At 32.7% G+C, this 72,089-nt stretch overlaps 4 protein-coding genes across 4 annotated transcripts in view; 3 read left to right on the forward strand and 1 right to left on the reverse strand.

Annotated features, from left to right (window-relative positions):
- The first annotated feature begins 19,803 nt into the window (after positions 1–19,803).
- LOC139095649 (eclosion hormone-like) lies at positions 19,804–20,522 on the forward strand. Its single transcript, XM_070647039.1, has 2 exons — positions 19,804–20,097; positions 20,340–20,522. Exons 1-2 carry the CDS (start codon positions 19,854–19,856, stop codon positions 20,375–20,377), a joined length of 282 nt encoding a protein of 93 aa, XP_070503140.1. The 5' UTR covers positions 19,804–19,853; the 3' UTR covers positions 20,378–20,522.
- A 9,045-nt stretch (positions 20,523–29,567) lies between these two features.
- On the reverse strand, positions 29,568–31,806 carry LOC139095652 (procathepsin L-like). The gene is made up of 4 exons (XM_070647041.1): positions 31,442–31,806; positions 29,922–30,244; positions 29,727–29,808; positions 29,568–29,665 (listed from the first exon to the last, which is right to left on the reverse strand). The coding sequence occupies exons 1-4, from the start codon at positions 31,804–31,806 to the stop codon at positions 29,581–29,583; spliced, it is 855 nt and encodes a 284-aa protein (XP_070503142.1). The 3' UTR covers positions 29,568–29,580.
- A 3,083-nt stretch (positions 31,807–34,889) lies between these two features.
- On the forward strand, positions 34,890–39,532 carry m-cup (ankyrin repeat protein mann-cup). Its single transcript, XM_070647034.1, has 4 exons — positions 34,890–35,103; positions 35,169–35,624; positions 37,432–38,605; positions 39,165–39,532. The coding sequence occupies exons 1-4, from the start codon at positions 34,967–34,969 to the stop codon at positions 39,387–39,389; spliced, it is 1,992 nt and encodes a 663-aa protein (XP_070503135.1). The 5' UTR covers positions 34,890–34,966; the 3' UTR covers positions 39,390–39,532.
- A 30,782-nt stretch (positions 39,533–70,314) lies between these two features.
- The window catches only part of LOC139095635 (MOXD1 homolog 2-like), a 10,720-nt gene continuing 8,945 nt past the window's right edge, over positions 70,315–72,089 (forward strand). Inside the window, exon 1 of the mRNA XM_070647023.1 lies at positions 70,315–71,116. Coding sequence (XP_070503124.1) covers positions 70,835–71,116 — 282 coding nt within the window. The 5' untranslated portion in view covers positions 70,315–70,834. The remainder of the gene's footprint in view (positions 71,117–72,089) is intronic.

Below are 72,089 nucleotides of genomic sequence, written 5' to 3' on the forward strand. Positions count from 1 at the left end.
CTGTTTCCGAAATTTGCCGACTGCTGCCGACTGTTTCCGAAATTTGCCGACTGCTTCCGACTTTTCCAACTGCTGCCGACTGCTTCCGACTTTTGCCGAATGCTGCCGACTGTTTCCGAAATTTGCCGACTGCTTCCGACTTTTTCCGACTGCTTCCGAATCTTCCCCGTAAGGAAACTGAGATTTGTGACTCAGGTGGGGGAGAAGGAGGAGGGAAGAAGGGGACTAGTGCGCTACTTAACAACTGAACGACCCTAAAACCCACAAACATGCTTACATTATCAACATCCTTAAAGTTGTCATCATAAGCCACAACACGACCATGTGGAATTTTTTGTCTTGTTTCTGAGATCATTAATAAGCAACTAAATCCAGACATTCCAATGATGAATATCCAAATGGACCTAGAACAACAGGAACTGTATTATTAAGGAGCTTTAAGCACTTGAAGACCAATTACAGACCTTTGGACAAAGCTTCCATCAACAATGAACAATAAGCCATGAATTGATGACTCTTTGAAGAATTTTATCAAATAATTATTGAATTTTGTTGATTTTTTGTGCACATCATTGACTATTGGAACTACTCTAGTTGATGATCGGACCAGAAAGTCATCGATAAGTCGTGCTGTAAACCAGTAAACTCCTTCAACAATCGACATTACAGAAATGCCAGCAAAAAGTCCCAAAAGTCCACCAAAATATGAGAAAAAGTCAAGCATGTCAAACTGCTGCTTACGGATCATTGGATTGTACCTGATTTGACTGTACTTGACATCCACAATTATATTCTCAGATACGTCAACATTACTAAAATTTAATTAAATTATTTGAATCAAAAAATATAAAAAAACCGTTAAAAAATTCACATTTTTTTGAAATGAACTCCTTTTTCAGCATGCTGATACTCATACTTGACATAATTGCATGGCTGTAAACATCCACAAAACGACTGTTGAGCTTCAAAATCATTTTTGATATTTTCAGTGCAATTTTTCTCATTTGCCGAACAAATTCGCGTTGTTGAATTTCTAATCATGAAGAATTCGACGCAATTGCATCGACTGATCATAAAATCAGTCAGACATTCTTGAATGCAGTTGACTTTTGTGTATTTTTTGAAGAATTTCAACTTCCGCTCCGTGTCAAGGTAGCAATTGCGACTGGAATATGAGGAAAATTGAAGGAATTATAGGGGATAAGTTCAGTGTTTTTAGGGATAAGTTCAGTTTAGAAGGATAAGTTCAGTTTTGAAGGATAAGTTCAGTTTTGAAGGATAAGTTCAGTTCTAAAGGATAAGTTCAGTTTTAGGATAAGTTCAGTTTTGAGAATAAGTTCAGTTTTGGAGGATAAGTTCTGTTTTGAAGGATAAGTTCAGTTTTGAGGATACGTTCAGTTTCACATAACTTACTCAACAGGATCATAATCAGCAATTGAGTCATCAATCATCATAATCTGTGGTAAAATGACAATTTCAGATTCTCGATGAGTATTTAAGAAAATGTGCTTGGAACTACTCGACGGCAACTCAAATGGATCATGAAAGTATACATGATGTCCACTAAGATTCCTCACTATATCGTCATCTGCCAACATTACGAATGTATTGATGTTCAGTCCATAATTCCATGCTGTCTCATTTCTTGGAATTTCAGGTATTTGAATGACTTTTTCCAGACCAGCTTTAGGGCATGTCTCAAATATTTGATAATTAAAGTAATTTGATGATAAATTGACGTTCAGCATGTCTTGTGGTAATGCAATGTTAAAAGACAAGCAAAGTCCATGACTTGTTATAACTTCCGATATATATTCATGCATTTCGTACCGAAACTCACAACACATTGCTGATTTTTGACGAAATAATTCTTTGTCAAATTCATTGATGATGTCCAGAAAGTCATCATCCGGGAAAGTTAGGTTATGTTTTGCAAATACACCAAGATTCAGGAATGTGTCGACAACTTGAAGTCTCTTTATGCTGAAATTAAGTTTGAATTTTATTCTAGTGTTGGACAATTTTTGATTTGTTGTGGCACAACTTGGTGGTAAGCCTCGACCAAAGTAGAGTAGAACATGCAAATCATGTGTCAATCAATGTGTCGCGACACTCAGGTTGTCCACCACTGTTCTAGTCCAAAAATCAAGAATCTACACAGGGTTGTTTGAACTGTGTGTAAATGACATGAGCAAAATACCCTGTTGCACGTGACATGTCACATGTTGCTTCTAGCATGCCGTATGTCGAATATACCATGTCACATGTTCCATATCACATGTTGCATGTACCATGTCAAATGTTTTATATCGAATGTTTCATGTCACAAGTCGCATGTTGCACGACTCGTATTGTACGCCACATGCCACACGTAGCATGTGACATGCTGCACACCACATGCCACACGCAGCATGTCACATATAGTAAGCCACATGCCACAAGTTGTATGCTATATATTGTATGTCCGATGTCCAATATTCTGTGTCATACGTTGTATGACACATGTTGCTGTCACATGTCGCATGTCAAAGCTTACAAACAAGGTGCATCATGGCACAAACAAGTTTGAACAACACTTTTTCAAACCTTAAAATCTGAAATTATGTCCAATGCTTACATTTTCGACCCTAAACCATTAAGATCAACCTGACCAGCATCAATTCCTTCTAAAATCTCTATGTATGTCATGTTCAGCCTCTGTTCATCAACTGTCTCTGCTGAAAACTCATCATCTTCATAATAATATTTTTCACCATTGTGCTTCTCAAACCGATAAAATTTTCTTGGTTGATTTTCATATGAATTTCTGATCGGTAGATAAGGTATAAATTCTGGACATAAAGTAAATGCTGGAAAGTGGATCTGAAATTAAGGTTATGAGAAATTGTCATTGTCACACAATTTTTTCCCTTTTTTCCGACTCTTGTCCCTTCTTTATGACTCTTCCGATTCCTTCCGATCCTTCCCGACTCCTCCCGACTCCTCCCGACTCTTTCCGACTCCTCCCGACTCCTTCCGATCCCTCCCGAATCTTTCCGATCCCTTCCGACTCCTTCCGACTCCTTCCGACTCCTCCCGACCCTTCCCGACTCCTTCCGACTCTTCAATTTACCTCAGAAACAGGCACTGACGTGTCAGACAAATAAGCAACAATTGGAAAACTTTTCATTTTAATCCACAATTGAATGATTAGAGTTAATGTGCAGATTATTGACGATGTTAAAGTTATTGACCAGAAAATTCTACAAAATTTTGAGATTATTTTGTGAATTGTTGGAACTAAAAGTTGGAAATTTACCTTTCAATGATGTGAAAATGCTTGGAAATGTAAACAAGTCCATGAATTGATGAAGTTTTTAAATATTTTTCAATTTCAAGCTTCATTTTTTGATCAATTTTGTGTCTAAATTGAGTTAAAATGCACAATAATTTCACATTTATTAGTCAAATTCGTGTCCAAAATCTTGATTATTTAACAACATTTAAATTGCATGACTTAATATTGAAGGTTATAAGGCGAACACAAGTGACGCACACTAGAGGCGCACATTAGATGCGCAAACTAATGGCGCACAATTGATGCGCACATTATTGGCGCACACTAATGGCGCATACTAATGGCGCACACCAAGTGCTCACATTAGAGGCGCACATTAAAGACGCACACTAGAGTCACCCTAGTCAACCTTATTGATGACCCCTCATTGTCGTCCACACATCAACAACAAGACGAATAATGAAAAAATAGAAAATTTCAACAATTGAGAGCATTGAAATGCCAGCAAAAAGTCCCAAAAGTCCACCGACATACGAAACAACATCCGAGAATGTAAATTGCTGATATCGTCGGAATAAAATTGCATCTTCAGTGTTGACACGTAAATTTATTGAAATTTCATCCAATTGTGTTGAAAATTTATGAAAATATTTAATGTGATAAGTAACTGAGTCACATGTTGGTAGACAGGAACATGATTCGGATGTGTAGATGCTTTGCATGTTCTCTTTTAAGCATGAACGGATGGAATTAAGGCATATATTTTGGATATCATATGGCTGATATATGTAATGACAATTGCAATACTTTTGGGTCAGATTAGTCAGGCATTCAGTCACACAATTAGCATGTGAATATTTTTTGAAGTACTTCAACTTCCTTTCGTCCTCAAAGTAACATTCACGGATGTCTGGATGTAAAAATTTCAAATTTTGATCAGTTTTGATGATTTCAGGCACAACTTCAATGTCCAGTTCCATTCCATAATTGATGAGTTTAAAGCTGTCCCGGTCCACAAATGTCGGCAGGATGTCGGGATGATGAACAAGTACAGCTGGTGATAAGCATGCAGGATCATCATTTGGTGACTTTTTGAGGTTAAGTTCCAAAAATCCACGATTTTGTTTCGATAATTTGACATTTTTGATGGACTTTTTGGCACTTCCAGTGCTTTGAGTTGTTAAATTTTTGAAATATTTCAATTCATTGCTGGACCTAATATCCAGCACATCATCAGCATCCATCAAGTTGAAACTGAATCCCATGCCGCGATCTGTTCGAATTTCAGCAAATATTGGCATCAACTGTCCATTCCAGCTTGACATTTGTTGCTGGAACCATTCTCGTCTGGATGCATTCATCAGGACATCATACACATATGGACGTAGATCAAAAGAATCATTTAAGAATGGCTGGTAGAGATAGGAAGACCAACAGAATCTCTCTTTTGTCACATTTCTGGTTTTTGAGGTTAGAATTTTGAATTTTTGAGGTTAGATTTTTGGATATTTTTGAGGTTAGACTTTTGAATTTTTTGAGGTTAAAATTTTAGATTTTTGAGGTTAAAATTTTGGAATTTTTGAGGTTAGAAATTTAATTTTTTTAGGTTAGAATTTTAAAATTTTTGAGGTTAGAATTTTAGATGTTTAAGGTTAGAATTTTAAAATTTTTGAGGTTAGAATTTTAGAATTTTGGAATTTTTGAGGTTAGAATTTAGGATTTTTTGAGGTTAGAATTTCGGATTTTTGAGGTTAGAATTTTAGATTTTTGAGGTTAGAATTGTGGATTTTTGAGGTTAAATCGTACCTTAATACTGCATCCTCATCCTTTGCCATAAACTTGGCTAATATGTCTCTCAAGTAATAGTCAAAATACAGCATAATATAATCCTTGTCATTCAACATTGGAAATTCAGGAACAAATGTGAATGCAGGTGCAAGAATCTTAAAAATGGAACTAAATTTGAATGTCCAAAATGAGACCAAAATCGGAACTTACATCATCAATAGCCTTAAAGTCATCATCAAAGCCAATAATACGACTTTCTGGCACCTTATCACGTGTCTCAGATATCATGTAAAGGCATCCAATCATGGCCAATGTAAAGGAAGACATCCAAAAAAGTCTATCAATTAATTTAGACTTGAGCATGTATCTTAATCCATGAATTGATGTCTGTTCTAAAAAATTTCGAATAATTTGACATTTTTTAACGGAATCAGCCTCAAATGGAACAACACGTGTCGATGACAGCACGCAGTTCCGTGACACAACACGAATGATGAAAAAATAGAAAATTTCAGCAAATGAAAGAACTGAAAATCCAGCAAAAAGTCCTAAAAGTCCACCGACATAAGACATAAAGTCAAGTTCATTGAATTGACGTTTACGGACGAGATTCCCAAATGTGCTGTCTTTAAATCCAATGCTGACTTTTGCTGCATCTCCTGACGATCTGATTGGAAATATCCTTAAAATTACTTAAATTCATCAATTTCATCCTACGAACCTTGCGAATCCTTTTTCCATAATTTCGTACTCATACTTGACATAATTGCATGGCTGCAAACATCCACATGACGACTGTTGAGCTTCAAAATCATTTTTGACATTTTCTGTGCAATTTTTCTCATTTGCCGAACAAATTCGCGTTGTTGAATTTCTAATCATGAAGAATTCGACGCAATTGCATCGACTGGACATAAAATCACTCAGACATTCTTGGATGCAGTTGGCCTTTGTGTATTTTTTGAAGAATTTCAACTTCCGCTCAGTGTCAAGGTAGCAATTGCGACTGGAAAATGAGGAAAATTGAAGGAATTATTGAGGATAAGTTCAGTTTTTTGAGAGATAAGTACAGTTTTTTTGACGATAAGGTTAGTTTTGAATGATAAGTTCAGTTTTGAGGATAAGTTCAGTTTGAAGGATAAGTTCAGTTTTTGAAGGATAAGTTCAGTTTTTGAGGATAAGTTTAGTATTGAAGGGATAAGTTCAGTTTTGAAGGATAAGTTTAGTATTGAAGGGATAAGTTCAGTTTTGAAGGACAAGTTCAGTTTTGAGGGATAAGTTCAGTTTGAAGGATAAGTTCAGTTTTGAAGGACAAGTTCAGTTTTGAGGATAAGTTCAGTTTTTTCAACTTACTGTTTCGATTTAAAATACATCATAGACTCATCAATCGAATTCAGCTGTGGATGTATCTTCAAGTCAATGATGAAATGATTATTTATTAAAATTTTCTTAGAATGCTGCGATGGAAGTTCATATGGATCATGTATCAGCACCATCACACCATCCAAATCTGATTCAATTCTTGATTTTTGATTAATTTTTTTTAGTCGCATAATAGCCACATCTAATCCATACATTTCAGTTGATATTCGTCGTGGTAAAATGTCCGGTAAGTAAGGTATGCCGCCCCTCATAAATGGGATGTAAAATTCATACTCAAAGTCTTTGGATGTGCTGTTAAGGTTGAGTAAGTCGTGTGGATATGGGAAATTAAATGTGTAGCATAAGCCATAAGGTGTCAAAATTTCTGTATAATATTGCTTTAGATCCTCCATCCATTCAAAGGCCATGGCAGCTTCATCCGAAAAATCCTTTTGAAATTCATTAATCACGTCCAGGAAGTCATCTGTTGGAACTGAATAGTTTAGTTTACTGAAAATTCCACGTTTAGATATTAAGTCGACCACTTGAAGACGTTTAAGGCTGGAATTAAATTAAGTATCAAAATTCTAACCTCAAAATCAGGGGCGGAGCCAGATCGGGCACGAGTCCCCCAACCTTCTAGGATTGAAAAATTTTGTAACGGTTTTTTTATTTTTGAAATTTTTAAAAAAAAAATTCAAAAAATAACGGTTTTTTAATTTTCAAATTTTTTCTTCAAAATTTAAAAAATAACGATTTTTTTGGCCATGTCTCTTCCTCAAAACATCCACAAATCAACTCACAGCTTCAATCCAAGGCCATGGACATCAATCACTCGATTTTCAATCCTGTCCAAAATCTCAACATAGCTTAACTTGAGTCTACGTTCATCCACAGTCTCCATCAAGTACTCTTTACGTTCATAATAATATTTTCGTATTTTATGCTTCTCATATCGATAATATGAATCCCTTCTGTAAAATCGTCTCTGATGTTTCGGTATATATGCTAAGAAATCAGGACATAATGTCACGGCTGGAAAGAGGATCTGAAAGAATAAACAATCATAATATCAAGTGAAGTGGAGTTGATAATCGAGTCCATTTTGGACTTTGGACTCTGATTGGAGTCCAATGGAATCTGGATTGAAGTCCTCTTAACTCTGGTACCAAGCATATCCCTAACATGACCATTTCCTGCATATTACTTACCTCAGATATTGATATAGGCGGTGATAAATAAATTACAACTGGAATCACAAGTTTAATAAAATATCAAAGTGAATTTAAATCATTGAAATTATCCAAAATAATCTGGACTCTTTAGGAATATAAGCTAATCCATGAATTGATGAATTTTTTAAATATTTTTGAATGTCCAGCTTCATTCTTTGTATGATTTACACAAAATGACACAAAAAATTCTCAAAAATGTGAAAATAAAATGACTTTTTCAACTGTACGCTTATGATGTAACGCGTAAAATAGACTTTTTGGCTGATTTTCCCTCTTGTCGTCCTTTCCTTATTATTTAAGGTACAACAAAATCTCAACCCATTTCCCCCATACCCTCCTGAGTGTGTTACGGAATATGTAAATGACCCCTTACTTCCTGATCATTTGAAAACATGAAAGTATGTCACGCAAAGGAACTAATCAGATTAGATTTCAGAATTTAGACAGTAAAATACACTTCTCAGGCCGTACAGATCAACTGTGATCGATTGCCTCCCTCCCATGACGCATAACGTTAGCTCTTTTGCTTGCTGCCTATTGGAAACTGTCTGTTTTATTTTTGGCTGCAGTTGTCTTTGTTAAATCAGCTATGAGATTAAGAACAGCGGCTTGCTAGGCCAATGAAGCTGATAGAACCTCGCTAATAAGCGTTTTGTAAGTGTCGAAATTGTTGCTAATTGCTGATTCTTACTATCCTTTCCCGGAATCCCGGACACGGAAGATTTTCGGAACACGGGACAGGAATTTCCTGGGATTTTCCAATTTTCTAATTACAAAGCATTCAGGCCATTCAAGTCTCACTCAGCATCTCATCCATTCATACTCTTTTGACCTAGACCAGAAAGTCACGAATATCATCATTTTTAATGAGTCTATCGCATTCCGTTCCGTATTTCATGTCTTATCAACATTTATTCACACAGTCAAATAGTCTAAGACCATCAAAATCAATAAAGCATGACTGAATTTTAATCTCATTTTTTTATTCTGTTCCAGAAATTGACGCAAAATTTGACATTTTTTAACGGAATCAGCCTCAAATGGAAAAACACGTGTCGATGACAGCACGCAGTTCCGCGACACGACACGAATGATGAAAAAATAGAAAATTTCAGCAAATGAAAGAACTGAAAATCCAGCAAAAAGTCCTAAAAGTCCACCGACATACGAAACAACATCCGAGAATGTAAATTGCTGATATCGTCGGAATAAAATTGCATCTTCAGTGTTGACACGTAAATTTATTGAAATTTCATCCAATTGTGTTGAAAATTTATGAAAATATTTAATGTGATAAGTAACAGAGTCACATGTTGGTAGGCAGGAACATGATTCGGATGTGTAAATGCTTTGCATGTTCTCTTTTAAGCATGAACGGATGGAATTTAAGCATATATTTTGGATATCATATGGCTGATATATGTAATGACAATTGCAATACTTTTGGGTCAGATTAGTCAGGCATTCAGTCACACAATTAGCATGTGAATATTTTTTGAAGTACTTCAACTTCCTTTCGTCCTCAAAATAACATTCGCGGATGTCTGGACGTAAAAATTTCAAATTTTGATCAGTTTTGATAATTTCAGGCACAACTTCAATGTCCAGTTCCATTCCATAATTGATGAGTTTGAAGCTGTCTCGGTCCACAAATGTCGGCAATATGTCGGGATGATGAACAAGTACAGCTGGTGATAGGCATGCAGGATCATCATTTGGTGGCTTTTTGAGGTTAAGTTCCAAAAATCCACGATTTTGTTTCGATAATTTGACATTTTTGATTGACTTTTTGGCACTTCCAGTTCCTTGAGTTGTTAAATTTTTGAAATATTTCAATTCGTTGCTAGACCTTATATCCAGCACATCATCAGCATCCGCTAAGTTGAAACTGAATCCCATACCACGATCTGTTCGAATTTCAGCAAATATTGGCATCAACTGGCCATTCCAGGTTGACATTTGTTGCTGGAACCATTCTCGTCTGGATGCATTCTGAAGGACATCATATATGTATGGACGTAGATCAAAGGAATCATTTAAGAATGGCTGGTAGAGGTAGGAAGACCAACAGAATCTCTCTTTTGTTACATTCCTGGTTTTGAAGGTTAGAATTTTGGAATTTTTAAGGTTAGATTTTTAAATTTTTGAGGTTAGAATTTTGTATTTTTTGAGGTTAGAATTTTGGAATTTTGAGGTTAGAATGTTTTTTATGCGGTTAAGTCTTACCTTAGAACTCCATCCTCATCCTTTGTCATAAACTTAGCCAATATGTCTCTCAAGTAATAGTCAAAATACAGCATAATATAATCCTTGTCATTCAACATTGGAAATTCAGGAACAAATGTGAATGCCGGTGCAGGAATCTTAAAATGGAATTAAATTTAAATGTCAAAAATGCACCAAAATCAGAACTTACATCATCAATAGCCTTAAAGTCATCATCAAAGCCAATAATTCTACTTTCGGGCACCTTATCACGTGTCTCAGATATCATATAAAGGCATCCAATCATGGCCAATGTAAAGGCAGACATCCAAAAAATTCTATCAATTAACTTAGACTTGAGCATGTATCTTAATCCATGAATTGATGTCTGTTCTAGAAAATTTCGTATAATTTGACATTTTTTAACGGAATCAGCCTCAAATGGAAAAACACGTGTCGATGACAGCACGCAGTTCCGCGACACGACACGAATGATGAAAAAATAGAAAATTTCAGCAAATGAAAGAACTGAAAATCCAGCAAAAAGTCCTAAAAGTCCACCGACATAAGACATAAAGTCAAGTTCATTGAATTGACGCTTCCGGACGAGATTCCCAAATGTGCTGTCCTTAAATCCAATGCTGACTTTTGCTGCATCTCCTGACGATCTGAATCGAAATTTTACTTAAAATCACATAAAATTGTCAATTTCATCCTACGAACCTTGCGAATCCTTTTTCCATAATTTCATACTCATACTTGACATAATTACATGGCTGCAGACATCCACAAGACGACTGTTGAGCTTCAAAATCATTTTTGACATTTTCTGTGCAATTTTTCTCATTTGCCGAACAAATTCGCGTTGTTGAATTTCTAATCATGAAGAATTCGACGCAATTGCATCGACTGATCATAAAATCAGTCAGACATTCTTGGATGCAGTTGGCTTTTGTGTATTTTTTGAAGAATTTCAACTTACGCTCCTTGTCAAGGTAGCAATTGCGACTGGAAATATGGGAAAAATGAAGGAATTATTGAGAATAAGTTCAGTATGTTGAGGATAAGTTCAGTTTTGAAGGATAAGTTCAGTTTTGGGGATTAAATTCAGTTTTGAAGGATAAGTTCAGTATTGAGGGATAAGTTCAGTATTGCAGGATAAGTTCAGTTTGAAGATTAAGTTCAGTATTTTGGAGGATAAGTTTAGTTTTGAAGGATAAGTTCAGTTTTGAGGATAAGTTCATGCATTTTGAGAGATAAGTTTAGTTTCAACTTACTGTCCCGATTTAAAATACATCATAGACTCATCAATTGAATTAAGCTGTAGATGTATCTTTAAATCAATGATGAAATGATTATTTATTAAAATTTTCTTCGAATGCTGCGATGGAAGCTCATATGGATCATGTATCAGCACCATCACACCATCCAAATCCGATTCTATTCGTGATTTTTGATTAATTTTTTTTATTCGCATTATAGCCACATCTAATCCATACATTTCAGTGGATATCCGTCGTGGTAATATGTCCGGTAAGTAAGGTATGCCACCCCTCATAAATGGGATGTAAAATTCATATTCAAAATCCTTAGATGTGCTGTTAAGATGAAGTAAGTCATCTGGATATGGGAAATTGAATGTATAGCATAATCCATAAGGTGTCAAAATTTCTGTATAATATTGCTTTAAATCCTCCATCCATTCAAAGGCCATGGCAGCTTCATCCGAAAAATCCTTTTGAAATTCATTAATCACGTCCAGGAAGTCATCTGTTGGAACTGAATAGTTTAGTTTACTGAAAATTCCACGTTTAGATATTAAGTCGACCACTTGAAGACGTTTAAGGCTGGAATTAAATTAAGTATCAAAATTCTAACCTCAAAATCAGGGGCGGAGCCTGCTAGGATTGAAAAACCATTTTTTGTAACGGTTTTTTTATTTTTGAAATTTTTTAAAAAAAATTCAAAAAATAACGGTTTTTTTATTTTCAAATTTTTTCTTCAAAAATCAAAAAATAACGGTTTTTTGGCCATGCCCACTCATAAAAATATCCACAAATCAACTTACAGCTTCAATCCAAGGTCATGGACATCAATCAGTCGATTTTCAATCCTGTCCAAAATCTCAACATAACTTAACTTAAGTCTACGTTCATCCACAGTCTCCATCAAGTACTCTTTGCGTTCATAATAATATTTTCGTATTTTATGCTTCTCATATCGATAATATGAATCCCTTCTGTAAAATCGTCTCTGATGTTTTGGTATATATGCTAAGAAATCAGGACATAATGTTACGGCTGGAAAGAGGATCTGGAGGAATGAACAATCATAAAATTAAGAAGAGTTGGTAATCGAATCCATTTTGGAGTTTTGCAGACTGATTGGAGTCCAATGGAATCTGGATTGAAGTCCTCTTAACTCTGGTACCAAGCATATCCCTAACATGACCATTTCCTGCATATTACTTACCTCAGATATTGATATAGGCGTGTCTGATAAATAAATTACAACTGGAAGTGCTTTAACTTTAATCACAAGCTTAATAATTAATATTAAAGTGCAAATTGCTGACAAAATCATTGAAATTATCCAAAATAATCTGGACTCTTTAGGAATATAAGCTAATCCATGAATTGATGAATTTTTTAAATATTTTTGTATGTCCAGCTTCATATTTTGGATGATTTATACAAAATGATTCTCATTAAATGTGGAAGTTACTTTTTACAATTTTTGGGGACTGTACACTTATGATGTAACCCGAAAAATTTATTTTTTGACCAATATCCCCTCTTGTTAATTCTTATTATTATTTGAGGTTCAACAAAACATGACCCCATTTCCCCCTACTCTTCTTAAGTGTGTTACGGAATATGTAAATGACCCCTTACTTCCTGATCATTTGAAAACATGAAAGTATGTCACGCAAAGGAACTAATCAGATTAGATTTCAGAATTTAGACAGTAAAATACACTTCTCAGGCCGTACAGATCAACTGTGATCGATTGCCTCCCTCCCATGACGCATAACGTTAGCTCTATCGCTTGCGGCCCTTTGCAAACTGTCCGTTTTCGTTTGGGCTGTGGTCGTCGTTGTTAAATCAGCTTTGAGATTAAGAACAGCGGCTTGCTAGGCCAATGAAGCTGATAGAACCTCGCTAATAAGCGTTTTGTAAGTGTCGAAATTGTTGCTAATTGCTGATTCTTACTATCCTTTCCCGGAATCCCGGACACGGAAGATTTTCGGAACATGAGACGGAAATTTCCTGGGATTTCTCAGTTCCTTAATTACAAATCATTCAGGTCATTCATTTCTCACTCAGCATTTCATGTATTCATACTCTTTAGACTCAGACCAGGACTAGGTCCAGCACGAGACCAGCACGAAAATTGTCATTTTTTAAATTCATCGCATTCCGTTCCGTATTTCATGTCTTATCAACATTTATTCACACAGTCAAATAGTCTAAGACCATCAAAATCAATAAAGCATGACTGAATTTTAATCTCATTTTTTTATTAACATGAATATTCTTATATACATCAATATTAAGAAATGACCTACCTCACTTATCATCTATAACTGTTTCTTATATGTCATGTATGCTGTTTTTGTCTTTTATACTTTATGGGTTATGTGACTATCAACAAGAAGCGCACATTAGATGCGCACAATAATGGCGCACAGTAGTAGAGGCGCACACTCAACCTTATTGATGACCCCTGAATGTCGTCCACACATCAACAACAAGACGAATAATGAAAAAATAGAAAATTTCAACAATTGAGAGCATTGAAATGCCAGCAAAAAGTCCCAAAAGTCCACCGACATACGAAACAACATCCGAGAATGTAAATTGCTGATATCGTCGGAATAAAATTGCATCTTCAGTGTTGACACGTAAATTTATTGAAATTTCATCCAATTGTGTTGAAAATTTATGAAAATATTTAATGTGATAAGTAACAGAGTCACATGTTGGTAGGCAGGAACAAGCAGCAGATGATGGAATGTCATTTAAAATATATTCATTAATAATTCCTTTTGGACAGTCAGCATCGTCAAAATGACAAAATTGTTGATGCTCATATGGCTGAATATAGTCAGTACAATTGCATTTATGGACAGTAAAGTTTGATAAGCATTCAATTAAGCAGTTCTTTTGTGAATAATTTTTAAAATATTTCAGTGATTTTTCACCATCAAAATAACATTCGCGGATGTTAGAGGCTATAGACCTTAACTTTTGGTCCGTATTAATAATATTTGGTACAATTTCAATATCAAGTTCCATTCCATACTTTATAGACATAAATTGATCTTTTTGAATAAAACTTGGTAGCTCGTCCTGATTGTGGACTAAAATTGCTGCTGGTATGCACAATGACTTGCTGTTTTTGTGACTGTTTTTGAGAATTAATTGGAAATTTTCGTTACTTCCGCTGTCAATTTTGATAATTTTTGAGATTTTTGTTGAATTTTTGACTGAATTTGTTGTTACATTTTTGGTGTATCTGTAAACTTTGTTGATGCTGGAAGAGAAGTTTGAGATGAATGTCAATATTTATGCATTATTGCAGTCTCTAGGGGACCGTTCACTTATTACGTAACGCATACAATCGACATTCCGTACCAAAAACTCTATGGATTGTGTAACTCTACTTTACTTCCTTAGCTAAGGCACAAAAGAGCCCATTGCCGCATCCAGAGTCAATTCCATTTTTTGGAACATCACAAAATCTCGACTAACCCCACCCATCCCCCTAACAGCATTCCATAATAAGCAAACGGCCCCCAAACTTACTTATTAATATTCAGCAACTGTTGATCGTCAAGTAGATTAAAAGTAAATCCCATTCCACGTTGTGTCATGACTTCAGCAAAAATTGGTTGATATTTGTTGCCAAAAACTGAAAATTGTTCCTTAAACCACTGAACTTCTGACGTCTCTTTCAGCATATCCGGAATGTATGGTCTTAAATCATAGTATTTACAGTTTAGCTTTGTTTCAGGAACTTGATAACATAGACCCATAACAGCTTCATATCTGTTAAAGGGTAAATAGAGATTTAGTGACACCCGAGCAACACAAATGAAGCTTTCTAACCTCAAAACATCCTCAGTTAAATTATTGACCTGCTTTGATCCATCAGAACATAGTCCATCGTATGAATTTTCTGTTCCAAAAAACTCGGGAATAAATGTAAAAGCTGGAAAATTTATCTAGAATTAAAGAAGAGATTGAATCCATTAGAATATGTAATTTGCATCCAAAGATAACATTTCGAATAGGATCTAACAGCACAAATTGGTTAAACAATCAAAAATTCAACTCAAGGCTATTGTGATTCTGACTTGGTTCTCGTGATTCGCTGACCTGGTATTCAGATTTTGGGACAATCAAACTACCTCGAGAAGTAGCTTTGGAGCTGTTTACTAATTAAATAATGCTCTTAAAGGGATGAAGGTTGAGCTTTTGTTACGGAAGAGTTTTGAGTTACGGAATAAGTGAATAGACCCTTCATGGATTACGTTCTGTTATCTGTTTCTAGATGCATATCCAGATGGGCACAATTGCAGGTTTCAGAATCTACTCAAGCATGCTCTTTAAGGGTTCCCAAGACTTCCCGGGTAGTCGCGGTCGCGATTATGCTTTCTCAAATCCAGTTACGGATTAATTTTTGGGATCGGGATCGGGATTGAAACTTCGGGATTACTCGAGATTTCCCGATAACAAGAAAGGATAGTTGCGATCTCCCTAACAGGCAAAAAGACTGATTTTAGGTGCCGTAGTGTTTTTTCTGTAATAAGAAAACATACTCTTAGCCTGTTAGGGGCTCGATCTCGTGATTTTGTCGAGACTGAGACTTCGGAAAATCTGCGCTTAAAATTTCGCCAAACCCCAATTTACTTGGATGTTTGGAGGTAAAAATCCCAAAACCCACCCAACTCCTCTAAAACAGATTTCTGTTTACGTCCCTGAATAAGATTTATCTTCCCCTCCTCCATAAGCACGCAAGGGATCGTTCACTCATTAAGTTACGCTCCTACATAAAAGCTTCTCTTAAGCCCAATAAGTGACCGACCCTTATGTCAACAACCCCAACTTACATTTTCAATAAATTTAAAATTATCATCAAAAGCAACGACTCGACTGTCGGGAACTTTTCGTCGAGTTTCTGATATCATAAATGCACAAGCAGCCATTGATGTTGTCACAATTAAAATCCATAAAATCCTAAAAATAATCAAAATATTAAAACTTGTTGGACATTAAATTGATTAAATACCGTTGAAGGATCCATGGACTTGAAATGTAATCCAAACCATGAATTGTGGATTCTTTTAAGTAACACAAAATGTAATTTTTGAATATTTTTGGATGTTGAGCATTAAGAGGAGTTACTTTTGTTGATTTATGTCTCATTGTCACTAAAACTATCCGAATTGTGAACCAATAAATCAGCTCAACAAGTGAAAGAACTGAAAATCCAGCAAAAAGTCCTAAAAGTCCACCGACAAAGGACAGAAAATCAAGTTTATTGAACTGCTGCTTGCGAATTAAGTTGCTGATCTTATCGCTATCGAATGCTATTTTTACATCGAATCTGGAATTCCTTTGCGATGATGGACCTTGACTGAAATTTAATTTAATTAAGTTTTTTGTCCTTTTTTGACATTTACTGAATTTTAAAACCTTTCCAAGCTCCTCTTAAAACCATATTTAACATAATTGCATGGCTGCAGACATCCACAAGACGATTGTTGAGCTTCAAAATCATTTTTGACATTTTCTGTGCAATTTTTCTCATTTGCCGAACAAATTCGCGTTGTTGAATTTCTAATCATGAAGAATTCGACGCAATTGCATCGACTGATCATAAAATCAGTCAGACATTCTTGGATGCAGTTGGCTTTTGTGTATTTTTTGAAGAATTTCAACTTGCGCTCCGTGTCAAGGTAGCAATTGCGACTGGAATTATGGGAAAATTGAATGAATTATTAAGGGATAAGTTCAGTTTTTGAAGGATAAGTTTAGTTTTTGAGGATAAGTTCAGTATTTGAGGATACGTTCAATTTTTTTAAGGACAAATTCAGTTTTTTGGATAAGCTCAGTTTCGAATTATAAGTTCAGTTTTGAAGGATAAGTTCAGTTTTTGAGGATAAGTTCAGTTTTGAAGGATAAGTTCAGTTTTGAGGATAAGTTCAGTATGTGAGGATAAGTTCAGTATTGAGAATAAGTTCAGTTTTAAGGATAAGTTCAATTTTTTGTGGAATAAATTCAGTTTTGAGGATAAGTTCAGTTCTTGAAAAATATGTTCAATGTTGAGGATAAGTTCAGTTTTTGAGGGATAAGTTCAGTTACCTTTCAGGACTATATTTAATCAAAGAATCATCAATTGAGTGGATCTCAGGTTGTATTTTAATTTCAGTTTCTTGCAACGACTTCACAATAAATCTGTTACTGGACATAGTTGGCAATTCAAATGGATCATGAAGAAACATCACAAGTCCATCAATATCAGATTCAATTAAATTATATTGTTTAGAAACAAAATAAATCAAAATGTACAGTCCATCAATTAATGTTGAAATTTTTCTAGGAAGTGATAAAATTTTATCTGCTTGATTAATGGATACTGGTTTAAAGTGCTGATAATGAAAGTCATTTGACGTGACATTTAAGTCAATAAAATCAGTTGCATTTGGTAAGTTAAATGTAAAGCATAGTCCAAGTGATGTTATAATTTCTGATACATAATCTAGTAAGTTGAGCCAATAAAAATAAACATATTCAAAATCAAATTCCTTTCGAAATTCATTAATGACATCCAGGAAGTCGTTGGCATCAATGGAATAATTTAATTTGTTGAATACTCCACGGTTTCTTACTAGATCGACAACTTGAAGTCGTTTTAATCTGGAAAGTTTAAAAATTATTAATTTTATTATATCTAATTAAGTCCGTGCTCGAGTATTCGTTCGTATTGGTTCGGGTTGGTTCGGGTTTGTTCGGGTTAGTTCGGGCTTGTTCGGGTTTGTTCGGGTTTGTTCGGGTTTGTTCGTGTTGGTTCGGGTTGTTTCGGGTTGGTTCGTGTCCATTCGTATCTGATCGTGTCCAACTTCCTTTTTGTGTCCATAAAATCAATTAATATTCATAATATCTTACATTCTAACACCCAATTTTTTCGGATCTATACGTCCGTCATCGATTCTTTGTAGAATTTCAGAATAGCTCAAGTTTAATCGACGTTCATCCGCAGATATCTTAAAATATTCCTCATCTGTATACGGATGCTTAGTTATTGTATGCTTAATGTAATGAAAATAATAATCAGACATGAAGCCACCCGATTTTGAAATGTACGGCATAAAGTCAGGACAGATTGTTATTGCAGGGAAATATATCTATTCAAATTAATAAAAATTATGTAAAAAAGTAAGGAAAAATATAGAAGAATTGAACCTCCGAGACAGGAACTGATTGATCCGATAAATAAACAACAATTGGAAAATTTATCATTTTTGTTGCTACTTTTGCAATCAGCCATAAGGTACAGATTGCTGATAATATCAAAGAAATTGTCCAGAAAATTCTAAATTAATAAAATTAATTAAATTTATTGTAAAAGTCATTTTTATGCTCTTTTAACTTACTTTTCCACAATGTAAGAACGCCTTGCTAAATATCCAAGTCCATGAATTGTAGATTGATTTAAGTAGTTTTTCACATATAGTCTCATTTTGACTGTAGCACGTAATGTACTAAATTTAAAACTAATGTAAAAAATCAGAATTTACTAAAATTACATAAAATTAACATGCAATAATTGAAATAGATAAGGTGTAGATAATTAGAACAGGGGCGTATTTCGAAGAGAAGTGGGTTTTAGGTGTCTACTCCGCTTATCACTGACACACGATACATCTGAGAATATTAAATATTTCATCAATCTTCCATAAACCCTAAAATGCAAATGACGCATCAATTTTCTTATTCTGGGACCGATTTCAATGGGCTCTATGGGCAGCTGTCGCCATGAACAACGGCCACTGGGGACAACAGCCACCGATGAGGGCCTGCCGCAGTAGTCAATGATCAACGTTTCGGCACTGGTCGGTACCGACATTCTAAATGTGCATTGGTGTACCACTATCGTACTACAAGTGCACCATTGATACACCACTGGTGTATTATTGGTATGGGGCAGGTGCACCATTACAGACAGGTGTAACGTACTAGTGATGTACTTATACTTTATTGTACCGTCCAGAAAATTTGATTGTTCACCAGATATTATTGACGGGAAAGCTTTGATTGATATTGTACGGATCAAACAAAAAATCTAAAAAATTTCAAAAAAGGTATGACTTATGACTTCAAATCTCCCTATCTCCTTCACCCCCAAATCTCCATCCAAATTGACTCCCCAACCTTTTATCATCCCTTTAAACAAGCACCTGCATAGTGTACATCACACTACAAATACTGCCTACATATGAACAACCTACAAATTCTATTTTAAGATATGATATATTCTCAATGTCATTGTTATGGACGTAATACTAGAAACTTAATATTTCTGGCTATTTATTTAACACGTGGTCAGTTTTAGCCTTTATTGTCTGAAAGTCATGTGTGCTGTTTATCATCAAATTTTATTGATTTTTTTACAATTTTAAATATGAAAATTTAAAGAAAAATTGCAATTTTATTCACATTTATTCATCAGTTCCATCATCACAGCAAGCACATCCTCAAACATCCAACAGTGTCCTCTAATGCGTTTCATTATCAAATTAACTCGAATCGCAGCCGGAAATGGATTTTCAATCAATATTTGCAATGCTTTTTATCCAAATTAAAAGCAACATTTTTTCTAGTATAAATATCCAAAAAATTCATTGACAAATCATCAGTTCCATTTCATACATCCTTCAATCAACTTTCATCAAGACATCCACAACATAAAAATCCAGTATGTCATCACCAAAGTTGCTTATTCTCATCACATTCATCATTGCTGCTGCATTTCTCATTGATAATTCATCAGCTGGACCATATCCAAGTTTAGATTTGTTTGGTGGATATGATATTGTTGGAATTTGCTTGAAGAATTGCGCACAATGTAAGAAAATGTTTGGTGGATTCTTTGAGGGTCAATTGTGTGCTGAGTCATGTGTTAAGTTTAAGGGAAAAGTTATTCCTGATTGTGAGGATTTAGGTGAGAATATTTGAATAAATTTAAGAATTTCTGTTTAAAATATATGCGCATTTGTGCGCACTTTTGCGCAATTATGTGATAATATGCACATATATTTACACATTTGCAGTAGCATAATCATGTGTGTGTATTAGTAATATTTGTAATATTGTGCATAACTGCGCACACCTGCGCATAATTGCGCATTGTTTTTTTTTTGTAAGCAAAATTAAATTTTGTTCCTTTTTTCCCTTCATTTTTAGCATCAATTGCACCATTCTTGAACACAAAGGAGGAATAAATTAGGAATTAAACTCAACATTTGGACTTTATTCATGCAAAACTTGTTTAAGTTGATAATTAATTTGACAAAATATTGTTAAAAAAATAATTGCAAGCTTCTATTGCTATAGCAATTGCTCATCAAAATAAATGAAAATTTAAAATAAATTTGACAATTCTTTCAATTAAATTAAAATTTTCAGGTGAAATTGTCAAAATTTTCTATTTTTTCATTATTCGTGTTGTTGTTGATGTGTAGACGACATTGAGGGGTCATCAATAATGTTGAGTAGTGCGCAACTAGTTTGCGCTTCTAGTGTGCGCCATTGGTGTGCGCCATATGTATGCGCCATTAGTGTGCGCTTCTAGTGTGCGCCTAGTCAGTCACATAACCTTCAATATTAAGTCATGCAATTTAAATGTTGTTAATTAATCAAGATTTTGGACACGAATTTGACTAATAAATGCGAAATTATTGTGCATTTTAACTCAATTTAGACACAAAATTCATCAAAAAATAAAGCTTTACATTTTCAAGTTCATAAACATCAACAAATCCACGTGATTGATGAGATGATGCTCAACAGGTTGTTGAGAGCACCAAAAATCATCATCATCGACCGCCCACCCGTCATTAACTCCTGAGAGCTTTTTCTCTCATTTTTAAATTTACTCTCAATTAATTCAGAAACTTTCACAGAACATCACGTGCAAAAAAAGGAGGAAAAAACAGAATCGATTTTTCCTTTCATGAATCGTCGCATGCAACTGTTCAATGCCAACTGTGGTGTAAAGAAAAAAATCGGAAAAAAAAACTTTAGGTAAATTGAGGCCTTTTTATGATTTAAAATTTATGATGTAAATCTTGAATGACTTTTTGCTGTCGAGGCTTGGATTTATTGATCATTTAAAGCAGAGTTGGAAGGACTGACAATTTGGAGGCGCCTCAACTGGTGTCCAGACTTTTTGGGAGTTTTGGAGTTCGGACTCCCAAAATCATGCTAACTCTGACCTCTAAAGCTAGTGGTGCACAACCTTTTATTTGTTGCGGAACAGCTTGGTTCCGCCAAGCCGGAACATCAAGCCATCCGCTTGTTCAAAACCGCACACTTCATACTGTTCATGTCATTTCCAATAAATTTTGGCAGCAAAATAGTTGGCCGCGGCACACAGGTTGTCCACCACTGATCTAAAGTGACTTTACTGTCTTAGATAACTTTGCTTAATTTACAATACTTCTATTTACCAGTTGAAGTTGATCACTGCCTGAATGGTTTAGTCTTTTTGTTTATAATTAATGCAAAATCCAACAATCATCAGGGCTTGAGACTCGGCATAAGATTTTTATATTTTAAACATGTTATTATCATATGATGCGGAAACACGGCCTTCTTTCCTACATTCAGTAATGTCATAAAAAGAACAGTTTTGATTCCAATATAAACTGTTGGTTTACTGAATATAGAAGTCTGCCTTAATCTCATTTGCTTAACAATTATTAGCCATGAATCGCCAGTTCTTAATGCAACTCTGAATCTCAATGATGTGAGTTTGGCCGTCTCAAACTCGAGTTTTTTGACATTAGACTGTCGAAAAATTCGAACAGTTCGAACTTGACTTATTTTAAAATAAAAATTTCCGTTACGAACAAAAATAAAAATATCGGTGAAAAAAAAATTGAATATTAACGACAGTTTTTTTGAAAAAAAAAAAATTAACGGTTGTCTTTGAGAAAGCCACACTCTGAGCTCAAATGGTCAGTACCTCTTAATTCCTTACCACACGCAGCAAACCATTAATACCATTTCCAACAATTTTTGACCAGACATTAGTGTGTCGTCACAAATAGGTTGCCCATCACTGCAATAGACAGCAAGAGCTTACACTAAAAACCGGTTTTCATATCTACCAAGTAGAAGCCCAGTTTAAATCCTATCTTACCCTACTCTTTGATACACAGGGGATTAGGTAAGCCTAAATCTGAACCCGAAGCTGCACATCCTCGTGGTAGAGACTTGAGGAGACCTGGAGATGCCTGGGGAGACTTACGAAGGCCTAGGGAGACTTGAGGAGGCCTGGCAATTGATAATTGGAAGTGAGGTCAGGCTTTTGACAGACGGAGGTCAATGATAGAGCCAGTTTTAGGCGTCATCTGAGAAAGGCAATGGATAGGTACGTCCAGCGTATTGAGTAAGGCTTGAAAAGTCCACATCAATAGCGACGAAACGTCAAAGAAGCAAGTAAGTGCCACGGCACGATTCCACTTTCACCTCAACCCCTACCCTTTCCCCCACCCTACCTACCAATCCAAACTGCAAAAAATCACAACACACGACAGTAAATAAACAAGTTCCAATGATTTGAGAGCAGCAACAGAGAGCCTTAAAACCAAAATCAGTCCAGCAAGAGAACAAAAAAAATTGAGTAAATGTAGAGCAACCTTGGCACATTTTCAAGCATGACTTTAAATATCCATAATAAACATAGGAAATTCCTTGAAGAAAAATCGTCACACAAATGCTGTGTGCTGTGTGTGTGTTGTGGTATCGACTGCAATCTGTGTGTATCACAATCCTCTCTCACATAGGCAGGCAGCAACTGAGCGAGACTCAGTTTCATTTCAACATTTTCACAGTTCGGATCGTTGCGTACGGACGGACCATAAAAAAAAAAAAAACGGAACCGAGAAAATTTTTAGGAAATTTTTTTAGTTTTATTTCTTAATTGTTGTTGTTGTTGCTGACTGTTCCTGACTGTTCCTGACTATATCTGTCTCTTGTCTCAACTCTGTAGCTGCCTGTTCCTGAACATCCTTAAAATTATGATTTTAATACAGAAATTTTTCTTCATTTTCTCATTGGAGACGGGCGGACGTATAACAAGCTGGTACTGTTCCGTACTTAATATTGCATACATTACCGTACTCATGATGGTACTGAATAGCTTTGATGTGCTGAATGAAAAAATGACAGGATTTGAAAAATTTCAAATACTTATGGTTGCAACTTGTGTTAATTTTTTTATATATTATATATTTGGATCGATGGTGCTGACTGTTGGTGTACTTGAGGTGAGTTAGTGGATGTGCTGCACTGGCACTGGCCTTCTTGTGCCTTACGTAATTTTTTTTCATGTTCGCGTCACTTTTTTCACGTCTTTTTTTCATCCTCATCTTCTTGATTTATACTTTTTGGATTTGTGGTGGGGTTCGGAGAAAAATTGGCGGATTTTTTGTGGGATTCGGAGAAAAGTGGGCAGAATTTTTGGATGCTTTGTGGTGCATAGTGGTGTGCAAAGTACGACTATTGACAAATTGTAGATTAAATGTGTGCAAAGTGGTGTGCAACGTACGACTTTTGACAAATTTAAGATTAAATGTGTTCAAAGTAGTGTGCAGCGTACGATTATTGACAAAATTCAACATAAATGTGTACAAAGTGGTGTGCAGCGTACGACTTTTGACAAATTTTGGATCAAATGTGTACAAAGTGGTGTGCAACGTACGACTACTGACAAATTTTGGATCAAATGTGTACAAAGTGGTGTGCAACGTACGACTACTGACAAAATTTAAGATAAAATGTGTACAAAGTGGTGTGCAATGTACGACTTTTGACAAATTTGAAGTTAAACGTGTACAAAGTGGTGTACAGCGTACGACTATTGACAAATATTGAGTCAAATGTGTATAAAGTGGTGTAAAATTAACGATTTTGGACTAAAGCATGCACTTATGTCCCATCATTTACCGAACCCCACCTAACCCCATCGGGGTAATAAAATCATTTTCATGAATAATGTGCGAGACATACAATAGACATACAGCACAAAATGATATGAATTGATTGCCTTACTTTGCATGTTTACTGCCATCAACAACCGACTATGTATCAAACTAGAGATGGGAGTTGGGGGTGGGGGGAGGAAGGAATGAAGATGCGGAAAATGATAAATGACAAATTGTGAATAGAATAGAAAAAATGGGGAATATTGGAACTGACAACAACAAAAAATGAGACATAAAGGAAAATGAAAATTATTGGGGTGGAAATTTAAGAATATTTTGACAGAATTTGCGGATATTGAGCCATGCTGATAAGGAAATGAATGATTTAGTGATAATCACGTTGATTATTGAGTTATTGATGAATTTTGAGATTCAGGTGCCTTCACAATTGAGCTTTGAGGTTAAGGTGCCTACACAATTGAAATTTTGAGGTTCAGGTGCCTTCACACTAGAATTTTGAGGTTCAGGTGTCTTCACACTAGAATTTTGAGGTTCAGGTGTCTTTACATTACAATTTTTGAGGTTCAGGTGCCTTCACAATGGAATTTTTGAGGTTCAGGTGCCTTCACATTAGAGATTAAATATTCAGGTGCCTTCACACTAAAGTTAATCCAACCAAAATTCATCAATTTATTCAGTATAAGCATAAAACACCAAATTTGCCGCATGATTTCCTCACACCACACCGCATCATCCGTCCATTCACCCCCCATCCCATTCAGTTCATTCAGCCTTCGTCACATCCTCTCAAAAAATTGTTAATTTTTTCTCTCTTTTTTTTCTTCTTAGCGCAACCACAAAATAGTGAAGCAATTCCTAATATTTCATGCAGCAATGACAGTGTCCATCTTCTTTGGGGGTCTGTTCTTCGCATTCCAGTACAGTTCACCAAATAAGGAGCATCATCATCATCATATGAAGCCAGAGAAGCAAATGATGAACATTGAGGGACATGAGATGAGTTTGGATCTTGAGCCTGAAAAGAAGGAAGCAAATTGGCTGCTGTTGTTGCTCACAACATTGGACTTCTTTATACGAGCCTACATGACCGTCTGCGTATATTCAATTTATATTAAATTTAAAAGTGAACGAATTGAAAGTGAATTTATGAATGAGTCAGATAAGCAACGGTTGTCGTATGGTAGTGGAACTGGATCAATGGATAAAATGACTGATAATTGCTCTGTTATTAACGAACGATAAGGAATTGTGTCAATGAAATGAAATGAAAAACATGAAATTGTAATTATTTTTGTTATTATTGTGTGATATACTTTAAAAATGTTGGAATTGCTGAGATTGGGGGTGACTTTTTAGAACTGTGCATGTGTTATAGGCTAGTGAAGTGCATGTTGAGTATCGAGACATACGATCCAAGACCCAAGAAACTGAAGAAAACCGAACAAGATCGCAGAAGACTGAATAAGGACGAAGAAGACCGAAGACAAACGAAAACTAACGAAGAAAAACCGAAGACAAACCGAAGAAAAACCGAAGATTGACGAAGACAACCGAAGACAGACGAAAACGACGAAGAGACTGAATAAAACCGAATAGGACCAAACAAAAACCGATAAGCGAAGAGACTGAAGACAAACGAAAACAAGAGGAGACGACCGAAGACGACTGAAGACGTTCAAATGCAACTAAACAGACCGAAGACGGCCGAAGAAAACCGAATAATGTTGAAGACAACCGAAAAAGACCGAAGAAGTTCGAAGAGACTAAAGACGAACGAACACGAACGAAGACAACCGATTGATCGAAGACAAACAAAGACAAACGAAAACAGCAAGACCGAAGAGACTGAATAAGACCGAAGTAGACCTAAAAGAGACCAAAGAGACCGAATAAGAGCGAAGAAGATCAAAAGAAACAGAAGAGCAAAGAAATATTGAAGACCGAAGGACAGAAGACCCAATAGACCAAAGATATCGAAGAGATCAAAGTAACCGAAGTGATCGAAGAACATCGAAGACCAAAGACGAACGTTGACGAATGAGCTCAATTGAACCCGAACAAAGACGAACAAAGACGAACGAAAACGAATGACGACGACCGAAAACTAAAGACGATCGCAGGGACCAAAAACCAACAACCGAAAAAAACCGAAGAGACAGAAGAGAGAGAGAAAATAACCGAAGAAGATTGAAAACGAACGAAGACCGATTAATGACCGAAGGTCGAAAAGACCGAAGACAGATCGCAAAAAACCGTAAATGAACGATGACCGAAGACCAACGACGAACGAAGAATAACGAAGACTAACAAAGACAAGAAGACCGAAGACCAAAGACCAAAGTTGACCAAAGACCGAAGAAGAACGAAGACGCCCGAAGATGACCGAAGACAAACGAAGACTACCGAAGACAAACGAAGACGACCGAAGACGAACGTAAAGTCCGAGAATATCAAAACATGCCTAAAAGGTCAGCCCCAATTTAAGCTTTTACTGCATTTTCTATGCAACATTTTATTTTTAAACTTTTTTATATATTTTCAATGTTGCTCTCACATTTTGTTTCTCTCGGAGAGAAAGCTCATGCGCGAAACTTTTCCTTCTGTTCCTTACTCTCAACATTTTTTTCAACTTTTTTTGAGCATTTTTTGTAAAACTTTCTCAAGCAATACGAAGAAGAAACTTCCTTTATGTATTTACATTAGTAATAATCGCTATAAAAAAGTCCGTTTTTTGATATTTTTTTTGTGTATTCTAAATATAAACAATTGAGCTGTGAAGGTTAAAGTCAATGGATGATTAGCTGAACATGGAATGAGTGACGTCATAAATTATTATTCTGTGGATTTTTTTTTTTTCATTTTTTTGTTTTTTAATGTGGAAAATTTTTGTTTTGTTTTGTTTTGTTTGGTAAATGATGTCGGAAGTGGATTTATGTGATGGATTTGTTTGTGGATATGATGAGATGGATAGGGTAGGAATATAAGGCTGAATTGAAGGTTATGGCATTGAAAATCAAATTAAAAAATATTCAAAATTCATTTAACTTTAGTTTTTAAAGATTTGTTTTTTCATTTTTGTATTTATTTTTATGACTTTTTATTTTTTTTGGAAATTTTAAAAAAATAAAGTTTTATAAATTTTTTAAAATTTTTGAAATTCAAATTTAAATTTTTAAAATTTATACAATTTAAGAAAAATCAAATCCATTTTTAAATATTAAATTTTTCAATTTTTTAAAAAATTTAAATTTTTTTAATATATATTTTTTTTGTAATTTTTAAAAGAATTTATTTAAAGAAAAACTAAAAATATTTAAAAGAATCAAAAAAATTACAATTATTAACAAAAGTTTTAAATTTTTTTAGAGTTATGTTTTTAAAAATTTAAAAAATCAGACTAAAATTTTAGAAAAATTTAAAATTAAATTTTATCTAATTAAAAAAGAATAGTTTTTGCAGAATTTATTTGAATTTTTAATTTAATGAATCATTTTTTAAAAATATTCTTAATTTTTTAAATATTTTTGTTTTCTAAGAAAAATTTAAAATTTAAAAATTTTTAAAAATTAGAAAAAAACAAATTTTAAAAAACTTAAAAATTTAAAAAAAATTAAAAAGAAATCAAAACATTAATTTCAAAATTATAATTTCATTTATTTACAATTTTTTAATGATTTAGTATTTTAAAAATCCACAAAAAAAAGTTCAAATTTAAAATAATAAGTGTGAAATTTGAAACCTTGGTGCTTCAAAATGCTTCAAAAAATCCAAATCCAAGTAAAAAACTTGAAATAAATTCAAAAAAAAAATAATCCAGAATGAAAATTTAAAAAGACATTAGAATTTAAAAGAATCCGCGCCTAAATTCCAAAAAAATGCGCTCAAAAATTCCAATAAATTTTTCATATTTTGTTACAAAAAAAAAAACGATTAAATTAAAAATTGCCTGAAAATCAATTTTTAGGATTGTAAGTCAAATTTATTAAAATTGTCCATTTTTGCATAAGTCAAAAAAATAAATAAAAAATAAAAATTGACATTAAAAATATTTTTAAGCTTCCTTTAAAATAAGACAAAAAAAAATTGCCTTTAAGAAAAAATTTAAATAAAATTATTAAAAAATAAAAATTGATCAAAAAAGATGCAAGTTAACCTAGTTTGTAAGCTTTGCTGTCTTCAAATCAAATTTAAAATTTAAAAAAAATGTGAAAAAAATTAGTGAATGTTAAATTAGACTTTATTGTGGTTGAAAATTGTAAAAAAAACAATTGATAGGATTGAAAATTTAATTAAAAGTTAAAAAAATGCGCAAAATTTTTTTTAATATTAATTTTAAATTTCTTGATTTATTATTTTGTTTATTTTTTTTTAAATTATTTAAAATAAACGTTGAAATTTTAAAATTTTGAATTTTAACAATTTTTAAAATTTTAAAATTAAAATTTTTACAATTTTAAAATTACATTTTTTAAAAAATTTGATTTTTAAAATTTTGAATTTAAAAAAAATTGAATTTTATAATTTTGAATTTAAAAAATTTGAATTTTAAAATTTTTAATTTGAAAAAATTTAATTTTAAATTCAATTAATTTTAAATAAAAAAATTTCACAAATTTACATAAATTTGAATTTAAAATTTATTTTAATTTTTTAAAGCTTTATTTTAATTATATAAAATTTGCTTTGCTTTTAAAATTGAATTTTTAAAATTCTTAATATTAAAATACAATTTTATTTTTTTAATTAATTTTTTAAAAAAAAACAAAATTTCAAATCAGGCTGATTAAAAAAATTTTAAATTAAAAAAAGCAAAAAAAAAGTCATAAAATTTTAAGATTTGTTAATAAAATTGTTAATCAATTCTTAGGCTAAGAAAAAGAAAAAAACAAAAAACAAGATTTAAAAAAATTGTTAAAAAAGTCACAAAAAATAAGCTTTAAGCTACAAATACAAAAAAAAGGAAAATTAACGGCCTGTCCAAAAATGCCGAGCTAGTGAAAATTTGACTGTTTTTTATGTTTTAAGTTTTATGTAATAAGTGTGCAGCATATTCCAATTCCGTTAATCAAAAATGCTTTCCAAAATAAAAAAAATTTAAAATTTTTTTAAAACTTAATTTAAATTTTTTGATAATTTTTAAAAATAACTTGCAATTAAGACTCAAACGTTAAAGCTTTAATTAAAAATCAAGTTCAACTTTAATTTAAGAAATCAATTTTTAAAAAATTATTTAATTATTTTTAAATAAAAAAAAAATAAATAAATCATTTAAAATAAAGAAAATTTTTTATTGCACCATAAAAATTTTAAATAATTTTTGCATTTTTATCCTAATTTAATACTTTAAATTGACATTCTAGGTGGGGTTGTTCACTTATCCAACATTTCCCCTTGTCTTTCCCCCCCCCCCCCCCTTCTTCCCCTCCCCTAAAACCATAATAAGTGAACAACCCCCATTTTTACAGAACTAAAATCTACAATTTGACACTAACAACTGGATAACTCGGCATTGTCGCCACACCACAATGATTTGATTTATTTCTAGCCATTCTAATGTATCTAAAATTACAGAAATAAGCAACTTAGTCATTGAATTAATTCAATATAGATGACATCATACCCATATTCACCCCATCCAGTACCCCAGGAGTTCTTAATGATCCAATAATCACCAAAATTTGCATCCGTTCCATATCCGACGACTAAAAATAGGCAAAATTTGGATTAAATTGATCAGAACTGCACATAACCTCAAAATTCGGGTCACTTCCGCAAATCCACATGAGTTCTGGTTCCATTGTGCCTTCATACTCACCCAACACAGCATGATTCAGCTCATGTGAATCACAATTTGGCTCAAAATACACTCCGGTCTCATAAAACTGCAGTGACTGCCATCGAGCATCAATAGCCACACTTATTGGTCCAATTGTTGATACAGCACGTTGCAGCTCATCTTCGGACAACTTTTTGAGTTCAATATATCCGGTGACTTTAATTGGAATTATTGAATCGGGTTTGGTGCATCCATTTGGGGATTCTTTGTCGATGTATGGATATTTTGAATCTTCGACGATGCCATTGGACATGGAAAATTTGAAAGCATCTGTCATGAGGCCTCCGGTGCAGCCGTCTGTTCTGTTGGTGGGAGTTGGGGATTAGGATTTTTGAGATGTTTCAGATTTAAATAGAATTTGGCAGATTTTGATCAGATTTTTTAATTCTTTTCAGATTTTAATTGGATATTTCAGTTTCTGTCGGTTTCTGAATTTTCTACTTCTTGTCTGATTTTGGTTGAATTTTTAGTTTCTGTCAGAATTTGAATTTTCTGTTTATCTGTCAGATTTTGAAAGGATTTTTCAGTTTCTGTCAGATTCTGGATTTTTAAATTTCTGTCAGATTTCGACCGGATTTTTCAGTTTCTGTCAGATTCTGAATTTTTTGTTTATCTGCCAGTTTTTGACCAGATTTTTTAGTTTCTTTCAGATTTTGACTGGATTTCTCAGTTTTTGTCAGATTTTGAATTTTCTATTTTTTTTCATATTTTGACCGAATTTTTCAATTTCTGTCAGAATTTGAATTTTCTGGTTATCTGTCAGATTTTTCCCAGATTTTCAGTTTCTGTCAGAGTCTGAATTTTTTGGATATCTGCCACATTTTGACTGAATTTTTTAGTTTTTGTCAGATTTTAATCGAATTTTTTATTTAGTTACAAATTGTGACTGGTCTCTTTTTTGCCAGATTTTCATCGGAATTTTCAATATTGGTTGAATTTTTTAGTTTCTGTCAGATTTTGACCAGACTCTTCAGTTTTCGTCGAACTGTTATTCGATTTTCTTAGTTTCTGTCGGATTTTTATCCGTCATTTAATCGGATATTTTAAATCTTGACAGTTTTTTATCGGATTTTTCTGTTCATGTCAAATTTTGATCAAACTTTTCTGTCAGATTTTGGCCAAATTTTTTTGTCAGATTTTGACCAGATCCTTTTTAGTTATTTTTTCATATTTGGATCAGATTTTTCTTCAGATTATTTAAACTTTGATTGGAGTTTTTTTTATTAAATGTCAGATTTTGACCTAATTTTTTTAATTATATGTCAGATTTAGGTTTTCTCGAATTATGACTAGAAAATTGCTAGTGCGTGTCATAATCTGTCCGATTTTTGTATATGATGTCAAATTCATACTGAAAAATGTCTAATTAAATTCAAAAGATACCAATTTCTGTCGAATTCTGACCAAACTTTGAAGATTCTGTCAGAATCTGTCCAAAATTGTCTCAAAAAATTAAAATTAAATCTCACATATTAGTGCGCACACAATCCAAAAAATACTGAGCAGAAACATCATAAAATCGCCTAGCTTTAATATAAATCTGTCCCTCAAGTGATCCAGCAGCTGAAAATGTCCAACAACTTCCACATTCACCCTGCTTCTTAACACTCGACACAGCTGTCCTCCTCCAATCAATTGACTTTAATACCTTAGCTTCCTGTATTATTTTCTTATGATTTGCAACAACAATTCCAGTTCCAAAACCTTTAATGCCAAAGCCTTGCTCATGTGTGACATTGTAGTCGTCTGGCGAATGAAATCCGGTAAATTTCTGCTGAAATTCCTTTTTTGTCAAGTCAGAAAATCGATTTATTGCACACATAAAGCTTTCAAGGTTCAATTCATAGTCCTTGTTGTGGTTCATGATGAGTCGATAATTTTTTATAAAAATTATTTTTCGACGTTTTGCTTCCGAAATGGTCGGGTAAGTTTTGTTGTATTTTTTGCGGAACTGAGCCCAGGCTTTGCATTCGCCGACACGAAAACCTTTAATTTCGGACGAGGTTTCGTTGTAGATTGCATGGGATGGGGTTAGGAGGGGTATTAGGAGGGTTATTGGGATGATTATTGAGGAAATTGCGACCATTTTTTTTTGGGGAATTTTTTGGAAATTTTTTGAAATTTTTTGAAATTTTTTGAATTTTTTTAATTTTTTTTGGAATTTTTTTAGTTTTTTTTTGGAATTTTTTTAGTTTTTTTTTTAGTTTTTTTTTGAATTTTTTTTGAATTTTACAAATTTTTTTGGAACTTTTTTTAATTAAAATTGTGATTTTTTTGAAGGTTTAAGGCACAGTTTTGAGGTTAAATTTTAGCACTTTTCAATTTGAGCACACAAAAGTCGTGACAATTATTACGGCAGGTTTGAAGTATTTCCCTGATGATGATAAACTGTTTTTAAATTGAATTGTTATTGATTTAAGTTAAATTATTTAATAATTGAACTTTTAAAAAAATTAATTGTATTTTTTTTTTAATTTCAATATTTTTTTAATTCACTTTTTATTAATTTTAAATTTTTTTTTAATAAATTTTAAACTTTTTAAAAAAAATCTATTATTTTAATCCATTAAAATAGAATTTATTTTTTTTTTTAATTTTGAATCTTTTTGATTTTTTTAACAAATTTAAAAATTTTTTTACTTCTTTTTCTTTTCTTCTGCTATTTTTCAATTTTTTGAATAATTTTATAAATCTCATTAATTATTAAAAATTATAGGACTATTTTATTGTATTTATCACTTTTTAAAACAAATTTGTTTAATTTAAAACAACATTTTAAAGTTTTGGAATTGTTTTAATTTAAAAAATTATTTTTTTTTTGTATTTTGAAAACTGCAAAATGTTTAAAATTTTAAAAATGTCTATTTTAATTTAAAAATTTCAAATTTTGAACCAAAATTTAAATTGAAAATAAATTAAAAAATTTAAAATTCAAAAATAAAGCTTTAAAAAATTTTAAATAAAAATTCAAAAGCTACAAATTTAAAAATTTAATGTCAATTTTTCAATTTCCATTAAATTTGAAATTTAAAATATGTTTTTTTTCACTTTTAAAATAAAATTTATTAAATAAAACAAATTTTCACGATTTTTATATTTATCAATTTCACAAACTGTCACTCATTCTTTTTTTTAAAGCTATATTAACCCCAAGTTCAATTTTTTGATAATTCCATTTATTTGCTGTATATTTGTTTATTTGAATTATTTTTGATAACTATGTTTATTTGTTTATTTAAATTGAAATATTGATAACTATGTTTATTTGTTTTTAAAATCAGATGAATAATTTCACTTTTTTATATGTTTTTAATGTTCTTTTTTAAGATTTAAATTGTGTTATTTTTTTTACTTTTAATTTTTTTTATTTTGAATTTTTTATTGTTTTTTATTTTTTTTTTAAATTTAAATTTCAATAAATTTATATTTTTAAAAAAAATTTAGATTTTTAAATTAGTCACTTTTTTAAATTAATTATAAAATAAAATTCTTTACTTTTTTATCACTTTTAAATTTACCAATTTTAAAATTTTTAACATTTTATTTACTAAAATTTATATAAATTCAACTTTTAACTATTTTTATATTTTGTTTTTTTTTTAACTTCCTATAAATTAATTATTTATTAAAATTACTCAAAAAATCACCATTTTTATTTTAAATTTCACAAATTTTTCTATATTTTGTCTTATCTTGTCCAACAAATTCATTAAAGTGACTGGAAATTCTACTTAAAACCTGACTTTAAATTGAAATTTCTTTGAATGTATTTCAAGTAAAATTTTAACGAAATTGGAAGTTTTGCCTCAAAAATTTCATTTACATTTAAAGTCATCGTGACTTCTTCCTACACACTTTTAAATATTCATTGACAATATGGACAAGTGCTTGTCTCAATGTTAAGGGGTTGTAGTCATGAATTGAACCCCAACCTTCTTGTCTGCTTTGGGCACTAACCTTGTGCTGTACTCTAAATCCCTCAACTCGTCTCGTCTGTCCCAGAGGGTTCAGGAACCTCCAAAACCCCCATCGACTACCATTCTCTGGTCTCAAAACCCAAAACTCCACCTGGAACCCTTCATGTTGCACCTAAACCCCATTCAAAGGATGGAGGAGGGTTAGAATTCATAGAAGAGGAGAAGCTTGGGTTTTAGAGGATAGTTGAAGTTTGGGGTTCAAAGCAAGGAAGAGGACTTGGGCTGAGGAGTATGAGGTTGGGGCTCAGAGGGAGTATGGGTTCGGGGTTGAAATGATCGGAGTTCAATGGGGTTCAGAGGAGGGGAGAGGAGGGAAGAGGGTTGAGGCTCAAAGCACAAGTGAAGGTTGGGGTCAGAGGAATGAAATTGTGTTACTGAGTAGTGGAGAGGATTGAGGCACAGTTGATAGGGGTTGAGGCTCAAACGATGGTAGACGATTGGGGTTCGGGGAACGAGGGTTGGGGTTCAGAAAAATGAAGAGGGTTGGGGCTAAGAGGAGAGGGATTGAAGAAGGATGTTGGGTATCAGAATAGGAGAAATAGTTGGGGGTCAAAAAAAGGGAAGAGGGTTAAGGGGCTCAGGGTAGCGGAAAGGGGTTAAAGCTCCTGTAATAAGCTCCATAAACTATTAAAAAAATTTCTTTCAACAATATTGACAATTCTCAATACAAAATAGAAACTTTTAATAACCTAAACAAACGTAACGGTTTTTAAAAATTCAAAAACTTTTTCCGTTCAGTAACAAAATAGTTTATAAAATTATTCAATCTCATGAGATTGTGAACTGTCTACCTGAATTACTTTACAATATAAATTGGCTCCATTTCCATCCTATTGTCAATATCAAATCAAACCATTCAGTGTATTATTCAAATTAAATTCAAAAAAAGTTCATAACGGTCAAAAAAAATTCAAATTCATTTTTGTTGACAAAAAAAAGAAACAAAATTGTACAATTTTTTTCTCATAGAGAAAAAAAAAGTAAAAAAAAATTTCAATTTTTTTGTATTAAATAAAAGGCTTAAAAATTCGGTCATTAAGGCATTCAATGAACCCATACTCCAACAATACAGGATGTGTACCGCATTTATCACAGGATACCGAACTCTTAAATCATTTATATCATGAGATTCGCAACAATAAATTCAACTTTCCAAATACAAATCTACGTAAATTAATTGAAAGGTCAGTTCCGTTAAATTATTTATATCCAATGCCTACTAAATGTCAAAATTGTTCCTTAATTCCAGCTATCCACGCGATGCCCGTCGTGAATTAATGAAACGTGAACGTGACGGAATCTGTCCATTATTCTCAGCAGCACTAAATGGCAACTCAATGGCTGTCGAGTATCTTGTCACCACCTGTAATGCTGATTTAGAGCAAAAGAATCTGTATGAAGTTGAGGAGGAAAAGACGTTCCATTATTCGACACCATTATGGGCTGCTGCTGTTGCTAATCATTTACCAGTTGTTAAATTACTTGTACGACTTGGTGCTAATATTAATGCAATTAGTGATTCAGGATCAACGGCTGTACGGAGTGCTTGTTTTATGACTAATATTGATGTTGTACAATTTTTAGTTGAATCTGGTGCTAATTTTAAATTACCAAATTTTAATGGTGGAACGTGTTTAATTAATTCTGTACAGAGTATTGAGTTGTGCAAGTATCTTATTGATAAGGGTGCTGATGTTAATGCAAGGTATGTACAATTTATTATTTTTTTGATTCTTTTTGACCTATTTGGGATGATTGTCGTTGATTATGGTGAGACTGTGCTGATTAGGTGGGGATGGGTGTGTTGAAAGGCTGATAGGTGGGACCATTGAGGGATATTTGGATGTCCTACGTCACCCTTTTGTGGCAAGTGAACAGCCCCTTTACGTAATTAGTGAACAGCCCCTTTACGTAACAAGTGAAACGCCCCGTTAAGTAAGAAGTGATTGACCCCTTTACTTACGTAATTAGTGAACGTAATTAGTAACTTGCTCCTTTATGTAGCAAGTGATCAGCCCCTTTAAATTGCAAGTTACCTGCCTTCTTAAGTAACAAGTCAGCGACCCTCTTACGTAGCAAGTTACCTGCCCCTTTACGTAACAAGTGATCGGCCCCGTTACGTAAAAATTTAATGACCCCGTTACGTAGAAAGTGAACAGTCCCGCTAAGTAAGAAGTGATTGACCCCTTTACTTACGTAACAAGTGATCAGCCCCTTTGAAATTGACAGCTACACAAAGACTTCCAACTACATATTGTCATTATATATGTCTTATCAGCACTGCTGTATATTGTTTATGTTTTGGTACATTTGAGTACATTGTTGTGACTGAATGTTTACATTAAAATCACAAGATTATTGCAGCGATGACTTTAGTGATCGCATTGGCACACTTCTAACTACATAGTAGGGATGTCACGAAGTATCAGCTTCGATCCAGAGACAGGATCAACAACATTGCTCTAAAATTCCTTGGAATGTCAGGTGCGTCGGTCTCAAGTCATGACTTACATGAACTTCCAGTCTATAATCTAAATTTAGACTTAAAATGTCAAATTCATCAAAATTTTCTTGAGAATTTTACTTCATGTCAATAATTACCCATTTTCATGTGAAAACTTTTTTACTATTTCGAGCTCAGATTCATTAAATATTCCTTTGTTGACCGTACCTTAATGCCGACTATGGATTGTTAATTTATGAATTATTTTTTGGTTACTAAGTTGGATTTTATGTAGAAAATTTTGTGTCGCATTTGACGTCAGAATTTGATTTATTGGGTTGATTTTGAGGTTTAATCCCGAGCAGCATAATACAGCAAATTAGGTCCATATAAGTCGTTAAGGTGACATCACCGCAACATTGCGTCATACTGATAATATGGCAATGCACCGGTGTCCTTGCGAATATAGTGTACTGTTCGGGAACGGAGAGTATTCTAAAGCATATTCAGTTAGGAAAGATAGCTTCAATGAGGATTAGACTCTAAGGGGCTATACCAACTCTGGGCTGTATCATATGTCATATTCTGACATGTTGGGTTACGGCATTTTGATCCCAAGGTTGATAAATCCTCGATCATTGAGCAATCCCAAGTGCATACCAGGGGTAGTGTCTTATCCTACTCGAAATACCCATCCTATCTTACCTTTGGACACCCTACCCTTCTATAGACAGTCATACCCTCCGACAGATCATCCAAATTACAATGATTTCTTTATTAATCAGTATGTTATCCCTGGCTGAGAAACTAGACGGTATCGGCGATATTTGTATGGATTAGAGTTGCAAAACAGGTGCCTGTAACTGTGACAGTCGAAAACCGTACAAATTCATGATAATTTGTATGGTACTTCCTACAAAACCGTACAAATTACCAAGAATTTGTACGGTTTTAGCCTGTCACAGGCAACCTCTGTTTTGCAACTCTAGTATGAATACCGCGTAGTTTCTCACCCTGTATGTTATCCCTGCCAATTTCTAACCTAAATTTCCTTAATCTAAATCCACAGAGACATTCAAAACAAGACAGCCCTCCACTACGCCATCCAAGAGTATCGCCTGGAAACAACAAAACTTCTCATCGAACATGGCGCAAATGTATTCTCAAAATCCCGGTATGGTGACGATGCCCTACAAACAGCGTGCCTTAAAGGTGCATATGAGATTTTTGATTATTTAAAATCGAGAATTTATTTTACACCGGAGAGATTAGCAAATGCCTATGAGCTAATTGGTACAGCCGTCATATCAGATGATCATCAATTACATAATCAAAATAATGAGAATCAAGCAGTGCTATATTGGCGTCAATCAATTGATATAAGACAACGTGAGAATATACCAAAGGATATCCTACCGATTCGATCAGCATTTGGTAATATTCGTGAATTTTCAAGTCACGAGGAACTGAACAACATTGAAATGGACTTGGATGATATGAGAATGACAGCATTAATCATAAGTGAACGTATCCTTGGTCAACATCATCGTGACTTTTTATTTCGTTTATTATATCGTGGTGCATTCTTTGCTGATTCAATGCGTTATGATAGTTGTCTAAAGCTATGGATATTATCATTGGATATACGTGTTGAACGTAATACAATATTACATTCCGATACAGTATTTGTGGCACAAGCAATTATAAGATTAATGCTTAATTTAAATCTTAAAGATAATGATTTAATACATATTGATGGTGCATTACATCATATACATCAACATGATATGCCTAATTTTAATGATATTTTAAATGTTTTTAATTTATTAACAAATAATATTGTTGAAATTAAGCATCTGTTGACTATAAGACCAATTTATAAGAAGCAACATGATAATTTTGATAAAATTCTTAAATGTATTACACATTTGATATACTTGATGCTTGATACAGCTAATAATTGTAATGATAAACTTGATCTTATTTATGCTGGTGTCTTTAATATTGTACGTAATAATGTAACGACATCAAATCATGATACCTTGCTGCACATGTGTGTATCGAGATTAAATTATGTTAAACATGGATATTTTGCTGATCATAATATAACGGCAAAGTCCGTATTTCCTAATTTAAATGTTGTTAAATTATTATTAAAATGTGGATCACCAATTAATGCTCGAAATGATTGTCGATCGACACCATTGTTTATTGCATCGAATCCATACAATTATAATTTTGAGGTGAGTAATATTTACTAAAAGGTTTAGAACACCTGTTGTTCAACAACAAATGTTGAAATGTCGTTCAACAACCTGACTAAGCTTGAGGACCCCTGTCTAAGGTTTTAGTACTCCTGACTAATTTTTAGTACTCCTGACTAAGGTTTAGAACACCTGACTAAGTTTTAGTACTCCTGACTAAGTTTTAGTACTCTTGACTAAGTTTTAGTACTCCTGACTAAATTTTAGTACTCCTGACTAAGGTTTAGAACACCTGACTAAATTTTAGTACTAAGGTTGAGAACTCCTGACTAAGGTTTAGAACACCTGACTAAGTTTTAGTACTCCTGACTAAGATTTAGAACTCCTGACTAAGGTTTAGAACTCCTGACTAAGGTTTAGAACCCCTGAATAAGGTTTAGAACTCCTGACTAAGGTTTAGAACACCTGACTAAGTTTTAGAACACCTGACTAAGGTTAAGAATCCCAAGCAAATGTTTAAAACTCCTGCATGAAATTCATGTTAAAACTTGATATAACCTCAAAATTAACATTTTTTTTTTCTCTTTTTTATTTACAGTTGATCGAGACCCTCCTCAATGCCGGAGCTGAACTTGACTATCCAAACAAGACCGGAGATCGTCCACTTAATCTAATCATATCAAATCCATCAAATAATATTCCCATTATAAATTATCTCACCTTAAAATGCTTATCAGCAACAGCCATCTGCAAATTTCGTATTCCTTATAAAAATTTAATACCAAAGACACTCGAGACATTTGTTCAGGATCATTTAGGATAAAATAAGCATAACATGGCTTTATATAGGCGCATATACAGCATTTATTATAAATAAAAATTGTGTGATTATCAAACAAATAGGAAATTAATTATAATAGAGTAAACAATTGACAATTATTATTATTATTTATCTAAACTTAATATTCCTACATATTTATCAATAATATTTAAGTAAATAGTTCATAAACATTCTATAATTAAATAAACTAGGGTTGTGCAGTGACAACAAATTTAAAAAAACTATTTATATTTTTTTAAAAAACCGTTAAAATTTGAAATTTTTAAGAATTGTTGAAATTTGAATTTTAAAAAATTGTTAAAATTTGAATTTTAAAAAACCGTTAAAATTTGAATTCTAAAAAACCTTTAAAATTTGAATTTTAAAAAGCCGTTACAATTTGAATTTTCTAAAAGCCGTTAAAATTTGAATTTTAAAAAAAAATTTAAAATTGTAATTTTCAAAATTTTTTACCACAAAATCGATGAAATTTGAATTTTTTCCAAAACCGTTAAAATTTGAATTTCACAAAACCGTTAAAATTTGAATTTCAAAAAACCGTTAAAATTTGAATTTTTTCCAAAACCGTTAAAATTTGAATTTTAAAAATCCGTTAAATTTGAATAATTTTTTTTAGTTTACATTTTAAATTGTTTTCCTGCACAGCCCAAGTAATCATAGTCTGATTAATATATCTCCACTCAAAGCAGTTTTATTGGACATTATTATTAACAACAAAATTATAAAAAATAAAAATAATAAAAATTATACACAAATTATAATAAATTATAAATAAATACAATATTGACTCCCTTTGTGATAATTTTGTCAAAATTTAAGTTTGAACCCTTTGGGTCGATATCTTGAGATTGTTATATGGCGCGGTATAGGTGCACCTGACATGGCAACGTGTCATACCAATGGTACAACTATTGATGGATATACCAAGGTGCCATACCAGTTGTGTACTGTGCCATCACCGGAGAAAACGTTTCAAGCTTGATTTTATTTATTAAAAGTAAAATTATCACATTGGACTGTTCGTGAGTCATCATATATAAGTATTATATGCACAATAATGGTTGAACATTTTAGATAAACAAAATATTGAATAAAAAAAAAATATAAAAAAATTTAAAATTTGTATTGTTATTGAGAGGTTGGGGGGGGGGTATGGGGGTGGAGTGTTAAAAATAGAGGTAGGGTTGGATTTGTTGGCAAGGTGGTTGGAATTTCGGAATTACTTTTTTCTTGACCCTAAGATTCCGCCATAACACCTCCCCCCCCTTCCTCATCCCTTCTAACATAACCTAAAATTTAATTTTTTTTTCTTTATTTTTTATAAAGCTCAGGCATCAAACTTAATCATGCTCAAGGTCGTTGAGTTACCAAAACTAAACGTGAAAATGAACGGTTAAAGGATACAGAACATAATACAATGACACAATTTTTAATGAACATGAAAATTCAATTAAAAGAGGTACACAAATAAATGAATTTTTTTTTTAAATCTGCACAGCGTGGATGATTTCTGGCAATGTTGATGTGACGTGGTTGCAAGGATACCGACGGTTGGGCGTTATTCTTGAGGTTGCGACCAGAGTCAAGTCGGTCAATATTTGATGATATTCTCAGGTCAGAGTCAAGTCGGTCGGATCTGATGATATTCTCAGGTCAGAGTCAAGTCGGTCGGATTTGATGATATTCTCAGGTCAGAGTCAAGTCGGTCGGATTTGATGATAATTCTCAGGCCAAAATTAGTCAAGTCGGTCGGATTTGATGATACTCTCAGGCCAGAGTCAAGTCAGTGGAATAATGATATTCTCAGGTCAGAGTCAAGTCGGTCGGATTTGATGATATTCTCAGGCAAAAGTCAAGTCAGTGGAATAATGATATTCTCAGTTTTGAAGATTGTCAAGTCGGTCGGATTTGATGATATTCTCAGGTCAGAGTCAAGTCGGTCGGATTTGATGATATTCTCAGGTCAGAGTCAAGTCGGTCGGATTTGATGATATTCTCAGGCCAGAGTCAAGTCGGTCGGATTTGATGATATTCTCAGGTCAGAGTCAAGTCGGTCGGATTTGATGATATTCTCAGGTCAGAGTCAAGTCGGTCGGATTTGATGATATTCTCAGGTCAGAGTCAAGTCGGTCGGATTTGATGATATTCTCAGGCCAGAGTCAAGTCGGTCGGATTTGATGATATTCTCAGGTCAGAGTCAAGTTGGTCGGATTTGATGATATTCTCAGGTCAGAGTCAAGTCGGTCGGATTTGATGATATTCTCAGGTCAGAGTCAAGTCGGTCGGATTTGATGATATTCTCAGGTCAGAGTCAAGTCGGTCGGATTTGATGATATTCTCAGGTCAGAGTCAAGTCGGTCGGATTTGATGATATTCTCAGGCCAGAGTCAAGTCGGTCGGATTTGATGATATTCTCAGGTCAGAGTCAAGTTGGTCGGATTTGATGATATTCTCAGGTCAGAGTCAAGTCGGTCGGATTTGATGATATTCTCAGGTCAGAGTCAAGTCGGTCGGATTTGATGATATTCTCAGGTCAGAGTCAAGTCGGTCGGATTTGATGATATTCTCAGGCCAGAGTCAAGTCGGTCGGATTTGATGATATTCTCAGGTCAGAGTCAAGTTGGTCGGATTTGATGATATTCTCAGGTCAGAGTCAAGTCGGTCGGATTTGATGATATTCTCAGGTCAGAGTCAAGTCGGTCGGATTTGATGATATTCTCAGGTCAGAGTCAAGTCGGTCGGATTTGATGATATTCTCAGGACAGAGTCAAGTCGGTCGGATTTGATGATATTCTCAGGTGAGAGTCAAGTCGGTCGGATTTGATGATAATTCTCAGGACAGAGTCAAGTCGGTCGGATTTGATGATATTCTCAGGTGAGAGTCAAGTCGGTCGGATTTGATGATATTCTCAGGTCAGAGTCAAGTCGGTCGGATTTGATGATATTCTCAGGTCAGAGTCAAGTCGGTCGCATTTGATGATATTCTCAGGGCAGAGTCAAGTCGGTCGGATTTGATGATATTCTCATGCCAGAGTCAAGTCGGTCGGATTTGATGATATTCTCAGGCCAGAGTCAAGTCGGTCGGATTTGATGATATTCTCAGGTCAGAGTCAAGTCGGTCGGATTTGATGATATTCTCAGGCCAGAGTCAAGTCGGTCAGATTTGATGATATTCTCAGGCCAGAGTCAAGTCAGTGGAATATTGACGACAGAATGTTTGCTTGACATTTGAACTTGATTAGTCCGAGATTTGGCATCAATTGTGCTTTTATGTGCTGACTAATTTCATCATTTAATTATATGTGCGCATGTAGCATTTTAATGTGAATTTCTTATCAGAAATGTTTTTGTGACTTTTGTCGTTGGATTATCTTTTTCCACAGAAATTCAGACGTGACCATATGTCCAGCATCCAACTGCGAATTAAGTGACTCTCTGAGAATTTATATAAAAAATACACAAATACTTTTAAATAATTAATCATATAAAAATTGCAGCTTAACTCTGCTTTTCAAATCATTTTCTGTCCAACTTTTGACTTTAAAGGAACTAAAAATTATTTCTTGTGCATTTCAATTTTGTGAAAAAGTTAAAAAAAAGTTAAAAAATGTTGAAAATTATTTTGTAAGTTGAAAAAATTAAATTAAAAAATTGTCAAATAATTAAAATTATTTTTTTTTTGTGTCATTTCCTCGTCTAGCGTTGCTTTGTGTCTCATCGCAGCATTCTGTGGATCATCGTCGTCGACTGATGTTGAGTGTGAATATGAAAGTAGGATAAATTACTATGTTGTGGGTAGAATCTATTCCTGCGAAGTCAACAACAATCCAAACATTATATCTGAAGAATCAGCACAAATCAGCGGAGTTAGTGGAACACACGAAGATTCAAAAAGCAATGATGATGTTTTTGGCTTTCGTGCTGAGTGGGAAACAATGCGGGTATTTCCAAGAGGTTTGGATAAAATTTTTAAAAATATTAAAGTAATTATTATTTCAAGTTGTGAATTAAAGGAAATCCATCAGTCCGATTTGAAAGAATTTCCTCATTTAGTTAATTTTTATATAAATGGCAACAAAATTGAAATTATAGAAGAGGGTTTATTTGATTATAATCCGAACTTAGAACATGTAGGATTTGATGAACCTAACATAATTCACATAGATCCAAATGTATTTGATAATTTGAGCAAATTAAGATATTTTTTGTTTAATTTAGTTCCTTGTATTGGTCAAAATATTTTCGATTCTAAAGAACAAGTTCAATCAGCCATAAAAGTTGTCAAGTCAAATTGCTCAAATGCTGACTTTTTGTCCCTCGACACTCAACTTAAGAACCTTGAAAGTGAGTCCAACACTTTAGATTCTGAAGCTTTTATTGCCAAATATGCTAATTTCGAGAAATCCTTTCAAAATTCAAAATTTTTTAAATTTCGTCCTTTAAAGCCTAAATTTGAAATTCTTAAGCCCAAATGAAAAATCCTAATTCTTATTCAAAGGAACTAAAACATCACTGATAAATTAGAGGACCTAAAATCGATGTGGTCAGTTGATGACCTTAAAGTCTCTATGGATGAGATTAAGTCTTCTCAAAATCAGTTGAATACTTTTCAGTTTACCATGTCAGTCCATTAAACTAGGTAAAGAGATCACTTCTATTAGCCCCGAAGTCACTGAGATCCAAAAATACCAAAATACTGTTTCAAAGGAACTAACTTTAAACAGTGGATTAAAAAATATTATTGGTAAATTAGAGGATGTAAAGTCATCACAATGTGGACTGAAAAGTCCTTTTATTGACCTTAAGTCCTCACAAGATTCTATCCAGACATCATTAAACAGTTTAAAGCTTACAACTGATGGTCAAGGAAGCAAACTTGATCATATCCAAAAATACCAAAATCAACTAATTTCCTTACATGCTCCACAAAGTACATCCATTAATAATATTGTTGCTAAACTTAATGAATATGATAAGACCCAAAAGAATCACGGAGCTGTGCTTAGTGACATTAAAAGTTTACAAAATGATACAAATGCAGTCATTAGGGAACTCAAATTGTCACATGACAGCACTAGAACCTTTCAGGACTTTTCTCTTATTAATATAACCTCAAAACTAAATGACCTCAATAAAAACATTAAATCAAGTCAAGATGACATAAAACTATCAAATAGTAAAATTGTAGCCATTCTCAGTGATCACACAATGGTCCATATTGAGGCTAAGAACTCATTTACTAAAATACAAACAGTCCAAAATGAGATTAAAAAGTCGTTGAATGATTTGAGTGCAAAAGTAAGCACTGAGGGCATTGAGCCACATTTAATAGAATTTGAGGGTAAAATGGATGACAAATTTGTCCGAATTGAGAAAGAATTGAGCAATAAGCTTCACAGAATGTCGTTAAGTTTTGATGAAAAATTTAAAGGAATTGAGACGCGATTGGTGAAAAAACTTGAAAAAATTTTAGAGGAAAAATTGGCAAATGTGTTGCATTTTTTTTTAATTGTTAAAAACTAAAAATAAAGCCTTTATTTCAGTTAAAACTTGTCGTTAAATTTTTGCTATTAAAAATTGATGTTTTATTCTAAAATGCGCCTTTATTTCAGTTACCCATGCGACTTTCTTACTTGTCGTCATCACATTTTTGCTATTAAAATTTTTTCAACTTTTAAATACCAAAAAATACAAAAATGCGCCTTCTTTTCAGTTACCCATGTGACTTTCTTACTTGTCGTTATCACATTTTTGCTATTTAAATTTTTTCAATTTTTAAAAACCAAAAAGATGTCAAAAAATACAAAAATGCGCCTTTATTTCAGTTACCCATGTGTCTTTCTTACTTGTCGTTATCACATTTTTGCTATTTAAATTTTTTCAATTGTTAAAAACCAAAAAAATGTCAAAAAATACAAAAATGCGCCTTTATTTCAATTACCCATGTGTCTTTCCTACTTGTCGTTACCACATTTTTGCTATTTAAATTTTTTCAATTGTTAAAATCCAAAAATATACCAAATAATACAAAAATGCGCCTTTATTTCAATTACCCATGTGTCTTTCCTACTTGTCGTTACCACATTTTTGCTATTTAAATTTTTTCAATTGTTAAAAACCAAAAAAATGTCAAAAAATACAAAAATGCGCCTTAATTTCAATTACCCATGTGTCTTTCTTACTTGTCGTTATCGCATTTTTGCTATTTAAATTTTTTCAATTGTTAAAATCCAAAAATATACCAAATAATACAAAAATGCGCCTTTATTTCAGTTACCCATGTGTCTTTCTTACTTGTCGTTATCACATTTTTGCTATTTAAATTTTTTTCAATTGTTAAAATTATTCAAAAAATACAAAAATGCGCCAATTTCAGTTACCCATGTGTCTTTCTTACTTGGCGTTATCATATTTTTGCTATTTAAATTTTTTCAATTGTTAAAAACCAAAAAAATGTCAAAAAATACAAAAATGCGCCTTTATTTCAGTTACCCATGTGTCTTTCTTACTTGTCGTTATCACATTTTTACTATTTAAATTTTTTTCAATTGTTAATATCCAAAAATATACCAAAAAATACAAAAATGTGCCTTTATTTCAGTTACCCATGCGACTTTCTTACTTGTCGTTATCACATTTTTGCTATTTAAATTTTTTCAATTGTTAAAAACCAAAAAATGTCAAAAAATACAAAAATGCGCCTTTATTTCAGTTACCCATGTGTCTTTCTTACTTGTCGTTATCACATTTTTGCTATTTAAATTTTTTCAATTGTTAAAAACCAAAAATATACCAAAAAATACAAAAATGCGCCTTTATTTCAGTTACCCATGTGTCTTTCTTACTTGTCGTTATCGCATTTTTGCTATTTAAATTTTTTCAATTGTTAAAAACCAAAAAAATGTCAAAAAATACAAAAATGCGCCTTTATTTCAGCTACCCATGTGTCTTTCTTACTTGTCGTTATCGCATTTTTGCTATTTAAATTATTTCAATTGTTAAAAACCAAAAAAATGTCAAAAAATACAAAAATGCGCCTTTATTTCAGTTACCCATGCGACTTTCTTACTTGTCGTTATCACATTTTTACTATTTAAATTTTTTTCAATTGTTAATATCCAAAAATATACCAAAAAATACAAAAATGTGCCTTTATTTCAGTTACCCATGCGACTTTCTTACTTGTCGTTATCACATTTTTGCTATTTAAATTTTTTTCAATTGTTAAAAACCAAAAAGATGTCAAAAAATACAAAAATGCGCCTTAATTTCAATTACCCATGTGTCTTTCTTACTTGTCGTTATCGCATTTTTGCTATTTAAATTTTTTCAATTGTTAAAAACCAAAAAAATGTCAAAAAATACAAAAATGCGCCTTAATTTCAATTACCCATGTGTCTTTCTTACTTGTCGTTATCGCATTTTTGATATGTAGGCATACACAATGTCAGTGTTCGAGTACCAGAAACTGTGTGATGTGCAGCACACACACAGTCACAGTCATACCTAACTCAACTTATCAAAATTGATGAATTTTCACCAAATTTTTCTTGTTTTTCCATCCAGCATGCAATTAAATAATTAAATAGATAATTGGCTAATGAATCAAATTGTGAAAATTCGCTAAGAGCAGTTGGCTATGGAAATGCAAGAAGAAAAGCGAGGAAAAACTTATTTTTCCTGTATCACGTTTTTCCAACAAGTCTGTGGAAAATTAAGGAAGTGAAATTGCAAGCACGGAAAAATTCCTTCAAAGCTTAATTGCAAAATTGCTTCGAGGATGTTTGGGAGGAAAAAGAGGAAAAATTGTGAAAATGGCAAGTAAGAAAGTCACAAGTCAAAAAATACAAAAATGCGCCTTTATTTCAATTACCCATGGGTAGTTGAAAATAAGGCGCATTTTTTGAAAATTTTTCAGTTTGGCAGGAAAATGAAAGAAAAAGGGCAGAAATTGTGAAAATGACAAGTAAGAAAGTCGCAAATTGGGAGTTGAAAATAAGGCGCATTTTTTCAAATTTTTTGTTTTAGATTGAAAAAAGGCGGAAATTGTGAAAATGACAAGAAAGTCACAAGTTGACCAACAAGTCGAAAATAAGGCGCATTTTTTCAAATTTTTCAATTTTTTGTTTGGGAGGAAAAAGAGGAAAAATTGTGAAAATGGCAAGTAAGAAAGTCACAAGTGAGTAGTTGAAAATAAGGCGCATTTTTTCAAATTTTTCAGTTTGGGAGGAAAATGAAAGAAAAAGGGCAGAAATTGTGAAATTTACAAGTAAGAAAGTCACATGTGGGTGGTTGAAAATAAGGCGCATTTTTCAGATTTTTTCAATTTTTGTTTGGGAGGAAACAAGAAATAAAAGTGTGAAAATAACAAGTAAGAAAATCACAAGTTGAAAATAGCGCATTTAAAAGAAAAAAAGATTTTTAAATATTTAAATTTTTAAATTTTTAAATTTTTAAATTTTTAAATTTTTAAATTTTTAAATTTTTAAATTTTTAAATTTTTAAATTTTTAAATTTTTAAATTTTTAAATTTTTTCAGCTGATTTCATATGTGCGCCATGCGGACAGACGCATTTATAAACAATAATAAATCGTTCTCAAATCTCACGAAAATAAAAAATTCTCAGAGAATTTTTATAAAAACCGGCAAAAAGATTTACGTACGTAAAAACGTAAAACATTCAAGAAAAGCAAAACAACAGCACTGAAAAAACATTTTGGTTCACATTTTTTATCACACAACATTCATCGCAGTTTGCTGCGGGATTTTAAACTGATAAGACGTAGATAAATTTTCGGATTTCATTTTGTTTTTGATTTGCAAAAAAAAAAACAGTTTAAATGAAAATAAATTAAAAAATTGTTTAACAGAATAAAAAAGTAAATAAAAAATTTATTTGTGTTTTTTTGTGAAAATTTTGTTTCAAAAAAATTATTGAAAAAGTTTTCGAAAATTTTAAAACTAATTTTAAATAAACAAAAAATTAGATTCTTTTTTAAATTTTTTTTGATTTGAAATTATAAAAATATTTTTAAAAATTTGAAGGAAGAATTTTTAAATTTGGATTTTTTTAAATTAACTTTTAAATTTACTTTTCTATTTTATATATATTTTTCAATTTTTAAAATTATTTTTATATTTTGTAAATTTTTTAAATTTTTTAAATTTTTTAAATTTTTCAAATTTATTCTTAAATTTTTTAAATTTATTTTTAAATTTTTTAAATTTATTTTTAAATTTTGTAAATTTATTTTTAAATTTTTTAAATTAATTTTAATTTTTTTTTAAATTTTTTTTCTATTTTTGAAATACAATTTTCGCATTATTAACTTAAAATTAAATTACAAAACCCACACAACACCCCCAAAGTACCCCCCCATCCCACATCCAATTCCAAAATTTATCTCATTTTTTCCCCACCATCAACTAAAGTGATTGAAGTGCAAATCTTTGCGTTTTGTAAATCCTTCTTTTTTTACTTTTTTCCTTTTTTTTTGTTGTTGAGATAAAAAAAAAAACTTTTTTTCACATCATTTTCATCTTCCATCATTTCATATTTGTTGCTCTGCCGATAATCAAATTTAAAATTGAAATTTTTCTTTGCCTTATCGCAATACAAAGAATACAAAAAGGAATTGGTGGGGAAGTTGTGGGGAGAGGGGACAGGGGACAAAAATTTGTCAGAATTTTTTAAAAAAATTTTCAACTTTTTTTTAGTTTTTGTTTTAAGTTCAATTTTTTACTTTTTTTGAAATTAAAATTTAAATAAGACTAATTTTTTAAAAAATTTATAAAACAAAAAATCCAATTTTAATTTTATAAATTTAAATTTTTTTATATTTGAATTTTTACAAATTCAAAAAACAATTTTTTGTAATTTAAAAAAGTTTAAATTTTAAACAAAATTAAAATTTTTAAAATAAAAAAATCAAATTTTTAAAATAAAAATATCAAATTTTTAAAATAAAAATATCAAATTTTTAAAATAAAAAAATCAAATTTTTAAAATAAAAATATCAAATTTTTAAAATAAAAATATCAAATTTTTTTAAAAATATCAAATTTTTGAAATTTTTTTGAAATTTTGAATAAAAAATTTTGAAATAAAAAAAAATAATTTTTAAATTCAATTTTAATTTTTTTAAAGTTTGAATTTTTTGCTTTTTAAAAAATAATAAAATTTTATCTTGTTTTTTTTTAAATTGCAAAAAAGTTTTTCAAATTTAAAAAAAATTTACACGATTTTAAATTTTTTTTACAAAATTTGAGTTTTTATTTCAAATTTTAAATTGTTTAAGATTTTATTTCAAATTTTAAATTTTTAAAATTTTATTTCAAAAATTTTAAAATTTTATTTCAAATTTAATATTTTTTAAAATTTTATTTCAAATTTTAAAATTTTAATTTTTTTTTAATTTTCAAATTTTAAAAAATTAAATGTTTATCATTTCTAAATAATTGTTTTTAAAAATAAAAATTAAAAAATAATTTAAAATTTTTTTTTAAATTTTAACAAAATTTTCACAAGGAACAGCAGCATAAAAAGGAAGACAAAAAAGGCTTTTTACAAAAAATAAAAAAGATAACAAAAGAGAAAAAAAACTTTTTTTTTGATGCCAAAAAAGGTGAAAAAAGTGAAAAATCAGCAAAGCAAAAATTTGAATAAAATAAAATAAAATAAAAAATGATAAAACTTTGATAAATTTGATTGAATTTTGAGTCAAAAAAGGATTTGTGGATGAAATAAATAAATAAATAAGAAAAAAAAGGATTGAAAAGCGATAAGAAAGGTTGAAAAATAAAGAAAATGGAAATCCTTTGTTGAGTGATTTTTGTGTCGCAGCCAACAGCTGCTTATCATCGAGCCTTTACGTCCCTCAATCTTTATTGTCATTATTTGTTATTGTTCAAGATTTTTTTATCTTTATTTTATTGTTAAACTTTTTTTTATAAAAAAAGTGTGTTAAAAAGTGAAAAGCTGATGTTGAGTTAAGGATGCTGTAAAGATAAGGTTCTAGTGTTGGAACTACAAATTGACACAAGTTTGAGACAAAAATTAAGTTCAAAAAATATTAAAAAAAATGATAATTAAAAAAATTAAAAAAAAGTTTGAAAAAAAGTTAAAAAATTGTTAATAAAATTATAAAAAAAATTTAAAAAAATTTAAAAAAACCAAGAAATTCAAAATAAAAATTTAAAAATTTTTAAATTAAAATTATAATTTTGAAATAAAAATTAAATTTGTTTTTAAAAAAGATTAAAACATTAAACAATAATAAAAATTTAATTTAAAAAAAATACAAAAAAGAGAAGAAAATTTAATATTTTAAAAATACAAAAAAGTGAAATTAAATAAAAAAAAGTGAAAAAAAAATTAAATAAAAATTCAAATCAAACTGGATTAACTAAAATGAATTGAATCAAACAATCAACTTTATTAAGGTAAAATAATTAATTTAATTGATAAATAATTTCAAACTATTACCTAACCAACCCCACCTCCCCCCATCCCATCCCTCAACTACTCACAAAATCTAAAATAAATCATCTCATTGAAACATTTTGATTAAAAGTTACTTCTTGATGAGCTATTCTGTCAAGTATTTATCCACTTGAATGATTAATTTAGAAATTCTTGGTAGAAAAAAATATTTAAAAAGTCCTCGTCATGAGTGACATAAGCGCATTTTTTTACAATGATCAGTATTTGATTGGGTATGGGTCACTGCCTGGTCCTTAAAAAATAAGATCAAGTTAGATTTAAGTCAGCATTCATCAAATTTATAAATTTCATCATTTAACGGATTTTTATAATTCAAATCTTTCAAATGTTACGACAAATTCAAACATTGTTCAGAAAACTTTGTGAAAATATTGAAAATTATTGTTGAAATATTGAAAAACATTAAAAACATTGAAAATTTATTGAAAAAACATTGAAAAACAATGAAAAACATTAAAAAAACATTGAAAAACATCGACAAACGTTCAAAAACATTAAAAAAACACTGAAAAAAAGTAAAAACCATTTAAAAGCATTAAAAAACATTGAAAAGCCATCAAAAAACATTGAAAAACAATCAAAAAACAATGTTTTTTACTTCCCAAAATGTTTAAAATTGTTAATACTAAAATTTATGCATCAATTTGAGACACTTTAATGCTAAGCAGACCAAATAACTCGTCAAAACTGAGCTATTAATCCAATTCAAAGCTCCTCACGATGACCATTTAATGAGTTTTTTGTGTCACCCAAACAGACAAAAGTGAACTAAATTTTAAAAAAGCAAGTTCCAAAAATTGAGCTGAACAGAAAATATTTCAAAGTTGTTTTTGCTCATTTTAGACATCTTAAGTCTATCTATTTCCTATTGTGGTAGAACTAGAGCATTGGACTCGTCAAGCATTGTTAATTGAGAACTTTTTGAGGTTCAGGTGCCTTCACATTTGAATTTTTGAGGTTCAGGTGCCTTCACATTTGAATTTTTGAGGTTCAGGTGCCTTCACATTTGAATTTTTGAGGTTCAGGTGCCTTCACATTTGAATTTTTGAGGTTCAGGTGCCTTCACATTTGAATTTTTGAGGTTAAGGTGCCTTCACATTTGGATTTTTGAGGTTAAAAATGCCTTCACATTTGAATTTTTGAGGTTCAGGTGCCTTCACATCTGAATTTTTGAGGTTCAGGTGCCTTCACATCTGAATTTTTGAGGTTCAGGTGCCTTCACAATTGAATTTTTTAGGTTCAGGTGCCTTCACATTTAAATTTTTGAGGTTAAGGTGCCTTCACATTTAAATTTTTGAGGTTAAGGTGCCTTCACATTAAGAATTTTTAGGATTCAGGTGTCTTTACATTTGAATTTTTAAGGATAAGGTGCCTTCACATTTGGATTTTTGAGGTTAAGATGCCTTCACATTTAAATTTTGTAAAGGTTCAGGTGCCTTCACATTTGACATTTTGAGGTTCATTTTTTGCCTTCAAATTTGACTATTTTGAGGTTAAGGTTTTCACATTTGGATTTTTGAGGATAAGGTGCACTTCACATTTGGATTTTTGATTAAGATGCCTTCACAAAATTTTTGAGTTTTCAGGTGCCTTCACATCTGAATTTTTGAGGTTCAGGTGCCTTCACAATTGAATTTTTTAGGTTCAGGTGCCTTCACATTTAAATTTTTGAGGTTAAGGTGCCTTCACATTTAAATTTTTGAGGTTAAGGTGCCTTCACATTTGAATTTTTGAGGTTCAGGTGCCTTCACATTTGAATTTTTCAGTTCAGGTGCCTTCACATTTGAGTTTTTGAGGTTCAGGTGCCTTCACATTTGAGTTTTTTTAGGTTCAGGTGCCTTCACATTACTTTTAAAGTAGAAAACTATCCAAAAATGAGAATTATATTATCAAAATTGTTCATTTCGTGACCACAATGCCTTCATCACATCCTCCCATCATCATCCAACCCATCAAATATCGTCAGAAGTGCTGAAAATTAATTAATTAATTAATGACTTTTCAAATAAAAAAAAAAAATATTTGAAATGGATAATCGGTCGCGACTTACTGTCGAGTACTTTATGGACTTATTGATTGATTTTAAATTGTTTTGTGACTCAATTTGGGGCTGCTTATTGTTGTTGTTGTTGCTGTATCGACGAGTGATTTATGAATGAAATTTTCATTATTTTTTCGGTTCATTTTGGGACATTTTTATTGGAAATATTTTTGGCTATAAAGGCTGCTGATGACATGTTTATGTGGCCTTAACCTTAACATTTACGATTAATTATTGCGAAGGATGTTGTGTGCGGTACGAGAGAACTTTTGGGTTATGGATCTTATTTATTGTTGTTGTATTTTTGGGATGCTTAGCTGATGTAGTGACTGGGTTGGATTAAAGACAGTCAATTTGTCTTGTTATTGATTCTCAGTTCAGGTGCCTTCACATTATTGATTTCTCAGTTCAGGTGCCTTCACATTAATGATTTCTCAGTTCAGGTGCCTTCACATTAGTGAATTCTCAGTTCAGGTGCATTCACATTAGTGATTTCTCAGTTCAGGTGAATTCACATTAGTGATTTCTCAGTTCAGGTGCCTTCACATTAGTGATTTCTCAGTTCAGGTGCCTTCACATTATTGATTTCTCAGTTCAGGTGCCTTCACATTAGTGATTTCTCAGTTCAGGTGCCTTCACATTAGTGATTTCTCAGTTCAGGTGCCTTCACATTAATGATTTCTCAGTTCAGGTGCCTTCACATTAGTGATTTCTCAGTTCAGGTGCCTTCACATTAATGATTTCTCAGTTCAGATGCCTTCACATTAATGATTTCTCAGTTCAGGTGCCTTCACATTAGTGATTTCTCAGTTCAGGTGCATTCACATTATTGATTTCTCAGTTCAGATGCCTTCACACAGTCACTCTTCCACTTAATACAAAACCATCAATTTCCCATGACTTTTCAATCAGGCATATGCCTACCCACCCCCGACCACTAAAGTTCCTCCCCTACCCATGACTCCATAATATTGATCCATAATTTTCACAAATTGCCTCTCGTAAAAGTTAAATTGTTTCTATTGCCAAGCATGAAATCCTTCTTTCCTTTTATTTCTGCACCCAAAAGCAATCTCACATGTACATCGAATAAAATTCACAAGAATTTTTCTAACCCCCACCAACCCCCCTCCCCCGCATCTCTCATAAATGATTAAAATTCAACTCAAATCGTCTTTCATGTGAGCATCAATTTGCTTTTGACATTAGAGCCTTTAAAGACGGTTTGAATGGTTGAATGGATTATGTTGCTACCGCAAAATGTTAATATGAGAAATGATGAGAATTAAATTGATTCCATTTAGGGGTTTGTTTGCGTGGTGGGACTTGATTTTAGCGTCTGAACTGAGAAATCATTAATGTGAAGGCACCTGAACTGAGAAATCACTAATGTGAAGGCACCTGAACTGAGCAATCAATAATGTGAAGGCACCTGAACTGATAAAGTACTAATGTGAAGGCACCTGAACTGAGAAATCACAAATGTGAATGCACCTGAACTGGGAAATTACAAATGTGAATGCACCTGAACTGAGAATCACTAATGTGAATGCACCTGAACTGAGAAATCACTAATGTGAAGGCACCTGAACTGAGAAATCACTAATGTGAAGGCACCTGAACTGAGAAATCACTAATGTGAAGGCACTTGAACTGAAAATCACTAATGTGAAGGCACCCGAACTGAGAAATCACTAATGTGAAGGCACCTGAACTGAGAAATCACTAATGTGAAGGCACTTGAACTGAAAATCAAAAAAAGCTGAAAAGTCATTGAAAAATCGTCTCTAATTAATAGCAAAATAATGGCTATTATCACATAATTTGAGAATGTTGTGGATGTAATTTCAAATAGTAATTAATTTATGCTCACTCAGCGTACATCATTAACCCCAATTTTTACTTGCTTAATTAATATTTTCCGCTTGTTAAAATTTTATGTATTTTTTTCACTACTTTTTCTATTATTCTCTGAATCCTCGTAAATTTTCATACACTAAACAGTATTTTTTAATTAAATAATCAACATTTGTTGCTGTTCATCGATCGGATCGTTTACCTTTTGGGACGCTTTTTTTTGGTTCAATAAATCCCGGCAACACGTGTGCATTTCCATATTTTAAATACGAATTTTATTGCTGCAAATGGAAATAAATTTTATGAAATGTGGGAAAAAAAAGTTATTTTTTTATGGAAATTTATGCAATTTTTAAAGTTCAGGTGCCTTCACAATAAAATTTTTGAGGTTAAGGTGCCTTCACACTAGAATTTTTGAGATTCAGGTGCCTTCACACTAGAATTATTGAGGTTCAGGTGCCTTCACACTAGAATTTTGAGGTTCAGGTGCCTTCACACTAGAGTTTTTGAGGTTCAGATGCCTTCACACTAGAATTTTTGAGGTTCAGGTGCCTTCACACTAGAATTTTTCAGTTCAGGTGCCTTCACACTAGAGATTTTGAGGTTCAGGTGTCTTCACACTAGAGTTTTTGAGGTTTAAGTGCCTTCACACTAGACTTTTTGAGGTTCAGGTGCCTTCACACTAGAATTTTTGGGATACAGGTGCCTTCACACTAGAATTTTGAGGTTCAGGTGCCTTCACACTAGAATTTTTGAGGTTCAGGTGCCTTCACACTAGAATTTTTGAGATTCAGGCGCCTTCACACTAGAGTTTTGAGGTTCAGGTGCCTTCACACTAGAATTTTTGAAGTTCAGGTGTCTTCACACTAGAATTATTGCGGTTCAGGTGCCTTCACACAAGAATTTTTCAGTTCAGGTGCCTTCACACTAGAATTTTTGAGGTTCAGGTGCCTTCACACTAGAATTTTTGGGATACAGGTGCCTTCACACTAGAATTTTTGAGGTTCAGGTGCCTTCACACTAGAATTTTTGAGGTTCAGGTGCCTTCACACTAGAATTTTGAGGTTCAGGTGCCTTCACACTAGAATTTTTGAGGTTCAGGTGCCTTCACACTAGAATTTTGAGGTTCAGGTGCCTTCACACTAGAATTTTTGAGGTTCAGGTGCCTTCACACTAGAATTTTTGAGGTTCAGGTGCCTTCACACTAGAGTTTTTGAGGTTCAGGTGCCTTCACACTAGAATTTTTGAGGTTCAGGTGCCTTCACACTAGAGTTTTTCAGTTCAGGTGCCTTCACACTAGAGTTTTCAGTTCAGGTGCCTTCACACTAGAATTTTTCAGTTCAGGTGTCTTCACACTAGAATTTTTGAGGTTCAGGTGCCTTCACACTAGAATTTTTGAGGTTCAGGTGCCTTCACACTAGAATTTTTGAGGTTCAGGTGCCTTCACACTAGAATTTTTGAGGTTCAGGTGCCTTCACACTAGAGTTTTCAGTTCAGGTGCCTTCACACTAGAATTTTTGAGGTTCAGGTGCCTTCACACTTAAGTTTTTGAGGTTCAGGTGCCTTCACACTAGAAAATTTGAAATTCAGGTGCCTTCACACTTAAGTTTTTGAGGTTCAGGTGTCTTCACACTAGAATTTTGAGTTTCAGGAGCCTTCACATAAGAATTTTGAGGTTCAGATGCCTTCACACTAGAGTTTTTGAGGTTCAGGTGTCTTGACACTAGAATTTTTGAGGTTCAGGTGTCTTCACACAATAATTTTTTAGTTCAGGTGCCTTCACACAAGGAATTTTCTTGTTCAGGTGCCTTCACATTAGAGTTTCCCAAGTTCAGGTGTCTTCACACTAGAAATTTGAGGTTCAGGAGCCTTCACATTAGAGTTTTTGATGTTAAGGTGCCTTTACAATAGAGTTTTCAGTTCAGGTGCCTTCACACTAGGATTCTCGAGATTCAGGTGTCTTCACACAATAATTTTTCAGTTCAGGTGTCTTCACACTAGAATTTTTGAGGTTCAGGTGCCTTCACACTTGAGTTTTTGAGGTTCAGGTGCCTTCACACTAGAATTTTTAAAGTTCAGGTGCCTTTACACTAGAATTTTTGATGTTCAGGTGCCTTCACACTAGAGTTTTCAGTTCAGGTGCCTTCACACTAGAGTTTCGAGATTCAGGTGCATTCACACTTAAATTCTGAGATTCAGGTGCCCTCACACTAGAATTTTGAGGTTCAGGTGCCTTCACACTAGAGTTTTTGAGGTTCAGGTGCCTTCACACTAGAATTTTTGAGGTTCAGGTGCCTTCACACTAGAATTTTTGAGGTTCAGGTGCCTTCACACTAGAATTTTTGAGGTTCAGGTGCCTTCACACTAGAGTTTTTGAGGTTCAGGTGCCTTCACACTAGAATTTTTGAGGTTCAGGTGCCTTCACACTAGAATTTTTGAGGTTCAGGTGTCTTCACACTAGAGTTTTTGAGGTTCAGGTGCCTTTACATTAGAATTTTTGAGGTTCAGGTGCCTTCACATTAGAATTTTTGAGGTTCAGGTGCCTTCACATTATAATTTTTGAAGTTCAGGTGCCTTCACATTAGTCCAAAAATATCTAAAAACATAAAAATTCCCATTCCATCATGCTGATTACAACTGCCATAATCTTTACGTGAAAATTAATTACCAAACAAATTTAAAAAAGTCAAAAAAATGAGAAAAAAAAACCGTCTGCTTCGCTCCGTGCGCTGTTGGAATGTCTCATAAATATTAATCAACGATAAATTTTAATTTTTAATCACCCTCGCGGGACGAGGCGGGAAAAAGATTTTTTTTTTCTTCTCATTTTTCTCATTCGGTGACATTTTTTTTTTTCGGCTGTTTTCACTGCCACAGATATTTTGTAAAACACGCGAGATGAGTTGAGATACGAGTGAGATTATGAAGGAAATGAAATTATGAAGTATCAAGGAATGGTGACATTCTGGGGTATTTTGGGTCTAGTGTGAAGGCACCTGAATCTTAAAAATTCTAGTGTGAAGACACCTGAACATCAAAAATTCTAGTGTAAAGGCACCTGAACTTTAAAAATTCTAGTGTGAAGGCACCTGAACCTCAAAAACTCAAGTGTGAAGGCACCTGAACCTCAAAAATTCTAGTGTGAAGACACCTGAACATCAAAAATTCTAGTGTGAAGGCACCTGAACCTCAAAAATTCTAGTGTGAAGGCACCTGAACCTCAAAAATTCTAGTGTGAAGGCACCTGAACCTCAAAACTCAAGTGTGAAGGCACCTGAACCTCAAAATTCTAGTGTGAAGGCACCTGAACCTCAATAATTCTAATGTGAAGGCACCTGAACTTCAAAAATTTAAGTGTGAAGGCACCTGAACCTTAAAACTCTAGTGTGAAGGCACTTGAACCTCAAAATTCTAGTGTGAAGGCACCTGTATCCCAAAAATGCTAGTGTGAGGACACTTGAACCTAAAAAATTCTAGTGTGAAAACACCTGAATCTCAAAACACTAGTGTGAAGACAACTGAACCTCAAAATTCTAGTGTGAAGGCATCTGAACCTCAAAATTCTAGTGTGAAGGCATCTGAACCTCAAAAACTCTAGTGTGAAGGCACTTGAACCTCAAAATTCTAGTGTGAAGGCACCTGAACCTCAAAAACTCTAGTGTGAAGGCACCTGAACCTCAAAAACTCTAGTGTGAAGGCACTTGAACCTCAAAAACTCTAGTGTGAAGGCACCTGAACCTCAATAATTCTAGTGTGAAGGCACCTGAACCTCAGCAATTCTAGTGTGAAGGCACCTGAACCTCAAAAAATCTAATGTGAAGGCACATAAACCTCAATAATTCTAGTGTGAAGACACCTGAACTTCAAAAATTCTAGTGTGAAGGCACCTGAACCTCAAAACTATAGTGTGAAGGCACCTGAACTGAAAACTCTAGTGTGAAGACACCTGAACCTCAAAATTCTAGTGTGAAGGCACCTGAACTGAAAAATTCTAGTGTGAAGGCACCTGAACCTCGTAAATTCTAGTGTGAAGGCAACTGAACCTCAAAAATTCTAGTGTGAAGGCACCTGAACCTCAAAAATTCTAGTGTGAAGGCACCTGAACCTCAAAAATTCTAGTGTGAAGGCACCTGAACCTCAAAAATTCTAGTGTGAAGGCACCTGAACCTCAAAAATCTAGTGTGAAGGCAACTGAATCTCAGAATTCTAGTGTGAAGGCACCTGAACCTCAAAAATTCTAGTGTGAAGGCACCTGAACCTCAAAAATTCTAGTGTGAAGGCACCTGAACCTCAATAATTCTAGTGTGAAGGCACCTGAACCTCAAAAATTCTAGTGTGAAGGCACCTGAACCTCAAAAATTCTAGTGTGAAGGCACCTGAACCTCAAAAATTCTAGTGTGAAGACACCTGAACATCAAAAATTCTAGTGTAAAGGCACCTGAACCTCAAAATTCTAGTGTGAAGGTACCTGAACCTCAAAAATTTTAGTGTGAAGACACCTGAACCTCAAAAACTTTAGTGTGAAGGCACCAAAACCTCAAAAACTCAAGTGTGAAGGCACCTGAACCTCAAAAATTCTAGTGTGAAGGCACCTGAACCTCAAAAATTCTAGTGTGAAGGCACCTTAACCTCAAAATCTCTAGTGTGAAGGCACCTGAATCTCAAAAATTCTAGTGTAAAGGCACCTGAAACTCAAAAATTCTAGTGTGAAGGCACCTGAACCTCAAAATTCTAGTGTGAAGGCACCTGAACCTCAAAAATTCTAGTGTGAAGGCACCTGAACCTTAAAAATTCTAATGTGAAGGCACCTGAACCTCAAAAATTCTAGTGTGAAGGCACCTGAACTTCAAGAATTACAGTGTAAAGGCACCTGAACCTGAAAAATTCTAGTGTGAAGGCACCTGAACCTCAAAAATTCTAGTGTAAAGGCACCTGAATGTCAATAATTCAAGTGTGAAGGCACCTGAACCACAAAAATTCAAGTGTGAAGGCACCTGAACCTCAAAATTCTAGTGTGAAGGCACCTGAACCTCAAAACTCTAGTGTGAAGGCACCTGAACCTCAAAATTCTAGTGTGAAGGCACCTGAACCTCAAAATTCTAGTGTGAAGGCACCTGAACCTCAAAAATTCTAGTGTGAAGGCACCTGAACCTCAAAATTCTAGTGTGAAGGCACCTGAACCTCAAATATTCTAGTGTGAAGGCACCTGAACTTCAAAAACTCAATTGTGAAGGCACCTGAACGGGCCTGGTTCATGGGACCGACCGAAATTCGGCCGAATTTCGGCCGAAGTATCATCATATTTCGGCCGAAGTTCGGCCGAATTTTAGAACATTTCGACCAAATTTTAAGATAATTTCGGCCGAATTTTCAACATTTTCGCCGAAGTTCGGCCGAATTCTAAATATATTTCGGCCGAATTTTGAGAACATTTCGGCCGAAGTTCGGCCGAATTATTAGAACATTTCGGCCAAGTTTTAAAAATATTTCTACGGAATTTTGAGAACATTTCGGCCGAATTCTTAGAATATTTCGGCCAAATTTTAAAAACATTTCGACGGAATTTTTAGAACATTTCGGCCGAATTCTAAGAACATTTCGGCCGAATTTTAAGATAATTTCGGCCGAATTTTCAACATTTCCGCCGAAGTTCGGCCGAATTTTGAGAACATCTCGGCCAAGTTTTAAAAATATTTCTACGGAATTTTGAGAACATTTCGGCCGAATTCTTAGAACATTTCGGCCGAAGATTAAGAACATTTCGGCTTAATTCTAAGATTATTTGAACCACGCCAAACTTTAAAATTATGATTTTTTCGCGACACATATTTAATAGAAAAAATATTTTGATAATTAATTTGTTGAAGTCAAGAACAATTTTCATTTTTTTAGAAACCGCTTGTTTACAAGCGGTGAAATGACATCAGTGTTTTAAGTGGCAGAGCCTTACGTGCCAAAAAATCCTGGGTTCAATCCCAATTATCGAAGTTCTTTTCCATTTCACCGTTCTATTCACGGTTCGTATGTCGGGTGCAGTTTTGAGGTCTTTGGCACATAATGTGTTGTTTACACGGTATACCGGTATACAAGGATAACAAGGATATTTAGATGATTTTTTTAACGATACCTTGCACACACAAATTTTTACTGGATACATTGCAGGGTACGTCTGGTCTTACGACTTACTCGTATATTTTTTCTTATCCTACTTGGTTCGGATCCTACGTGGACATTAGTGTTCCGAGGCACACAGTTTGGACAATACTGACTAGTTTTAGTTCAATGTACCAGTGTAGGAGAGAGCACTATGATATGCTCCTCTCCTACAAGGAAGAGAGTAATCCATAACTTTATACATTATTCTCTCATGAGTTATATACTTAAGTTAGTCTTAAGTAGAAGTTAGAGGAATATAGAACATTTAATTAAACATTTACATAGTATTATTATTCCGGTATTTCGCATATATCAGAGAAATGCCCAAGAACTAGCTATAGTGGTCTCCTTAAGGTTGTAGTGGTGGCAGCGGTGGGCATCTTTCCAAGACATTGCCACTCTTAATCCGCATTTATACGGCTTCTTTCATCTGGTTCTTTCATCTGAATTGTTGTTAATGCTTTGAATCTTTTGGAAGAGTTGCAATGTCTCATAAAATGTACAGGCTTGTTTTAAAATTCTAAATTTCCACCTAAATTCTAGAGAAATTTAGGTAGAATTTCAGCAAGATGTAACTGTAATTTTTCCTTTTACTAGATAAGCCCAGAAACACAAATGACTGGAAAATATTGGTGAATAGGAATTTGAAAAACGTCAAAACAATTTGTGTGTTACTAAACAAAACAAATTGAAAATATTTCATTATAAGTTTTTATAAATTCCGAAGTTTTTTTGCCGAAATGTTCTTAAATTTTTGGCCGAAATGTTTCAAAATTCGGCCGAAATATTCTTAGAATTCGGCCGAACTTCGGCCGAAATGTTTCAAAATTCGGCCGAAATGTTTCAAAATTCGGCCGAACTTTGGCCGAAATGTTTCAAAATTCGGCCGAAATATTCTTAAAATTCGGCCGAAATGTTCTAAAATTCGGCCGAAATATTCATAGAATTCGGCCGAACTTTGGCCGAAATATTCTTAGAATTCGGCCGAAATGTTTCAAAATTCGGCCGAAATATTCTTAGAATTCGGCCGAAATGTTTCAAAATTCGGCCGAAATATTCTTAGAATTCGGCCGAACTTTGGCCGAAATATTCTTAGAATTCGGCCGAACTTCGGCCGAAATGTTCTAAAATTCGGCCGAAATATTCATAGAATTCGGCCGAACTTTGGCCGAAATGTTCTCAAAATTCGGCCGAAATGTTCTAAAATTCGGCCGAAATATTCATAGAATTCGGCCGAAATATATTTAGAATTCGGCCGAACTTCGGCGAAAATGTTGAAAATTCGGCCGAAATTATCTTAAAATTTGGTCGAAATGTTCTAAAATTCGGCCGAACTTCGGCCGAAATATGATGATACTTCGGCCGAAATTCGGCCGAATTTCGGTCGGTCCCATGAACCACAACCCATCTGAACCCAAAATCATCCACACCTTGCCTCATATCATTGAGATTTATTTATTTTTATTCACGCAAGACTCGAAAGACATTCGCATTTTGTAGCTTAATAAATTGTGCTCCTTCTGTCGTCTTTCATATGATTTACAAAAAAATAAAAAAAAAAAACGATTTTTTATTGCAAATTTATTTTCATTTTCATTCTTATATTTTTTTATTGTGGAAAATAACAGCAGTGAAAATGTGACACTAAAAATATGAAAATATGCTGTAAATTGAGGGGAAAAACAACAAAATTTTCTTTACATTTTCCACCTGTTGTGGATCTTTTGCATGCTTAATTTGGACTTTTGCTGTCTAATTCAATGAAATTAAGCAGAATGTGCTGGAATTAGGGTTTGGGGGGTCACTGACCCTAATTCAGACACAGCAAATTTCTCAATTTTTCATTTTTTTCCCAAGCTTCAAGTCGTTTTTCATTTTGACCTGAATTTTTTGTCAACAGCATTTAATTTATGAATTTGTTGACATTTTTCATGTTGATTCCGATGACATAAGTGCGGTCGTAAATTATCAAATTAACTCGATTGGATTTTGTGAGGATTAAAAGATTCATCATTTTTGTGTGTGGATTTATTGGCAAATGTGTTGATGGCTTTGGAGAAATCTAGTCCAAAAATTGAAGTACTAGAGCTAATCTAGTCCAAAAATTGAAGTACTAGAGCTAATCTAGTCCAAAAATTGAAGTACTAGAGCTAATCTAGTCCAAAAATTGAAGTACTAGAGCTAATCTAGTTCAAAAAATGAAGTAATAGAGCTAATCTAGTCCAAAAATTGAAGTAATAGAGCTTATCTAGTCCATAAATTGAAATACTAGAGCAAATCTAATCCAAAAAGTGAAGTACTAGAGCTAATCTAGTCCAAACAGTGAAGTACTAGAGCTAATCTAGTCCAAAAATTGAAGTACAAGAGCTAATCTAGTCCATAAATTGAAGTACTAGAGCTAATCTAGTTCAAAAATGAAGTAATAGAGCTAATCTAGTCCAAAAAGTGAAGTACTAGAGCTAATCTAGTCCAAAAATTGAAGTACTAGAGCTAATCTAGTCCAAAAATTGAAGTACTAGAGCTAATCTAGTTCAAAAAATGAAGTAATAGAGCTAATCTAGTCCAAAAATTGAAGTACGAGAGCTAATCTAGTCCAAAAATTGAAGTAATAGAGCTTATCTAGTCCATAAATTGAAATACTAGAGCAAATCTAATCCAAAAAGTGAAATACTAGAGCAAATCTAATCCAAAAAGTGAAGTACTAGAGCTAATCTAGTCCAAAAATTGAAGTACTAGAGCTAATCTAGTCCAAAAATTGAAGTACGAGAGCTAATCTAGTCCAAAAATTGAAGTAATAGAGCTTATCTAGTCCATAAATTGAAATACTAGAGCAAATCTAATCCAAAAAGTGAAGTACTAGAGCTAATCTAGTCCAAAAATTGAAGTACTAGAGCTAATCTAGTCCAAAAATTGAAGTACTAGAGCTAATCTAGTCCAAAAATTGAAGTACTAGAGCTAATCTAGTCCAAAAATTGAAGTACTAGAATTAATCTAGTCCAAAAATTGAAGTACTAGAGCTAATCTAGTCCAAAAATTGAAGTACTAGAGCTAATCTAGTCCAAAAATTGAAGTACTAGAGCTAATCTAGTCCAAAAATTGAAGTACTAGAGCTAATCTAGTCCAAAAATTGAAGTACTAGAGCTAATCTAGTCCAAAAATTGAAGTACTAGAGCTAATCTAGTCCAAAAATTGAAGTACTAGAGCTAATCTAGTCCAAAAATTGAAGTACTAGAGCTAATCTAGTCCATAAATTGAAATACTAGAGCAAATCTAATCCAAAAAGTGAAGTACTAGAGCTAATCTAGTCCAAAAATTGAAGTACTAGAGCAAATCTAGTCCAAAAATTGAAGTACTAGAGCTAATCTAGTCCAAAAATTGAAGTACTAGAGCTGATCTAGTCCAAAAAGTGAAGTACTAGAGCTAATCTAGTCCAAATATTGAGGTACTAGAGCTAATCTAGTCCGAAAATTGAAGTACTAGAGCTAATCTAGTTCAAAAATTGAAGTACTAGAGCTAATCTAGTCCAAAAATTGAAGTACTAGAGCTAATCTAGTCCGAAAATTGAAGTACTAGAGCTAATCTAGTTCAAAAATTGAAGTACTAGAGCTGATCTAGTCCATATATTGAATTACTAGAGCTAATCTGGTCCAAAAAGTGAAGTACTAGAGCTAATCTAGTCCATAGGTTGAAGTACGAGAGCTAATCTAGTCCAAAAATTGAAGTACTAGAGCTAATCTAGTCCAAAAATTGAAGTACTAGAGCTAATCTAGTTCAAAAAATGAAGTACTAGAGCTAATCTAGTCCAAAAATTGAAGTACTAGAGCTAATCTAGTTCAAAAAATGAAGTAATAGAGCTAATCTAGTCCAAAAATTGAAGTAATAGAGCTTATCTAGTCCATAAATTGAAATACTAGAGCAAATCTAATCCAAAAAGTGAAGTACTAGAGCTAATCTAGTCCAAAAATTGAAGTACTAGAGCTAATCTAGTCCAAAAATTGAAGTAATAGAGCTTATCTAGTCCATAAATTGAAATACTAGAGCAAATCTAGTCCATAAATTGAAATACTAGAGCAAATCTAATCCAAAAAGTGAAGTACTAGAGCTAATCTAGTCCAAAAATTGAAATACTAGAGCAAATCTAATCCAAAAAGTGAAGTACTAGAGCTAATCTAGTCCAAAAATTGAAGTACTAGAGCTAATCTAGTCCAAAAATTGAAGTACGAGAGCTAATCTAGTTCAAAAAATGAAGTAATAGAGCTAATCTAGTCCAAACAGTGAAGTACTAGAGCTAATCTAGTCCAAAAATTGAAGTACTAGAGCTAATCTAGTCCAAAAATTGAAGTACTAGAGCTAATCTAGTCCAAAAGATGAAGTACTAGTAGAGCTAATCTAGTCCAAATATTGAAGTACTAGAGCTAATCTAGTCCAAAAATTGAAGTACTAGAGCTAATCTAGTCCTAAAATTGAAGTACTAGAGCTAATCTAGTCCATAAATTGAAGTACTAGAGCTAATCTAGTCCAAAAATTGAAGTACTAGAGCTAATCTAGTCCAAAAATTGAAGTACTAGAGCTAATCTAGTCCAAATATTGAAGTACTAGAGCTAATCTAGTCCAAAAATTGAAGTACTAGAGCTAATCTAGTCCAAAAATTGAAGTACTAGAGCTAATCTAGTCCAAAAATTGAAGTACTAGAGCTTATCTAGTCCATAAATTGAAATACTAGAGCAAATCTAATCCAAAAAGTGAAGTACTAGAGCTAATCTAGTCCAAAGGTTGAAGTACTAGAGCTAATCTAGTCCAAAAATTGAAGTACTAGAGCTAATCTTGTCCATAAATTGAAGTACTAGAGCTAATCTAGTCCAAACATTGAAGTACTAGAGCTAATCTAGTCCAAAAATTGAAGTACTAGAGCTAATCTAGTCCATAAATTGAAGTACTAGAGCTGATCTAGTCCAAAAATTGAAGTACTAGAGCTAATCTAGTCCAAAAATTGAAGTACTAGAGCTAATCTAGTCCAAAAAGTGAAGTACTAGAGCTAATCTAGTCCAAAAATTGAAGTACTAGAGCTAATCTAGTCCAAAAATTGAAGTACTAGATCAAATCTAGTCCAAAAGTTGAAGTACTAGAATTAATCTAGTCCAAAAATTGAAGTACTAGAGCTGATCTAGTCCGATAATTGAAGTACTAGAGCTGATCTAGTCCATAAATTGAAGTACTAGAGCTAATCTGGTCCAAAAAGTGAAGTACTAGAGCTAATCTAGTCCATAGGTTGAAGTACTAGAGCTAATCTAGTCCAAAAATTGAAGTACTAGAGCTAATCTAGTCCATAAATTGAAGTACTAGAGCTAATCTAGTTCAAAAAGTGAAGTACTAGAGCTAATCTAGTCCAAAAGTTGAAGTACTAAAGCTAATCTAATCAAAAGATTGAAGTACTAGAGCTAATCTAGTCCAAAAATTGAAGTACTGGAGCTAATCTAGTCCAAAAAGTGAAGTACTAGAGCTAATCTAGTCCAAAATTTGAAGTACTAGAGCTAATCTAGTCCAAAAATTAAAGTACTAAAACTAATCTAGTCAAAAATTGAAGTACTAGAGCTAATCTAGTCCAAAAATTGAAGTACTAGAGCTAATCTAGTCCAAAAATTGAAGTACTGGAGCTAATCTAGTCCAAAAATTGAAGTACTAGAGCTAATCTAGTCCAAAAATTGAAGTACTAGAGCTAATCTAGTCCAAAAATTGAAGTACTGGAGCTAATCTAGTCCAAAAATTGAAGTACTAGAGCTAATCTAGTCCATAAATTGAAGTACTAGAGCTAATCTAGTCCAAAAATTGAAGTACTAGAGCTAATCTAGTCCTGAAGCTCAATACTCAATTCTCAAATCCACAAAAAAGCGACCTTAAAATCCAAACTTTTCAAATTAATTTAGATCATTAATTAAGTTCCTGATTACAGCTACCAGCAGTGAAAATTAATTTCCCTCGTTCATTACTATTAAGACATCCACAAACGAGCACATTCAGTCACACAAGATTAATAAACTGATAATTCAACTCCAATAAATCTTTATACCTTTAAAGCAATTAAGGCACAAGCTGATGCCACCATTTTCACGAATTTTCCGAAATTTTTCCTTCTTTTTATCAATTTTAATTTATCTTCAGGAATGTTCTGACTTAATTGACTCCTTTTTATGCTCGAAATTCTCATTAATTAAGGAACAATTCAGCAGTTGAAATTCCTATTGGAATGGATGTCGTTTGGATGTGGAAATTGAAAATTCTGTGAAAAATTGAAATTAATTAATTTAAATCTAGCTCTAGTACTTCACTTTTTGGACTAGATTAGCTCTAGTACTTCAATTTTTGGACTAGATTAGCTCTAGTACTTCAATTTATGGACTAGATAAGCTCTATTACTTCAATTTTTGGACTAGATTAGCTCTCGTACTTCAATTTTTGGACTAGATTAGCTCTAGTACTTCAATTTTTGGACTAGATTAGCTCTAGTACTTCAATTTCGGGATCAAATAATCTAGTACTTCAAAAACTTTAAAAATTGCCAAAAATGCCTTCAAAAATCTCAAATAAATCCTAAAATTCAAGTCATCAGATTCCACATCCAGCCTCTAATTCCGCAGCAGAATTTGAAAAGATTTACGCAAATTAAACTAAATTGACACATTTGAATGTGCTGTAAATTGACGCAAACACGTCAACAAAAATCCAACGCAAAATAAATAAATTAAAAAAATTCTTTTTTTTTCTTTTTTTCTTTTTTTGAAATTCAACAAAACAAAAAATTTTGCGCGTTAATTTTTCTTTTTTTTCCCTCGCTTTTCGCAATTGGAGCATGAAATTTACTTCCGTAGCTTTAAAAGCATTTCCTTAGTCGTACTTTTTTGTTGTTGTTGTTTTTGTTCATGTTTTTATGATGATAAAAAAGTATTTTTTTGTGTGTTTTGTTCCCAAGTTCACATGTAATGAAATGTTACAAGTTAGGAAATTTCTTGGGTCATCAACATTTAAAGCGCATTTTTTGTCGTTTCTTTTTTAATTTTTTTTAAAGTTTTTTTAATTTTTAAATTTTTTAAACATTTTTTAAACTTTTTTAACTTTTAAAAATTTTTTATTTTTTTTAAATTTTTTTTGAATTTTTTATTTTTTTTTTTAATTTTTAAAATTTTTTTTTTGAATCTTGTAAAATTTTTTTGAATTTTTTTAAATTTATTATTATAATTTTTATTTAAATTTATTTAACACATTATTTATTTATTTTCTATTTTTTTATTTATTTAAATTTTATTTAATTTTTAAAAAAAATTTTTAATTTTTTTAAATTTTTAATTTTTTTAAATTTTTATTTTATTTTTCAAATTTTTTAATTTTTTAATTTTTGCCATTTCGTCTTATAAATTTCAACATTTTTCACAAAAGTATTAACAAAATTTTCAACAAAATATTGCTCATTAAATAAATAAAAAAAAAAAAACTTTTCCAAAGTACAACAAAAATTGTTTTATTATTTGATGAAAAAAGAAAACACGAGAAAAACTTTTCAAGTTTCTGCAAAATTGACGAGATTTTTTTTTTATTTTATGTTTATCTGTGTTGGCACTTTTTATTTAATTTTCTTACAAACTTTTCCTTTGGTGAAAATTTTTGAGATGTTTTTGAGTGTCGATTAAAAATTGAAGGTGGATTTTAGGGGGTGGTGAGTTTCTGGGAGGGGTGGTGAGTTACTTCATGAGACAGTTTCATATTAAATTGTCATTAAAAGGTCGAGTTTAGGGGTGATGAGTTTAAGGAGTGGTGAGTTTTGGGTGGAAAATTTCAGGAGTGGTGAGTTTTGTTGTGGTGAGTTTTTGAGGTGGTGAATTTTTGAACGCAACATTAAGTTTCTCAATGAGTTAGTTTCATATTATAGTATTTAAAAATGAATTTGAAAAGGTGGTGAGTTTGGGGGTGGTGAATTTTATAGGGGGTGGTGAATTTTTTTAGGGGGTGGTGAGTTTTCAAATTTGAAATTTTTATACTCATTTTTTAAAAAGATTCAAATTTAATTGAAAACTCAAAAATTTCTACTCATTAATTTCAAATTAAACTTCAAAAAAATTCACCAAAGAAAAAAAATTAAATTTTAATGCGATTATTTTCAATTCAATTCCATAAAATTGTTACAGCAACAAAGTTTATTTTGATTACTGTTTATGAGATACATGAGCACATAGAAATAGAATTTGAATTTAATACGATCTGAAATTTATTTTTTGCTCATGTTCAGTCAGTTCTGCATAATTTATGTGATTAAATATGATTAAATGTATGGAAATTTGTGTCGAGTTTGTTGAATTTAATTTTGCTGTGGGGTGAAATTTTTTCACTTTTTTTAATTAACTTTTTTAATTGAAATTTGTGAAATTTATTGAAAAAATTTATCAAAATTTGGCAAAAACTCACCAAAAATTCACCAAAATTTCACCAAAATCCAACAATTTTCACCAAATTAAAGCTCACCACACCCGCACAGCAGACAAATTGGAAAGAATTTTAATTAATAAATTCCAACATGTGCAAAAATTCACTCAAAAAAGAAAAACTTTTTCATATTTTCAACATTTTTGCATCAAAACTCGTTCAAATTGCTTCAATTTAAATTGTTGGCTGTGACAAAAAAAAAAAATGTGAAAAAGTTTATCAAGGCAGTCAATTTATTTGAACAATGAATTGAGGTAGGGAAGTGCCTATTGTGTGAATGACACTAAAAATATTATTTTTATGCTGTTTATTGGACGTAAATTTAATAAAAAAAAAAAATATTTTGAAGCGACTTGAATGAATTTTTTGTAAATTGAGACGAAATGTGTGGGAAATTTTGGGGAAAATGATCGATTTAGGGGGGTTTGGGGGAGATTTTGTGGTACGGGGTAGGAACAGGAGGAACTGGGCATTGAATTTTTCATCAATTTTGACGAACTTTTGTCAATTTTTGATGAATTTTTGCCAAATTTTGTCAAATTTTGAAGAATTTTTGTTAAATTTTGATGAATTTTTGGCAATTTTGCTAAATTTCCATCAACTTCAGATTAATCTTATCCAATAATCCTCAAAGAGCCCAATACATTCCAATTAAACCTTTAAATTTCAACAAAAATTACAATAAAACCACAAAAAAATATTAATTTTATCCTCAATTTTCATTCACAGAATCGCAAAATCCCACAAAACAGCCAAAAACTTCAGCATTCAACACCAACCGCAGTAATCAACCCACTATAGCCAAAACACATCCAACGGGCTCCTCAACAACCGTCAGTTACAGTCACAGTAACAATCACAGCAATAGTCACAGTCACATCAGCTGTCACAACGACAATCGCAACAACAGTGACAGCAACAGTCATAGTCAAAACAACAACAGTCATAAAAAAAGTCACATCAACAGTGACAACAACATCACAGCAATTCGACAGCAACATTCATATCAACAGTAACAGTAACAATCACAGTTAGAGAGCAAAATTTACAACAAGTCACAGCAACAGTCACAGCAACAGTCACAGCAACAGTCACAGAAACAGTCACAACGGCAGACACAACAACAGACACTGCATCAGTCACAGAATCGTCACTGCAACAGTCATATTAACAGTCACAATAACAGTGACCGCAACAGTCACGTCAACAGTCACAGAAACAGTCATAACAACAGTTACCGCAACAGTCACAGACACAACAACAGCAACATCACCAAAAGATGAACTTTAAAAATTTAATTTCGCACAGAAAAGTCAAAAATTTTCCAAATTAAAATCGATAAAAAAAAGTTGAAATTTGGGTACGAGTACGAGTACCGAGGAGGAAGCCATAGCAGCATGTCTCAATCGATAAGCCGACAAATGACAAAATTATTATGGAATGTGACATTAATGATGATAATTGTGATAACATTCAGTCATGCAAATAACACGTGGGATAATTGGATACGATTTGATGAGAATTATTTACTACAATGGACTGTTAAGGATGCAGACATAACATTTGAGATGCAAGTTCGAACCCATGGATATGTTGGATTTGGATTGTCACGTGATGGTACAATTTATGGTGCTGATGTCTTTATATCGTGGATTGATGATGGACACATGTTCTTTTATGTAAGTTTGACTTTTTTTTGAGCGCGGTTTTCTCGGAATGGGAATTTTTTTTGGCTTTTTTAGCGCATTTTTAGGCTTGGATATTGACAAAAGTGGATAGAAATGTACGATTATTGACCACATAACCTCAAAATGACACAAAATGGTTAGCAGCGTACGACTTTTGACCACATAACCTCAAAATGACACAAAATGGTTAGCAACGTGCGACTATTGACCACATAACCTCAAAAAGCAGCACCATAACCTCAAAATGAGTCACAAATCCACAAGAATCCTTAAAGTATGTCAACAATAATTGAATTTCCATCCCCAAAAAAATCAAGCAACTCTTTAACTTTTTTTTAAATTTATTTCCCGTTCGTTAGACACGAAAATTCAGTTCCAAAAACTCCAACTTCCCATCCATTTCCCAGCAACCGTCGACATACTTCGTCGTGTAAGCAAATTTGATGTAATTACTGTCAACATGAATGAGGCAATTACTCGAGTTAGATATTAAGGCACGCAAAGTTTGAGGAAGTTCCACAGCCTTGCTGAATTTGCTGCCTTTTTTTTTCATCTTTTTTTCGCTTGTTTGACTTTTTGTGGGAATTGAAATTAGATTTTCGTGGAAATTGCTGGGGTATTTATAGGATATGGTGGAAAACTTGGGAAAATTCGGGAAAATTTTGAGAAAATTACAGTCAAAAATTGAGGAAAATTTTGAGGTTATGTGGTCTAAAGTCGCACGTTGCAAACCATTTTGTGTCATTTTGAGGTTATGTGGTCAAAAGTCGCACGCTGCTAACCATTTTGTGACATTTTGAGGTTATGTGGTCAAAAGTCGCACGTTGCCAACCATTTTGTGACATTTTGAGGTTATGTGGTCAAAAGTCGCACGTTGGCAACCATTTTGTGACATTTTGAGGTTATATGGTCAATAGTCGCACGTTGCTAACTATTTTGTGACTTTTTGAGGTTATGTTGTCAA

The sequence above is a fragment of the Chironomus tepperi genome, unplaced genomic scaffold, assembly GCF_022539635.2.
Source record: "Chironomus tepperi strain 1889 unplaced genomic scaffold, CSIRO-AGI_Ctep_v1 contig_370, whole genome shotgun sequence".
In the NCBI taxonomy this organism is placed as follows: Eukaryota; Metazoa; Arthropoda; class Insecta; order Diptera; family Chironomidae; genus Chironomus; species Chironomus tepperi.

Coding starts and splice junctions, on each gene's coding strand:
- LOC139095649 (XM_070647039.1), top strand. CDS start 19,854: ATGTCATCACCAAAGTTGCTTATTCTCATCACATTCATCATTGCTGCT. Junction 20,098..20,339: donor TCCTGATTGTGAGGATTTAG/GTGAGAATATTT, acceptor CTTCATTTTTAG/CATCAATTGCACCATTCTTG.
- LOC139095652 (XM_070647041.1), bottom strand. CDS start 31,806: ATGAACCACAACAAGGACTATGAATTGAACCTTGAAAGCTTTATGTGT. Junction 30,245..31,441: donor TTTTATGATGTTTCTGCTCA/GTATTTTTTGGA, acceptor TCCCACCAACAG/AACAGACGGCTGCACCGGAG. Junction 29,666..29,726: donor ACTGGATGGGGTGAATATGG/GTATGATGTCAT, acceptor CTGTAATTTTAG/ATACATTAGAATGGCTAGAA.
- m-cup (XM_070647034.1), top strand. CDS start 34,967: ATGAACCCATACTCCAACAATACAGGATGTGTACCGCATTTATCACAG. Junction 35,104..35,168: donor CTACGTAAATTAATTGAAAG/GTCAGTTCCGTT, acceptor CCTTAATTCCAG/CTATCCACGCGATGCCCGTC. Junction 35,625..37,431: donor GGTGCTGATGTTAATGCAAG/GTATGTACAATT, acceptor CTAAATCCACAG/AGACATTCAAAACAAGACAG.